The sequence below is a fragment of the Magnolia sinica genome, chromosome 13, assembly GCF_029962835.1.
Source record: "Magnolia sinica isolate HGM2019 chromosome 13, MsV1, whole genome shotgun sequence".
In the NCBI taxonomy this organism is placed as follows: domain Eukaryota; kingdom Viridiplantae; phylum Streptophyta; class Magnoliopsida; order Magnoliales; family Magnoliaceae; genus Magnolia; species Magnolia sinica.
In genome coordinates this window covers 32,559,536-32,631,624 of record NC_080585.1, presented here as the reverse complement: position 1 = coordinate 32,631,624, position 72,089 = coordinate 32,559,536, and the positions used below count along the sequence as shown (strand labels likewise).

Sequence of the window (72,089 nt, the reverse complement as noted above, 5' to 3'; positions counted from 1 at the left end):
ACTGCAGTGTTCAAACTCCTAGCAAATTTTCAACCTCATAGCTCAGAGCTTCAGATTGGGCCAGGACCTGCTGCAGAAAATCAAGAATTTGCATTTTGATCTCTAAAGCCTTCATTTTGTTGAGCTTGTCTGGTCTAGAAAATGGTGAGGGAATCATCAGAGTATCCTTTACAAATTATAAGTGAGGGAATCATCACAGTACCCTTTACGAATCATACTCTTGCCCTTCAATGGAAAGCAATATTTACCTTAACTTTCATGGCAGCACAGAAGCTCTGGAGTCTGCTGAGGCCAAGTTGATACCATTTGGTAATGTGGACAAATATGTGGAGAAACTGGAAATACGTCTTATACTAATTTTCTCTCTTCTAAGTTTCTAGCTATATTCTTTTATTTACCACAAACCAACATATGGGCGTGTCCAATATGTGGGAATTGATTTCTACATCCCAATCTTATTATTGCAGCATCCTTGAGTTTGGATTGCTAAATGACAGACATATATTGGACCTATATTGTGCAAACTGAAAATCTGAGAACCTATGCATATTTGTGGGCTAAGGATCATATAATTCATCTTTAATACTGACTGTTTGTTTGATCTGTGTAGTTTAGATAACAACGTTCAGGATACTTGATCACATGCAGTAATTTAAAGATTGATAGTGTTGGTTGATACTATCTATTTCACTGGTTGGCAACACAAGATATGAGGGAATTCTCTGAAGTCAAGAGTCTTATTGTAGAATGGGCCCAAGTTCATGGGGCAATTCAGGGGATTTTCTAAGGGTTTTCTTTGATGTTTTGGGATGATTGATGGTCAACCGGTTGTATCCTTCTCGCTTTCGCCCTTTAAAATGCAATTAGTGTGGAGAAATCATATGTGATTGTACGGTTGTTCACACTCTTTCATTTTGGTTTTTGAATGTATTACTTGTATTATATGATATTTGAATGATATTATTTCATTTTGGATAAATAATTGTATCACTTCTGTTAGACAATGTATAATTTAGGCCTCTGTTCAATGGAGACTTATTGTGCATACTTGTTTTTTTGTAGTGTTTTCAGTAATCATATCTCTTTTAACATCACTCGAAGTTCCATTGAAAAGTTCCATCACTTACCCAATTTTCCCTTGGACAATGATACATTCTATATTTCCTATGCAATGCCTTTATGTTTTTGTGTTCAAAGGGTGTGATACAGGCATTGATACCAGTAGTTGAAAACACTGGTCATGTATTTTCAATTAATGTTTATGTCCAGTTAGTGCTTTCATTTATCTATTTATCATCTGGTTTTCCATTGTGCATGCATGTCACAAATAGGATTGTGTCTTTCATATCAAACAAGAAATAAATATCTTGAGAAAGGATTTAGAGCTATCAAGATTATCTGAGTTAGCCATGAAGCATTTAATATCCTTAAATGTGGTAGACTTGTACAAGGTACGAACCTTTCATCTATTTGGCCTTGTTGTGGATGGAGCCAAAAATCACATTAACTGGTGATCTTGGCTCATGATAGATTCTTGAGGACTACAATTGGTCTGTTGGTTGTTCATTTGGAGTGGGTCATTGGCGGCACTGCTTGCTCAGGGAAATGTGGGTGGTGCTGCCCCCTAAGGGCCCTACCCTTCTATTTTCTGGGGCTCTGCCCTTCTTTGGTTTTGCGCATCTCTGTTTACATTTCATTTCCCAGTGGAATCCCAGGATGTTATGTTTTTTTGGAATCAGAGTCGCTAGAGAATGTGGTTTTTATGCAGATTTTGCTGGAGTTCTCCTCTTAGGGCCTCTGTTGGAGGCGAGATGGTTTCCGTTTTTGACTGGTGGCGCTGTCTATTTGATGTGGTGTGATTGCAGGTTGTGGCTGATTGGCAGATGGATTGGTGCAAGTCTAGGCTGCTGCTGAGAATTGTTGTGGGTGTTGCTTGAGCCCTTTTGCCGCTGCCCGGCTTCCATAGTTTTGGGTGGTTTTGGGTAGTGGTTGGTGTGGTTTAGTTTGTTGTGTTGTCTTTTCTGGTCCTTGGTCAGATTTCGCTTGTTAGTTTGTGTTTTTTTGTGGATATATATAATAAGTGGGGGCGTTTGTTTTTGTGGTACCTAACCCAAAATCAGCCGTTTTTCCATTTAACAAAGTCACGGGTGGTGAGCTCCCACCTTTCTGTTAAAAAAAAAAAAAAAAAATCTTCAGAATTACAAATGGGCGGTTGGCAAAAAGTCCAAGAAATGGTTGACTTTCATTGATAAAATGCCTTATTGATGGCTATGATCATATGCTGATTTAGTTTTTATTGTAAGGTCTGTATAGTCTGTCCAAGATATGATATATGATAGATGAATAGTTCAGATCTTGTGTGTGTGTGTGCCCCCATGCCTTGAATTTAAGTGCTTGATAACTAACACTTAGATACTAGCATTCAGCACTGAATAATTTCTCAAACATCTATTCAGGAAGAAAAGCCGAGATTTGAGCAAGTTGGATCAACCAATCAATTGATTGACATCCAGTGGTTTGAGTGGGGAATTTTTAGTCGAAAGATTGGTAAGACTTTTGAAAGTAATTACTATGAATGGCCTTAGTGGGTTCGGTTGTACTTCATACTTTTTTATCTTCTTGTGAATTGGTAGGACGGGCCTACAACATTTTCTATGAAAGCTTTCCTCAACAGCTAAATGGTGCTGATGTTTGAACTTACTGCCAATAGGCAGTTCCAGTTTGTTCCATTCTCCTGATCTCCTAGTGTATATGCATGGTTTGTGGTGCAAGCTTCCATCATGGGAGAATGGTTCTCAAAGAACTGCAATGTGTAAAGGCTAGCTGGGTAGGCCATGTATGTGTTCATTTCTTTTTGTGATTTGGTCAGGTGTGCCTTGTCTTTCTTAACTGGCCGAATGAATGTGTTTCTTAATGTTGTTCAAATTAGCTCCTCCTCTTCGTTGATGATGATGATGATGATGATGATGATGATGTTACAGCTGTCATTGCCAAGTTTTGGTCTGTCACAACTAAAGCACACGGTGTATCAAGAGAGTAGTAGCAACTTCACCACCGTTTTAGATGAAACATACCATAATTGGATTAATTATCCTTTAATTTTTTTATTTTATTTTTTAAGAGGAGGAACATTTCATGTTTTAGTTACTCTGTTTTCTTTATTTTCTTCCTCTAGATACAAATTGAAGATTGCAAATCTATTATTTAATTCAATCGAGTGAATGTTGTCCAAAGTAGAGAAAGAAGGGCTAGACCGGTATGTTTGTTTCACACTATTTAAAACTGGTGGTGACTCTTCCAACATAGTGTATGGCATTGTTGTACTGCAATCCGCACCGTGCAAAATCAATGACATAACTGTTGCTGCTTGTATTGTCAGGTTTCGGTCTGCCACAACCGAAACATATGGTATATCAAGAGAGAAGTAGCAACTTCACCACTGTTTTAGATGAAACACACCGTAATTTGATTAATTATCCTTTAATTAAACAAAAAAAAAAAAAAAGAGGAACATTTCATATTTTATTTACTCTATTTTCTTTCTTTTCTTCCTAGAGATACAAATTGGGGATTGCAAATCAACCATTTAATTCAAGCGTGGCAAATGTGGCCAAGGAGTTCTGTAGTGCCATAAGGTGGAGAAAGATGAGCTAGACTTGTATGTTAGTTCACACCATTTTAAAGTATGCCCTCTGTTAATTATTTCCTCAGATATCCAGTGTCCTTTAAACAGCCTTTACCTCTTTCGTGTTTTTGTTTTGTTTTTTTTTTTTTTTTTTTAAATTTTTTTTACACGCACTCACTCTCCACACACAGTCACACCTCAGTGGAATTTCACCACATTGGGTGCTCGGAGCCAGCCTTTACCTCCTTCCAACATCTGATCATCGAATCCACGTCAATATCATAGTCTTTGGGAAAGAGGGAGCAGAGCAAGAAGCCCGCTTTCAACTCAATAGGAAAATGATCGTAGCGAACTTTGATAGGCTAACATGCTGTCCTCCATGGCATGCCTTTGATTTCACTTGGGGTAGACGTTTTCAGCTGTCAAAGTGCATTATTTCACACCTTGTGATTGTGTACACATCTAAATACCCTTCCAAGTGTTGTAATCACGAGTGGAAGGCGCCAATATTCTTTGACAACCTCCCTTACCAATGGAGTGCAAGGTAGGGTCGTCACCCGCTTTATCTTTGAATAGCTTCCACAATTCATCATTTTAGAGCACATCCACCTTGATGTTAACTTGGGATGGTGTCTTCGCTTTATCGCAGTGCTCAGCAATAATATCCACCTTCTCTTTTGCTGAACAAATGATTGTGACCATCACTATCTGTGGATAGATTAAGAACATTGGAAAGAAAATTTCAATTGGCTCACGTTCAACTCTAAGAATCCATGGTCAAGATTATTATTGAAACACGAATATGGGACACTAGCTTGTTTCTGGCAGAAGTGAGAATATTAACGGTTCGAACCATCAAATAATGTCATCATGTGATCAGCAAAACAAACTCCAACATACTTTAGGAAAAGATTTGGTGCTCCTGTTGCCACATCTTTGTCCATTGAGTGTGGACGGGAATTCTTGAGCATGTTTCTTTCCTAACAAATTTTATGGAGGGAATCAAAGATTCAAATGTGCATATGATCCCCATCCACCAGCAATGGGCTGTGGGAGATATTAGTATACATGAGATTTTGTAGCAAAGAAGAAACGTGAGCAGTGCTTTGTGATAAAAAGATCTTGTCCTTCTTGGATTGGTCAAAATACCAGATGTTTCTTCACATGAAAAGCCAAGCCGTTTCACTTGGTGGGAGTAAATCATGAGGTATTATTATACATCTATCAAAAAAAAAAAAAAAAGGATCATGAGGTATCATATAATGTTCGAGTGATTGTATGGTATGTTTAGGCTTTTAATTTTTACAAGCAGGCCAATGGTTACATCATTCAAAATGTTGATACGATGGGACTCAATGGAGATGGCCCATGCAGAAAAAATCCCTCCATTGGAAATCCTAATAATGGGAATATTTAGCCCGTTATTTGTTGAATGAGAACTTTTGGTCACCTATTATTGATGGGTTTATGATTCTCCATCTGTGTGATTTTTGGAGTATAAATGTAACATATATTTTAATTGTTTCAAACTTTCGAGTAAAATTCACCTTTTCACTTTTCAAGTGTAAAATCTTGTTCCACAATGAACACGGAGGAGTGTGTCATAAATCATACTTTGTTAACAAATATGATTTTAACAAATATGCAGAGAGAAATGAAGAGATGGAGCTGTCACAGAAATTATGATACAAATTTTTATTTTTATTTTTTCTCGAGGAAAATGTATCATATGTTAGAATATTTGATCCAAAAGTTGGGCCATATCTTTATATCACTCAAAATAAAAGTTGGGGCAATCTACTCTGTGGGTGGGTTACACCAGTTCGTTGAATCATGCCATTGGCCGTACATTGATTTTGATGTTGTGTCCAACTCAATGACTGGACCGGTCTAATTTACATATCAGTTGATGATCAAGATATAGCCTGATGTATGTCTTTATCAGAGCACCTAAGGTCATGTTTAGGCAGTGACAACTCATTTTGATTAGAAAGTTATTTGATACTGACTGATAGGTATCAAGTGTGCAGACGCTTGGAAACTATACAAATGGAATACTTTAAATTTAACCATTTAAATTGTGGGACTTATGGTATACGACTTATGGTATACCTACCTGGACCAATGAGATATCACCACGTGTTGGCATTATGCGCTAAATAATGGAGTGGCTCGAATAGAAATTGTGTATCGATGCTGTACATTTCCCTCATCTAATATATATTCACACATTTTGAAAAAAAAAAAAAAGATAAAAAAAACTGAGAGCCGCAACAAGGAATTTTCATGATAGTAAGAAAGGATGAGGAAGTTTTGGGACAGTTTACTAGGTATTCATGATTATGTTAATAGCTCTTTTCCATTTTAATTCTCTTACTTAACTATAATCAGGCATTCAGAAGAGTTAAGAGGTAGGAAGTCTTACAATGGCGCTCTACGCATCCTATATATGCTCTATTAATCAATATTACATTGATCACTGTACCCAAAATTCATGAGTTTTTGTAAAAACAAAATGCACTAAATAATGGACGAAATCTTACTCGCATATTAAGAATTTGTTTACACCTGACCTGGCATGGCCAAATCAAATGATCCAGAAGATGGCACATGATAACAGTGCCATGTGTGGTGTAGATAACCTTTAAGAGGAGTTAGAGACGTACACATGAGAGAACATTAAATGTTTTAGTTCTTCATCTGCAAAAGCAAAAGTTTTTCTCCTTCTTAGTATTAAATGTCAAAATCTTATCAATACATATCTCTATCTAGCATTAAATGCTAAGGTCATGTTAAAACCATTCTCTACTGATGTCAAAGCCAAGTAACATAAGGACTCCAACAACCTTCTTATGTAGGAGTCCATTGACGAAGGATTCTAGTCAGCACACGATTTGAAGAAGCGAGAGTCTCTCTCTTGTATACATAGCCATATGCAATAGCCTATGCTGACGTGAAAGAATCAATGAGATTTCTATAACTGATTATCCAAATCCTTTACGATGTTAAAGACTACATAATGCCACCATCTCCTAAAAGCCAATAAGAGCAACGATTGACAAAGAGCTCCGGGCCCACGTTAAACATAATTTATCTTTTTATTATTATTATTATTATTTATTATTTTTACATTTATCTTTACTTTCGTCCTATCATAGCATTGCCTAGTCTTAGCATAACTTGCTACTTTCCAGTGCCATTGCTATAGTATTATAAATTACATTAAATGTCTATAACCTAAAGTTGTTGAATCCTGATAAACTAAGTTTTTACTTAGAACATCATCTTTCTGGTTACATCCTGCTAACCATCCTCATCAATCATTTGTTTTTACAGACAAATCATATATTTATCATTGTTTGTGTTTATTTCTCTAGTTTATTTAATATTTTATCGATTGTAATGACTCATATTCATATATTAATAAAATTGATATTATTTTAGCTTTTTTAGTTTAATCATTCATCTTGATTCCTTTAAGAAATACATTGAATGCCAGTAGTAGTGAAAGAAAAGTCCGGAAGTTGTAAGGTAAAAAAAATCCACAAGTTCGGAAGTTGTAAGGTAAAAAAAAATCCACAAGTAAGGACTCACCCTTATCCTTTTGCAAATTGCCTTATTGCTGATTACAGCTGGTGGCTAGCTCGATAAATGCATTTTTGAATCCGGTCCAACATATTCATTTCAGTACGGGGGTTACCAACGTTCAATCAAACATTGAGTTGAGTGAACTCTGGCACACCTGCACATCATACACACACCCAAATCCGAATACAGGTCATCGAACACATGTGTGGCCTTGTGTTTGATTGAATTGCTCAAACATGACGTAAATTATGATTAATGGACATTTCTAAATTATGATTGGTTAAATGATTCTAAATTATGATTAATGGACATTTTTTTTTTTTTGAATTGATACTAAGATTGAAACGAGGTTATCTTCACGTTGTTTACCATGGACATTTCCTTGTTGAATTCATACCATTGACTATTTGTTCGTCTGAAACATTCATTAAATGTTTACCATTCCCTCTGTTTAGAAAAGAAAATCAGTGTAACTTCTAATCTACGACCCATAGTCATGTTTTGAAAAGTTTAATTGAACTCGTTAATATTCCAAATGTCGAATATTTTTGTGCCTGCATATCAACCACCACACTTTGCTGGAATATCAAAGCTTTTCTCTTTAAGCCTATGGATATTGAGGAGATGTGAAAAGGGCTCCACATGCTCACTCGTTAGAAATGGTTGATAATTGAAATCTAAATAAGAATCATTTCAAAGCATTATAAATCCCTTTATTAGATTAAGATAGAGAAATTGCAGCAGCATTGGGCTAGAACAATCACTCTTCGTTTTTTTTTTTTTTTTTTTTTGTTATTTATGTATTCTCCTTAAAAATGATTTATGATAAGCAGCAGGATGCAAGACACAACCACATAACTTAGAGGTTTTAAGTGATGTGATGGAATACTCAGATCACTCTTTGGTAAATGTGCTTGCGTGAATATACATGTATGGGCCATTTTGTGCACTCTAGATATATAGTGAACAATTATAGCTGTGTGTGGCATTGGCGAACATGTAAGCAATTAAGAATATTTAGTATAGCATATGAAAGACGAAGAGCCATTTGTTAGTTTGAGCGATAATGCTAAAAGTCAATGTCATGGTTGTGGGGAATAGTTTTGTTTCTTTCCTGAGTATGGGATCTACTTTGGAATGGAATTATTTTTGTTTTTGTTTTTGTTGGAAGGCAAGAAAGAAATTATATTATCATCTAGACTGGCCAAAATAAAAAAAGATTACAAGAAAGGAGAACGAAAGACAAAAGATAGCAGCAACCCACATCTCATGCCAGGAGAAAAGAAAAACATACACACTAAAATGCCCACATCCTGGACCAAGAAAAGAAAAAAAAGCCCATTAGCTAGCCTAGTGAGAGAAAGCCCCTACCCGAACTAGGAAAAAGCAAAACATTAGAAGCTTATAAAAACAATCCTCAAACTAAAAGGACTCTCATCCATGGAGAATGATTAGCATCTCAAGCGATTGGAGAAGACAGATAAGGGGTGTAGATAAAGGAACATAACTAAGATTTTCAATTGTTTTCTTCCTTCTTGAGTCAATAATTCTTGATATGATACCTAGACAATTGATATTTGAGTTTAAATGGTGAGTGAAGAGTTGCATTTGCCAAGAGGAGCAATCTGAGTATTAAATAGTAGCAAGCGTCTTCATGTTATAAACTTTCGATATCGCCAAAACCTGCGGAAACAACAAAACAGAGGTTAGAGAAACTAAAAAGTAGAATTCTAATACTCTAGTCCACAATGCTAGCACAACTCTTTACAGACGCAAGCATCTTAAAGGGCTTCTCCAGTTGAGAAAAGGCGCACACAACCAATCCTAGAATCTCAAAGAGTAGCATTATATATACAATCCCCATCATGGGATTGAAGGGGCTTCACAACCCTATCTCTGCCAAGTAGAAGGCACTTGAACATGGATATAAGAGGTGAGGAGGTACCAAGTGACACATAGAGTGTATAAAGACTAATTTGGAATGATTGGACTGATAATGAAAATAGCCATACTCCTAACATGATGAAGAATCCTTCTTAGAATATTTTCCTTTGAGAGAGATTTCTTGGAAACAATGCAATTACTTCATTCTCTCCACAAGAGTGATATAAATCAGTCATATGGAATCCACCTGAGGCTATTACAAATGGAATGAAATTTTAGTTGCACAATAGGCCTTGGGCCTTCAACCACTGTTGAAGAATGCAAAGATTCAAAACTGGCCCCTTGGGTTCCGTTTGTTGGAGCCAATATGACTGTTAGATAATCAATCAAATGTAATATTTGATTGGTGATACGTGTAAACTGGGATCCAGTTTTAACTTCCTATGTGTATGCCACGATTGTATAATTTCTCGGTACCTTGGTACATCCAGCCGGTCATAATCATCTTCGTATTCATAGTACTGTACCTGTGCATCATCCATGGGTACATAAACATTAGCTTAAGTCTGATATGCATTGTATTCCAACCCAAATGATGATAATAATAATAACATAAATGGAAATCAAGAGGCTAACTAAAGCCGCAGGTATATTGGAGACAAACATGCAGCCATATGGGCTATGGTAGTGTGTTAATTTGACATAATGATCTGGCCATTTCACTCTTCAAGTGGGCCGCAATGTAGAAACAATAATACTAAAATAGTCTTTGAGGCATCAGAGGAGATTAGAACATGTAATGAATGTGGCATTAGCATACCAGAGGAAGAAAGAAAGCATGAAGATTAAAAGAGATCGGGTAATTCCACATACACGTGGGAACCATACACAACTGTATGTGTCACAATGTGAGATATGTGTGACATCCGAACTTTCCATCAAGCGTGCTACACTGGTTAGATATTGTGGCATAAAATCCAGGTCGTTTCACACCTCAGGTAGGCCACGACATTACATAACAAATGGATGGCCAGTAAAAAAAACTGTCAATTTACTGTGTACGTTGCGGGACACCTAAAGAGTGAGATTCTCTGGCGTTTTAGTAAGATGGATGTTAAGAATTATTTCTAATCTTATGGAAAGCTCCTATCTCAGACGTGTGCTTTCTACTTGCACGTGTTCCCGCACGTAGATAGGTACCCCACGCTTGTGCAATAAGCAATCCTCAAAAGAAAGAGAATACCTTGAGTCCAACCGGTTGAACTGCAGGTTATGGTCCATCCATCAGAAAAATTCTAACTAAAACCGTTCATGGGACATCCAACCTGTTCAATGGATTGGCCCCACCCGGTTAACATTTTTCAAAAAAATTATCCCTGTCTACCTATTAAGTTGACCACACTTTTATTTTGCATTTTTATCAATGGATACATGCTATTATATGTTGTGTGGCTCTCTTGAATAGTGGATAGGGATGATTTTTGCATTATTTAATTATCATAATGGGGCCAACCTGTTAGGAGGTTTGGATTTAACAAGAACTCAATAATTTAAAGTTATCAATTAGATGGATTGTTAAACTGTGGTCCAACCAGTTGGACACATTATATATACCAATATAATACGATACCTCTTTAAACAGGGAACGGAATTGGGAGCTGACTCTGTCGTCTCCTTCCCAATCTAACCCCTCCCACCAATTCCTTTCTCCCTTTATCTCTTTAAGCGACGGCACACTGTCGGCCCCACCTTGCAGAGCCTGCACCATTTTAAGCTTGGGACATCCATACACATCAATTCTTTTCAATGAATGCCAATCCAATTGCGGCGGTGGAACTGCCTCTCCTCCATAGATTCGCACCAATTCCGGTAGAGAGCATAATCTCACAAATTTTAGTTTAGGTAGGAGACCCTCATTATCCACCACATCTGAAATGATCTCTTCTACTCCTCCGCAATCATTCACAGTGAGGTTGACGAGATTAGGGAGCCCACCCTTCATCTGAACCGACGAAATAACGGTCTTCTTAAAGAAATGGCACCTCGAAAGCACGAGAGTAGTCAGGTTATGATGGAGATCTTTAAGATTCGAGGTTTTGAGTTTGAAGAACACATCATTGGGCGGTCCATCAAATACATGCTCCATTCCTCCACATCTCCACACTTGTATTTCTTCCAGTGAATTCCAATCCAGTTGCAACAGGGGATCAGTCTCTCCTCCACATATGCGCACCAATTTCGGTAGATATCTTAAGTCTAGAGTTCTTAGTTTAGGTAGGAGACCCTCATTATCCACCACATCTGAAATGATCTCCTCCACTCCTTCGCAATATGACACGTTGAGTTGGTAAAGGTTAGGGAGCCCACCCTTCATCTGCATCGCCGACACAACGCTCTTCTTCAAGCCATAGCAACCCCAAACATCCAGAGTAGCGAGATTTTGGAGATTCAGCACTAACCCCATCGGCCAAATACTTGTCATGCTCGTGAGTTTTGAAAGATGTAAGGTTCTGAGTTCGGAGAGCACATCATTGCGTTGCTCCACCGTGGGTGGTCCATCAAATAAATGCTCCATTCCTCCACAATCAGATACATGGACATGGGTTAAATTATCCATTCCTTGCAATAAAACGAATGGAAGTAGATGCTTTAGTTCAGGACATTCATACACTTCCACCTCCTTAAGGTTATGAAATAAAAGGGTGGGAAGCAATCCCTCTTCATACTTAGTCACGACTTTCTTTAGATTTGGCAGCTTTCTTAACTCTAAACTCTGTAGATTACCGAATGCATTTTTAGGAGACTACTTTGCACTGACAACAAATTCCACGTCATCACATCCATAAACTGTAAGAGATTTCAAACTTGAGAATCCTCCACCTCGATTAAGTGCCTCTTGACCCTTGCATTCTCTTAACTTTAAATGAGTGGTCTGTGGTAAAAGCATTAGAGCCCATTCGGGGATGAGACTACAACCAACAATCTCCATGTATCTCAACCCATCGGGGTTTTTGGGATAATCACGGCGTACACGACCATAACAAGGCCTTGGGCATATGCAGAAGCAAAAGTTCTTCAACTTTGTCGGATGTTTAATCAGAGGATAGTCTCTAGGCAAACGTTCCACTTCCACAATAAAGAGATGTAAATTAGATAACTCTTTCAAAGATGCCACTTCACTCAAAGAGGCATTGCAACTGCTGCTGCTGCTTGCATCTTTTTCTTCTGCCTTCCACTCGTGGAAACTGTTCCACATCTTCAATTCTTCCAGGAGAGTCAACCTTGATATAACACCACTTGGAACAATTTTAAGATTATAAGTATTTGTTAAGTCCAAGCTCCGCAGATTGACCAATTCTCCAATTTCTTTTGGCAACTCCCGTAACCAATAGTTAAATGACAGATCCAGAAATTCAAGCTGCTTCAGTCCCCCAAGTGCTGACAAACAATTCTCTTCTTCAAACATGCAGCTCCTCAGACAAAGGACCCGTAGATTCACCAGGTTTGACAGTACTGGAATCTTACTGATAGCTGTTGTGCTTAGATCCAGAACCCGAAGTTCTTTTGTTGCTTCACCTTGAATTTCAATCGGCTCATTTCCTGGCATCATCAATGTCACCAATTTAGGACAATGCATCCCTTCTGGCAGTTTATTAATCCCACATCGCCAGAGAGAAATCCTCTTGTATTCCTCCCAACTTTTCCCCCGTGGCAAACCTTTCAATCCGATTCTCACAAAAGATTTGCAGTCCTTACATTCTTCTGACGAAATCCAAATGGCAACATCCCTAACAATGTCGTGCATCTTTACATACCCTTCTTTTCACCTGCTAATAACAAACAAGAAGATTTGAGTCCTTCAACCAAAGCGTGCCCTTTATTTAATGCTTCCTCCCAACTTTCAACATCTTCCAAAAAGCCTTCACCCTTCCACAATCTAATCATCCAGTCCACATGAATATCATAATCTTCAGGAAACAGGCAGCAGAATAAGAAAGCTGGTTTTAGCTGAGGTCGCAAATGGTCGTAGCTAATTTTGATAGAATGGTATACCCCATTCTCCATGCCTTTGATATCGCTTGGCACAGATTTCTTCAGCTGTGACAGTGCATTATCCCATTCCTTAGGATTTCTCCTACCTCTTAGTGCCCGTCCAAGTGTGATAATTGCTAGGGGAAGACCGCCACATTCCTTTAAAACCTCCTTCGCCTTGCTTTGCAAGGAAGAGTTATCTACAACAGCACCTGCTTTTTCTTTGAATAGTTTCCACGATTCCTCTTCTGAGAGCACTTTTACTTGAATGTCAACTTGGCTTTCCATTCCTTGACACACATCTTCATTACGCGTTGTGAATATGATTTTACAACCTTCAAGGCTGTTAGTAGAGGGAATTCCTACATCAGCCAAATCAAGTCGCTCCCACAAATCATCCAATATGATGAGAAATTTCTCCTCTTGCATCAATCTAGTCCTCAGATCACTTGCTCGTGAGGACTCGGACGTCCCATCCAGGAGTGTGAAACCCAATCTCTTCGCAATGTCTCCCTGGATCCTTTTGATATCCACGTTCTCTGAAACAATCACCATTATGACTTTATTGAATTGTTGTGTCCCTTGCAACTCATTGTTCACATTTTTCACGAGGGTAGTTTTGCCCACACCACCCATGCCCCATACTCCAATTATTTTGGTATTTTCATCACTTAAAGCACTCATGACTTTTTGGAGAGATGATTCTACTGATGATAGACCCTGGATTGATGGAGCTTCCTCGTTTATGACGGTCGGAAGGGATGGGGGCATTGTCATCTTCATCTTGTCTTGATTCCCGTCATTATTGAGGCTAAAAATGTTCTCCGTCATCTGTTTCGCCTGCTTGCTTTTACTGTAACGCCATTTCAGATTCAGACAATGTAGACATCCCCTGTTTTCTGCCACTTTTTGCTGTATCGTCTCTGCTTCTTGTATCCTTCCGGCAGCTCGTGTTAGCCATCGCCTAACTTGTGGGGTTTCTTCTTCACCATTGGAGCAACCCGTGCTTACTAATCGATCAATGCGCTCCCTCGTGTCCCTCAGATCTTGTACGCGGACTTCCAGGTTCTTAACATTGTCATTAAAATGCATAAGATAGCCCACATGTTCCTTAAGAGGAGCACATGCGCACTTTCCGATCTCGACTACAGCTGAACCCACCACCTCTTCCATTGCCTATTCAACACAAATAGCATCATAAACAACAAAAATAACAAGAACAAAGAAAAACTGAATTATTTTACAAAATGAGTAGTAATAAAACTTGCTATAGTCAACTAGATTTAACTCAATGACAAGTTAATCATTAAAAAAAACTTAGGATTCAGAAACTACACTGGGCTGACTCCATTTGGGATTGTTTGCCAAACATATTTTATCTAGTGTCCATTGATTGTGGGCGGGAATCCATGGTCAAATTTCATTTCTTAAAAAATGATCTCGTGTGGAAAAATGTAAACATGCATGTAATCTCCATTGCCTCAATGAAAAGTGAGTCGTGTTGTCATTAAAGAGTCAACTCCATTTATGGGAACACATCGCAACTAGTTCTCGAGGCCCTTCCCCCTTAAGCGTTTTACAGAAGAAGCTTATGATATAACGTAGTGTATATGGCCCATTATGATGTACGGCCAACATCCAATCCATCAATAATGAAAAATCAGGTTGATCCAAAACACAAGAGGGTCACAACATAGGGAACAGTTGGGATATATAGGATGCCCACCATTAAAACCACTCAGATTGTGTTTTTGGGAAGCGGATTGGCTGTTGTACCACACACCAGCTACATACCTGCTGTAGGTACGTGTCGTGCGAAGACGAGCATTGACACTCCTGGAGCTCCGAGTTGTACGAACGGTTCAAAGGAGATCAAAGTTACATGGCCCCTCAGTGATATATTTATTATATTTACTATCAGTTTAGAGCATTATAAAAAAACAAATCATATCAAAAGATCATCAGGACGGCACTACAAATAGCAGAGCAGATAATGATTTTCACCATTAAAAAATTCATAGGGCCCACCATAAAGTTTATTTTCCATCTAATCTATTCATAAGGTCACAAAAACTTGAATTAAGAGGAAAAACAAATTTCATATTCATCTAAAATTTTTGTGACCCCATAAAGGATTTCAATGGTAGATGTTCAATCCCCCACTGCCTTTTGTAGTGTGGTCCACTTGATAGTTAGATATGTCTTATTTTTTTTAAGATGAGCTCACTAAATGAATGAACGGTTTGGATATAACACATACCTCGTGATAAGATCCACAAAACTTGCTGACGTCGATAAAGCAGCTATATAAGGGGCGTGAGGTACAACAGCCAATCCGGTTTCGTGTCTCTGGGGCTCAACTTATTGTATAACTTATCGTATATTGGAAGCCGATGTACCACACATCAGCTATATAGCTGTTTTAGGTACGTGTCGCATTAGGTTAGGGTTTAGGTATAGGAACCTTGGATTGGTCCAGGGTTCAGCATCAACGACCCAATTTTCGTGACTTTCAGTCTTACTTTCTATCAGTGGAAAGTTTATATTAAGTGAGCAAAATGACAAATTTGCCCTCTTCGTAAGTGAATAACCATGTTCTCGCTGTATATCCAGAGCCGGTTTGAACTTGTTTACACGGGTTTGGAACGTGTTTGCTTTGCAGTGCGAGTGTGTCGTATTTGGTTGTGATCATGGGGCCCACAGTGTTATTTGTGAAATATCCGAGCCATCCACTATTTCTCTAGTATGATTTTAAGATTTGGGCCCAAAATAATTTAGATCAAAAGCTCAAATGTGCCACAAGGAAAGCAAAAGTGTATATTGAATGCATGCCCTTCAAACCATCATGGGTCATGAATATTTGATGGTTACCTTCAGCCTACCAGGAATGACCTTCTGAAGAGTTAGGAATGCCGTTTCAACAATTTACATGGCCTACAAACATTTAACTTTTAAAAAATAATAATAAATAAATAAAAACCATTAATAGTTTCAATGGTGGTAACAAACCAACTTTTTCTTATCTTGTGATCCACCGGTGCATTGGATTCACTTAGATTTTGAACCAACACCGGCTAAAATTAAAATGGTAGATAGTTTGGATTTACAACAAGAATTACAAAAGTGAGCCTCACTGAGATCAAGGGGTGTTCATAAACACTGGATGGACGACCATCGGAGCTTGGGCGATGTCGTGACATCACAATCGATGGACGACCATCAGAGCTTGGGTCATGTCGTGCTTGAGGCATATTCGCCGGGACATGCGCTGCAGGCAATGTGCGTCCGCACACCAGCGATATTGCTAGTGTGGGTACGTGTCGTGCGAAGACGAGCGTTGCAGCTCCTCGAACTCCCAATTGTACAAACAGTTAAAAGGAGATCAAAGTTACATAGCCCTAACATGATGTATTTATTGTATCCATAGGGTTCATTCATTTTCTGAAATCATTTTAGAGCATGATACCAAAAATGATTCATATCAAAATCTAAGGTAGACCACACCAGAAATAGCAGTGGGATAACGATTCTCATCATTAAAACATTCTTCGGGCTCCCATAACATTTAATTTCCATCCGTTCGCAAGGTCATAAAGACATTAATGTCGCAAGGTCACAAAGACATTGACGAAGAGAAAAAACAAATATCAAATCAATCCAAAACTCCCGTGACGACTGAAAGGCTTTAAATGGTGGTCGTTCAACCCCCACATCTTTTTCCAGTGTGGTTGACTTTATCTTTAGATATGTCTTAATATGAAATGACGGTTGCTATATAACATGATAGGACCCACAGAACTTAGTGACGTCAACACTCGGCCATATGGCTGGAGTGCAGTACACTAACTAATCTGCTTCTGCGGACGTACATTGTCTGGCTGTAAAGCAACTCAATATAATGCAGCCAGACACCCTTTACTAGGGGTGAACATCGAGTTCGGTCACTAGCTGATCTTAGCTCGAACTCGGCTCGATCCGGTCCCTTGAGCAGGACTGGCCAGCTTAGCTCGGTTTGGTTAGTAGCTCGACCAGTTCAACCCAAGTTCACCGTTGCAGCATTTTCACAAGCAACTGGACTGCACCTTCAAAGTCCCACGGTATTTGAGACAACAACAATAGTTTTATAAGTATTTTATCAAACACCTTCTAAGCAACATAAAAATCAAGAAAAAAAGGATGTTAGTTTCATATACATACCTTCCTTGCCACTAGCCACACTTCTTTGGGTCATTTCATCAAACACTTGGTGAGCAACATCAATAACAAAGTCACTGAGTCACTGAACTGGTTCGATCCGAGTTCGATTTAAGTTGGGTTCGATCTGAGTCGAGTCGAGCTGGGGCCGGCTCGAACTCAGCTTAAGCTCACTTTTAAGAAAAAAAAAAAATCAGCTCGACTCGGCTCGAACTCAGCTTCGAACCGAGTCAAATCAAGCTTTTTCGAGTCGAGTCGAGCAAGCTAACCGAGCTAGTTCAGTTCATGTACACCTCTACCCTTTACTGAGATAGCTATACATTGCTTGGTTGTAAAGCAATTCAATGATGCAGCGGCCCTCTTATGTAGCTAAAGAGACTCGATACGGGATACAGTGGTGCTTAGATATGACCATGATTTTAAAACCTGTTTTTGTCTTTAGTATTGATGTTATCGCCCCAATATCAGGATTTTTCAAGCCCATATGAACCTATACAACCATATCATTCATGTGTGATACGCATACATATCAGGTGATGTACCAATTTCAGATGACAAGTCAAACCATGGCCAGGAAATTAGATGCTAATTTACTTATCAGCTTAATTTCAGTTGGTGCAGGTTAGACCACCATTCAGTGATCCAAAACGTCCATAGTGTAGACTAGCCTAATTGTTTTTTGGCCCAATGGTCGAGAATATCAGCGTCTGACACTTTAGCATGTTAGTTAAACAACCATCTAAATGAATATTGTTGATGCAGTTTTTCAATATATCCTTCTTAGACTCTTGTATACTTGCACAAGAAACAAATAAGGAAGACCCTAGCTAATGCAGGGGACCCTCCAATGCCAATGTCAGGGATTTAGGTCTTTGTAGAAACGGTCTTGATAGATAGGGTTATCAATGCATACCTTTCACGATTCGTGGAGCCTCTATTTATAATAGAGGGGATATCTCAACGTAGAGGGATCCTTATCCCTATTTGGTAGGTGTGTGTTGTAGTTGAGTTGGAATTCCTAACAGACCGGGATCTTCGGGATGCTACACTTATCTCTCTGGGATCCTTGGAGAATACTTCAGACCGTTCCCTTGGATAAGGTCGCACTACAAGAAATTGGCCTTTTACAGATGAACTTATTTCCACATATGACTTTTCCCGACGAAATCATATTTCGTCGGCAAAAGATTCCCGCCATGACCAAATATGTTCCCGCCACCATTTACAATGATGACGTAGAAACTTTTCCCGATGACATTATGTATCGTCGGTGAAAACTATTTTCCCGACGATTATTTCGTCGGTAAATGTAATTTTTCCTGACAAACCAAATAATTTGTCAGCAAAAGATCCCTTGGTGTCCTTTCCGATGACGGAGAGGCTATTTTTACCGACGTTATAAAATATCGTCGGTAAAGGAACTTTTTACTGACGAAAAAAATCGTCGGTAAAGGAACTTTTTACCGATGAAATAGACACATCGTCGGACAAAATGAACGGTGGACATATTATTTCACTTTGTGTGGTTGATCATAAATGTTGATTTGTAATTTTTATTTTTGGTGTAGCTAATAAGTATATTTAAAAATACATGTACAGGGTGGATGGGGTTGATAGAGCACGGGTGGGCCCAAATATTTTTTAAGCATTTTACCAACGAATTGTGAAAAGTATTACCAACGAAAAGTTTCGTCGGTAATAATGATATGTTTTAACTCGAACCGACTCTAGCACCCATCTCTCTCTCTCTCTCTCTCTCTCTCTCTCTCTCTCTCTCTCTCTCTTCTTACCCTACCCCCCTCTCCCGCCCGAACGAGTGTTGCTACCTGCCCAACGTCCCTATTTCTGTCAGCCTAAACCCGAACGAGCGCTGCTGCCTACCCGACGTCCCTATTCCGGTCACCTTAAACCCTAACTCGCTATTGCGTGCCCGATGCCTAATCATCTCCCTCTCCATCTCTCTCGTCTCAAATCTCTCTTACGTTGGTCGAAAAGGTATTTTATTTCGTTCTTATGATTTCAGTCTTTTTGAAATGGGGGTAAATTAATTTTCGTTTGGATGCCCTTAAATAGTTTAGGGCCTGTTTGGATGCTTGTAAGTTGGGTTAGTGGGAAGTGACTTACAGGGAAGTCACTTGCAGGTACTGTTTGGGGGAAGAAATTCACATGTAAGTGAGCCATGCATGTACGTATACATGGATTGCCTACTGACGCTGCCAGTAGCTAGTGCTCTATGGACCCCGCCATGATTTATGTGTTTTATCCATTGTGTCCATCTAGTTTTAAAGACCATTTCAGGGCGTGATCCCGAAAAATAAGACATCCAAATATCTAAGTCAATTACACAACAAACAGTGCTGATTGAACCCCAGGTTTAAAAGCTTCCTAGGTTCCAGTGAATGTTTATTTTTCATCCAATCTGTTAATTAGGTTACAAAGACTTAGATGACAGAAAAAAAAATAAATAAATAAATACAAATATCAACTTTATCCAAAAATTTTATGGCCCCAAGAAGTTTTTAACTGTGGTTGCTCAATCACCAATGTTTGCTATGGTGTGGTTCAATTGAGATTTAGATCTATCTAATTTTTGGCCTCCAGCCATAAATTGATCGGTAAAAGATGCTGCCAATAGCAATGTGGCTACTTAGACGTTGCTCCATGGGGCCCCACCATGATATATGTGCTTTATCCATGCTGTCCATGTACTTTAAAAGATAATTTTTGGACATGATTTCGAAAATGAGACATATCCATATTCAAGTGGACCACACCACAAGAAAACAATGAAGATTGAACACTCACCATTAAAATCTTCCTAGGGTCCACCGGAATATTTATTTTCCATCCAACTTGTTGATTAGGTCACAAAGACCTGGATGAAAGGAAAATACAAATATCATCTTCATCGAAAACTTCGGCGGCCCACAGAAAGTTTTTACTAGTAGGTGTTTAATCACCACTGTTTCTTGTGGTGTGGTCTAAACAAGATTTGGATCTGGCTAATTTTTGGGCTCATGTCATTAAATGATCTATAAAAAATAGATGTACGGCATGGATAAATCACGTACATCATGTTAAGGCCCACATAGCCTCAATTTCCATCTTATAAAGAAATTGGAGAGCTTTAGATTGAGTGCACTCTATTGGCACCGGTACCACTCGAGCGTACTGCCTAAGAGATGAGGCCTCCAAAGTTATTTTGAAGCCTCAAGAAGTCACCATGAATTGAGTCCTTGGTCCATCCTAACCTAGCTGTGAAGTAATATTAATAGTATACTAACGACTGTAACATAATATTAATAATTTAATATAGGGTAATAGAGGCCAAGGCATTGCATTCGTTCCTAGCATTAGGCCCAAACATGGCCACGATTAACTCTCAGGATTGAAAATCTAGGCTAGTTTCAGTCGGTGGAGATAAAGACTTTCCCTAAAACCAGTTCAATGCTAGTTGGACCAGCTACCCTAGCTTTCCATGAAACACGATGCCGTTGTTGCTTATCAATGGACTGAACGGGTTAAGTACTCGTCCTTGCATCCGATAGGGTTGTCAACGGCCGGGTTGGCCCATGACTGACAAAAAACTCTAGCCTGAACCAGAAAGAAATTTTGAAAAGTAAAGCCTCACACCATGATCTTTTTAGGAGCCCAATATGATGTGTATGTAGGATCTACTCTGACCATTAGATGTGTAATCCAATGTTAGGCTAATTAAGGGTGAAAAAGTCAGGCTTAGCCATGATTCAGGTGGTCCACAGCAAAAGAAACGGTAGTAAGAGAGATCCATTCTTAATTATTATAGATATCACTATGATGATTATATAAAATATACTCCAACCATTAGATTCCAAATTAATATTTAGTAATGGGGCCGAAAAATCAGACCTATATATCCCTGATTTAGGTGGGTCAGACCAAGGGAAATAATCCAGAGGGTGAGCCTTGCCCTGTGCATTCTTTCCAATCATGTGATCCACTTGAATTATGAATGAGGTTGATTTTGAGGCCATGGATTTAACAGGGTGTGACATACCCAATAGATAGAGTAGATTTTACATCAAACACCAAGGTGGAGCTCACCAAGCCACCAACCCCTTTCTCAAAAAGTGTGAAATAATCCCTGCCTGAAATGTTCACTATAAAATAACTCTTAGAATGATGCCCTTTATTCTTTAGAAGGCCCACCTTAATGTGTAGGTGAAATCCTCTCCGACTATTAGATGTATAATCCTACATTAGGTAGATGAACAAAAAACCAGGCTGACTTATGATTTGGGTTGGCCATACCAAGGGAAAAAGTTGGGAAAGAAATGTTCGCCATTGATATTTACATGGCCCACTCTAATGATAATATAAGATCCTTTAAAATCCTTAGATACCACACCAGACTTAGGCCTAGGGCGCAAACATCAGCTCCATCTATTATTTAGATGGGACATACCAAGGAAAGTAGTTTGAAGGGTGAGCATTCCCCTGTACACTATATATAATCGTGTGGTCCACTTGAAATATGGATAGGATTGAATTTTTATTCTTCGACCTAACATGGGTTGAAAATTTTGATGGTCGGCATGGATTTTAAATAAACACCATGGTGGGACCCATATAAGTTGGCAATCCCTTCTCTTCTTCCCATTTATTAACATTTTTTTTTTACACACTACAACTACTCAAACCCATGACCTCAGTGTTAAAACCCACAGGCTTTACCACTGATCCATGAGTAGGGTCCCCCATTTATTATCATTAAGCCTTGGAAGTCGAATGAAGGAGACCCGGACTAGGTGAGATATCAGTAACAACTAAGTAGGTGAGGCCTTGACTGTGGCGCCCATCTTGATGTATATGTTGTATATCCAGTCATCCATCCATTTTGTCGGTTCATTTTAAGGTATTTTAAGGTATAGTCCAAAACATAAGCTAGATCCAAATCTCAAGTTGACCACACAATAAGGATTAACTACCACCATTAAAAACTTATCAGGGCTACAAAAGTTTTGGATCAAGCTGCTATTTGTGTTTTCCATTCATCCATGTCTACATGACCTTATAAACAGGTTAGATGTCAAATAAACATCATAGTGGACCTTAGAAATTTTTAATCGTGGATGTTTAATCAGCACTATTTTCGTCTGGTGTGGTCCACCTGAGATTTGGATCTGTCACATTTTTTGGACCATGCCTTAAAATGAGCTAGAAAAATGGATGGACGATGTCGATATACAACACATAAATTGAGGTGAGCTCCACGGTTAGGGCCTCACCCACTATGATCTTCCCCCTGCCCCACCTGATCTGCACTCTCCAAGGGACGTTTGTAAACCCTAACAGGCCGGGCTGGACCGACGAGCTTTTGGACTTCTTAATCCAAACCTGGCCGGTTTATAAACAGGCTTCAAATTTAAGCTTGAGCCCGACCCTCAGGCCTCATACTCCACAACCCATACCTAGCCCAATGTTGGACAAGCCTAACCCAGCCATTTGATACAACTATGTTGAGGTATGGAGCCAGCATACCAGAGCTCTGCTCGACCAGTCGAGTGGGCTGCTTAACTGGTTGAGTGGCCTGCTCGACCAGTTGAGGGCATGCTTGACTCAAAGTCCATCGAGCGGGTTTTTTGGGGCTCAACCAGTCGAGGGTCCGCTCGACCAGTCGAGGGTTACACAGATTTTACACGGACTGCGTAAATTTGAGGCGGTTTCGCAAGAGCAGGGAATGGAAGTTGCGTAAGCTATAAATATGGGTTCTTAGGGCTATTCTAGGGTATTTTAAGGTATATGCAAAAGGGTTTTTTTATATACATCCAAAGAGAAAGGGGCTATCTCTGTGCATGGGAGCATTGAGAAGGTTAATATATTGCTTGTAACTTCGTTTTCTTCATAGTGGAAGTTTGCACCCGTGGTTTTTTTTACCGTTGTTGGGGTTTTTCCACATATATTCTGTTTTGCGGTTTGTTGGTATGTTTACATTCCACTTATAAATTATATTTCTTCTTGTTTATCATTTATGGGTGGGATCGGATCACAGGCAAAACTACCAGGAAACTTCCAGGGGCTGGAGGTGAGAAGTCACTTCCCTATAAGTGACTTACAGGCCAACGGTCTGATTTTTTAAACAAGGGGAAGAGCGGGAAAACACACCTCCATTACTGAAAAGCTCTGGCCATTGAAGAAGCTCCACTACTCTCTCTCTCTCTCTCTCTCTCTCTCTCTCTCTCTCTGCAATGGCGTTGTGCGCCTCCTTTTCTCCCTCTCTGCAATTAGTATTTCTGTGCGCCCATCTCTCTTCCCCTCTCTTGTTCTTTGCATGCAGTTAGGGTTGTCATTTTCCTTTTCATTTATTCGAATCGAAGGATTTAGTTAGGCTGTGACAGTGGGGCCCACCGTAATTTGTGTTTTATTTTGGTATATCTATGCCATCTATCAGTTTTGCCAGCTCATTTTTGGGCCTAAGCCCAAACATGAAGTATATCCAAATTTTAGTTGGGTCACACCACAAGAAATGATGGTGATTGAATGTCCACCATTAAAGATCCCCACCGTCCGGTCTATTGAGGTGGACCATTTTTATTTATTTTAAATTTTTTTATTTAATTATTTTAATGGATCCTATAAATATGGAGGTGGGCATATAAATATCACAGCGGGCCCTAGTAAGGTTTCAATGGTGGGAGTTCCAATCCCATCCATTTGCATGCACACTTTTTTTTTTTAATTTGCGTTTGCGTCGGATGTAACAATCTGTAAATTTAAAATGGGTGTATGTAAATCAATGATAGTGTGCATAAACATCAATTCCCTAGATAGAACGATCCATCTAAACCGCACTGTTTGATTTGAACTACTTGTATGTTGTATATGCCATTTCATAGTAATTTCTCAGTATTAAACACTAATTCCCTAGATAGAATGATCCATCTAAATTGGACCGTTTGATTTGAACTACTTGTATGTTGTATATGCAATTAATAAGTAATTTCTCAGTATTAAACATCAATCCCCTAGATAGAATGATCCATCTAAACTGAACTATTTGATTTGAACTAGTTATAAGTAGCCAATGCAAATTCTAAGTAATTTCTAAGTACCTGAAATGTGTGTTGGACCTACTCGAAAATCTAAACAGATAGACTGTTGAAGTATACAACTGCAACTTAGAAAACTGAAACTTATAGTGATCTAAAAGCACTGTAGCTTCTTTCAATAATCCGTTTGACAAATGCTTTAGGGATAAAATTACTGTCAATGGGCTGTGTTTGAGCCCGCCAAAATCAAAATTTTGAATAGGATTGGCCCATCAGGCCCAACTCAAACAACTCAAAATCCATGAAGAAGCCAACCTCAAGCTCGTAAATTAGACATCCAAATCCCAACAATTGTATAATTAACTAATTGTATTACATTGCTTGTTTGCTTTTCTCATTATTATGCATTGTTTATAGTTAGCTTAATATGTATCACTTTTTTTTCTTAAATTATTATTGTGACTTGTTAATTTATAGTTGTGACTTGTGAGGTAGTTTTTTCTCAAAAGTCAGGCAGTTTTACTCCTCGGTGGGCCATAATATGCAAAGTGAACTGACAATCAAATGGATGCTTTCTATCCATTCATTTGTTCTATATGCTTTAGCCCACTTTAGTTTTGAAAGAGCATGACCCACCTGATGGAGCATACCCGGATGTGCATCGGAGCAATCCAGATGTTGAGCAGAGGTCCCTGGAAGGTGGGAACCGCTGTTATGACCATGATGAAGCTATCCATTTCCTATGGACAACAATATAGGTGGCTTGGCCATTTGGACAGGCCCATGTTTATGTATTAGCTCAGAATTGATGGAGTAGACCCGGATGTACGTCGGAGTTATCCGGATGTTGAGCGGGGGTCCCTAAAAGGTGAGAACCGCTGTTATGACCATGATGAAGCTGTCCATTTCCTATGGATAATAATATGGGTAGCCTGGCCATTTGGATAAGCCCGTGTTTATGTATTAGCTCGAAATTGATAGAGCAGACCCTAATATAACCCTAAACCTAAACCTACACCTAAACCTATTCTTAAATCTCTAAACCTAAACCTACACCTAAACCTAAATCTATAACCCTAACCTAACCCTAAACCTAAATTCGAAAACCTAAGCCGAAACCCAATCCTGAACCCGAACCCGAATCCGAATCCCTAAACCCTAAACCTAAACCTATTCTCAAATCCCTAAACCTAAACCTACACCTAAACCTAAACCTAAACCTAAACTTAATTCACTTAACTTAAACTTACATGTAAACCCAAACCGATAACCCTAACCTAAACCTATATGTATTTGTGCATGGATGAATAGAAAAAGGAAACAATTTCCTCCCTTAATTTGCCTCTCTTTCTGCAATGGCCTACTAAAGTTTTGAATCAAGTTGAAAGTTGGGTCTTAGGCGTGGGTGCCACATTACATGGACCAGATTTTGGGCCTATGACATATATATATATATATATATATATATATATATATATATCAAAGTAATGCTCACACACAACTAGTTGGACATTACATTTTCATCCAACTAGCTGTGCATTTAATGAAAACTTTCTTCCTAATTAATGTAGATGCTTCCATTGCATGCTAATTACTTTAAACCTAAACCTATTCTCAAATCTCTCTCTCTCTCTCTCTCTCTCTATATATATATATATATATATATATATGTAAAAGTAATGCTCACACACAACTAATTGGACATTACATTTTCATCCAACTAGCTGTGCATTTAATGAAAACTTTCTTCCTAATTAATGTAAATGCTTTCATTACATGCTAATTACTTTAAACCTAAACCTATTCTCAAATCCCTAAACCTAAACCTACACCTGATCCCGACCATGATGAAGCTGTCCATTTCCTATGGATAGAAATATGGGTGGCCTGGCCATTTGGATAGGCCCGTGTTTGTGTGGAGTAGACCCAGATGTGCGTCGGAGCTATCCGTGAGTTAGTTGAGTCTCCAAGACCTAAACCCTAAACCCTAAACCCTAATCCTAAACCCTAAACCTAAAACTAAAACCTAAAACTAAATATCATGGTGGGGACAGTGCCCCCGACCGTTGATTCCTTCCTAGGACCCACCATGATGGTTATTTGAGATCCAACCTATTGGTAAGTTCACACAGACCTAGACCGGAAGAAGGGATAACACAAATATCAGCTTGATCGAAAACTTTTATGGCCCCAATTAGTTTTGAGGTCCACTTGAGCTTTGGATCTACCTCATTCTTCAACTCATGCCCTAAAATGATCTCTTTAAATGGATGGACGGTTGGATACAACATATACATCATGGTGGGATCCAAATCTCCGGTGGACCATAATACAATAAACAATGGTCCATCGTGATTTATGTATTTCATCCACTCCGTTCATCCATTTTAACAGATAATTTTATGTCTTGAGACAATAAATGAAGTATATATATAAAAATCTTAAATGGACCACACGTACAGGAAAGAATGTGAATTGAACTTGTTCCGTTCAAAAATTCTTGGGAGGCCGCGAATGTTTTAGATCAAGCCGATATTTATTTTTTCCCTTCATTAATGTCTGTGTGATCTTGTGAACAAGTTGGGTGATAAATAAACATCACTACAGGCCCTAGAAAGGTTTCAATGATGGAAATCATTATACCCATTGTTTCTTGTGGTATGGTCCATCTAAGTTTTGGTTATGATTGAATTTTAGTTTCAACCCCTTAAATGATCTACAAAAGCAGATGGACGGTGTAGACAAACTACATATATTTACAGTGGGCCCAACTGAGCATACTGAGTAACTTAGGATGCAATCCGATTTCAGGCGTAACTAACTTAGTGGGTTAGGCCTTGACTATGGAACCCAACTCGATCTATGTGTTGTACATCTACGTCATCCATCTGCATTTGTAGTAGCTCATTTTAGAGGATGTCCTAAATTGAGGCACATCTAAAGATCAAGTGTGGATCACACCACAGGAAAACAATGGTGATTGAATGCCCAGTGTTAAAAACTTCGTAGGGCCCACTATAATGTTTATTTAGCATCAAACATGTTGATAAGGTCAAATAGATCCTAAACCTAAGAAGGGAAAACACAAATATCTGATTGATCGAAAAATTTTGTGGCCTTAAGAAGTTTTTAATGGTAGGAGATCAATCCTCACTGTTTTCTTTGGTGAATTCCACTTGAGCTTTAGATCTGTCTCATTCTTTAGTTCATGCCAAACTCGAATTCCTAAACCTAAACCTAAACCTAAACTCGAAAACCTAAACCAAAACCCGATCCCGAACCCAAACCCGAATATGAATCCCTAAACCCTAAGCCTAAACCTAAACCTAAACCTATTCTCAAATCTCTAAACCTAAACCTACACTTAAACCTAAACCTATAACCCTAACCTAAACCTAAAGCTAAACTCAAAAACCTAAACCTAAACCCGATCCTGAACCCGAACCCGAATCCGAATCCAAATCCCTAAACCCTAAACCTAAACCTAAACCTAAACCTATTCTCAAATCCCTAAACCTAAAGCTACACCTAAACCTAAACTTAAACCGAAACTTAATTTACTTAACTTAAACCTACACCTAAACCCAAACCTATAACCCTAACTTAAACTTGAAAACCTAAACCTAAACCCAATTCCGAACTCGAAACCGAACCCGAATTCCTAAACCTAAACTCAAATCTCTAAGCCTAAACCTACACCTAATCCTAAACCTATAACCCTAACCTAAACCTAAACCTAAACTTGAAAACCTAATCCTAAACCTACTCCTGAACCCGAAACCGAACCTGAATTCCTAAACCTAAACTTAAACCTACATGTAATCCTAAACCTATAACCCTAACCTAATCTTAAACTTATTTTCCTAAACTGACTCTAATCTTTTCATTGTAGAGATGTTATGGCAGAGAGAGAGAAGTTCAGTATCTATGGGTCGTCGTCGATGAAATCAAAGAGCAGCTGGAGAGGTAGAGGGAGGAGGAGCAGAGGTGTAAGGAGGAGGAGGAGAGGCGATGGGAGGATCAAGAGAGGAGGATCGAGGAGATGTGGGTGGAGCATGAGCGACGGATGCAGGAGATGTTTAAGGGTCTCATTGCACACTTTACCACTGATGCCCCACCACCTCCGCCTTCATCTTTGTGATTTTTTATTATTTTTTTATGATTTATTTTATATATGAATGTTAAACTCATATGTATTTGTGCGTGGATGAATATTGTGGGTTGTATGTCGATGTGGATAGGATTATTTTATTTTATTTATGATTTATTTTATATACGAATGTTAAATTATATGTATTTATGTGTGGATGAATGTGGGTTGTATATAGATGTGAATAGGATTATTTGTGTATGGATGAATGTGGGTTGTATGTAGATGTGAATAGGATTATTTGTGTATGGATGAATGTGGTTTGTGTTTGGATGGATGTAGTTTGTGTTTGGATGGATGTGGATGTGAATATGATGAAAATGTATTGTAATAGGTGTATATTAGAAATTTTTTCTTGAATTTTGAAAATAAATGAAACCGGGAAGAAACAGACTATTACTGACGAAATATTTTCATTGGTAATAGTAAGTCTAAAACCTATACCGACGAAATCCTTCGTAGGTAAAAATTATTACAAAAATTTATACCAACGATCTATATGAGATATACTGATGAATGATTTCATCGGTAATAGAGGGCTTATGCCGACGAACATACTTGTCAGTATTACTATTTTATCGATGAATGTACTCGTCGGTAATGTCGTTAATCCACAGTTTTACCGACGAAGATATTTGTCGATATAAGTTGTGTTTACTGACGAAATATATTATTTTTTCCTACCAAAAGTAACATGTTTTGCTGAAGATTTTAGTCGTCGGTATTTATTTTATCATTGCCGACGAAGTCATATTTCGTCAGGAAAAGCCTTTAGGCACAGTCTTATTGCAACGATCTTTTCGACGATGGATTTCGTCGATAATAATCATTACCGATGAAAAAAAATAAAATAACGACGAATTATGTCATTGGTAAAAGAACAATTTCCTGTAGTGTCGGACATAGTCTGGTGCTAATAGACTCGTCCGACCTATAGGTAAGGTCGGACGATACAGGTAATGGCGCCTAAAAGATACATTGGCCGAGCTATCGGAAGATCGACATTGTTCTGATGATTAAACCGACCAAGCGAGCTTGTGATGTCCTTGTGATCACTAACTTCAGTACTCTTTAGCTTCTTCACGAGGCCTAATAGCTTTACTAAGCTATTCATTGGGGAAGTTCATTGAGAGTCGTGCTGACCTAAAATGTGCCAACCTATAATGTACCGACCTTAGTTGGCATCGGATGGTTGGCTTTGGTTGGCTTTTTCCTCACCATTAGCCTATTGGGTATTGCTAATTATTGGTACGACCTCATCTTGTGGATCAGCCCATTTTTCCCATAACAGTAAGCCCCACTACTTTTGAGTTGGTAGCACAGACTCGGAAAGTAGGTTAGATTTTCTTAGGTCGGACTATTCAACCGTAAATGTTGAGTATGGTGGCCAGCCCGGGAGTCGAGGCATGTCAGTAATCATGTACGGCGCGATCGAGGTGGCGTGTCGTGGCTCAAGGCCATGTGACCTGTTAGGCTGCCTTTTCGTTACTAGACCAATGAAGAAGCGACACGTCACCATTTCTCGAAAATGGAGTAGGTGACGAGCGGGGTCACGCCATGTGTCGAGACGGGATAGTTGGGGGGCATTTGTACAACCACGTATTGATGAGGGTATTAATGCCCGTCCACGTGTCTTCCCTATATAAGGGAAACCCTAACAAGGGGGGCCGACTCATTTGCCTATCTTCCCTTTTGCCATTTCTTGCTTCCGGCGCACAGCAGCTTTGGAGAAGCGATTTTCGGCTATCTGCTAGCGATTTTAGGTGGTCTACTAATACCTAGTACACCGATGTTGCTACAATCCAATAAGCTTCACTCCCCCTCCCTTTCCCCTTCTTTCCTTTTGGTTTATTTCCAACATTTTCAGGCATGTTGCCATGCTAGAAACGTCAAGTTCTCGGGAGGGAGCCTCTGGTGCTGATAGTGAGATGAGTGAGCTCCGTCCGATGTCTAACCCACCGTCCCCGCTGATGGTGATGAGCGACGTCAAATTCTAAATGTCGCAAACATCGTGGGCGTTGCAGAGGTCTCCAGCAAAGTGTCCGACGAAGGTCGCGAAAGACCAATTCAACGAGGAAGGATTGGTCGGATCTTCTGATGATGGGGACGAGGAAGTAGAAAAGGGCCCCTTAGAATCAGTCCTCGGGGAAGCGGACTTGATGAGGATCAGGGTGGGGTACCACATACCTGATTATGTGGTTCTCTGAGCTCCCTCACTGGGTAAGCTTCCAAACAATCCTCTCGAGGGAGAGGTGGCTATCTTCCAGGTCACTCTCTAGTGCGACCTAAGGCTTCCCCTCTAGAGAATTGTGAGAAAGGTGCTTGCACACCTGAAGATGGCTCTGGGGAAGCTGATTCTAAACGTATGGAGGGCATTAGTCGGCTGTTATGTCCTTTGGTCCGATCTTGAGCAGCCCAAACTCACCGTAGAGGAGTTCATTAATATGTACCAAGCGAAGGTCAACCCTCTTCACGATGGCTGGTATTATTTTTCTTCTCGGAGGGGGACCGGGAAGGGCATGGTAGGGGATGCCCCGACCTCGAAGAAGAATTGATGGTTTTGGGCTTCGGGGAGTTGGAAAATACCGGGACCAATCTCGAGCCGTGCTTGGGTCCCCAATGCCTTCACTATATTAGGTCGGTGTTGTCTGAATTTAGTTTTTTTTTATTTTATTTCTTAGCTCAGCTTTAATGTTCTAACCTGTTCGAGCGTGATTTGTCTTCCTTTTATAGATCTTTCCCAGCCTCGTCCTGAGCTCAGCTCTGAATCTTATGCTCGGATTGTAGGGGCAAGGTCGGTGAGGGTCGAGGAGAGATTGTTGAGAAAGCTCATTCAGCCTGAGCTTTTATTTAAGTTGGGCCTCGATTCTGAGCTAATAGGTATGAATTTTAGAGGACCTTAGTACTTAAAAGATTTGTTAATTGCTAACCTCTTCCTTGCTCTGACTATCATAGAAATGCCTGAAGCTCGACCCACCATCAAGCTTGCTTCGAAACACAAGGCTCCCCTTCCTGGGGAATTAGCTCCGGTACCAAAGAAGGCCAAGTCGAAGACCAAGACGAATGCGACCTCCATGAGCCAAGGGAAGGTCGGTCCCTCAGCCCCTACGATCGTGGAGGTCGAGGATGAGGAAACAGCCTCAAAATCTATCCTCGTTGTTGCTGAGGCGGCGATCGAAATGACCTCTAAGATAAGGGAGGAAGAACCCTTCTTTGTATAAGACGTTGTTGACCATGGTGTAGTGAACTTCCCTGGTCCACAGCTTACGCACTTTCGAGAGATCTTCAGGAAGCTTATCCTCCTTAAGGAAATCGATAATCGGATCCATTCAAGTCGGTTACAAGCTTATCGGAAGAGATATGGTGAGGTCAGATTTGCTAATGCTTCGTTTGGTGAGGAATTCAATTAAAATTAACCGTGGGATATCATCTTTGGCCGAAGTGGCCAATTTTGCTAACATATTGGCCTTGAAGATCTCTGCTTGGGGGATCTGGTCGACATTACACCTCCAGAACCCGCCGACTAGTTCTTTATCTTTCAGTAGATATGTTTTCATTCGTTCCTTCTTAGCTTGATATTCCTCGGCTATTTGATTAACGACCAATTGTGAATCGCTGAAAACTTTCAGGTGTTGGGCTCCCATGGTGGCCGCCAACCTAAGTCTGGCAAACAGAGATTCATATTCTGCTACATTGTTAGCAGCTTATAATCCAAATCTCAAAGCATATTGAACACATACACGATCTAGAGTCTCCAAGACTATCCCGGCCCCACTGGCTTTAAAGTTGGATGAGTCATCAACATATAACGTCCACCTCGGTAGGTCGAGATCAACTTGATGATCAGGTGTTGGCTCGAGCAGAATGCTTAGAACCAGTTCTAGCCTGGATTGAATGTGCGGGTCGGCCTGAATGGTCAGATCGAATCTCGACTTGTATCCTTGTCCATGTGTCGGGATGAGCTCGAGAATAAAGTTGGCCACCACTTGACCCTTAATTGTTGTTCAGGGTCGGTACTTGATGTCAAACTCACTTAGTTCAATCGCCCACTTGGTTAGCATTCCTGAAGCTTTAGGCTTCTACAGCACTTAGCGGAGAGGTTGATCAGTCTGTATGTGATGGTGTGGGCTTAAAAGTACGGTCACAAACGTCGAGATGAAACAACCAATGCCAATGCCAGTTTTTCTAAGTCTAGATACCTTGTTTCGGCTGAGACCAAGGCCTTGCTTATGTAGTACACTGGGAGTTGTTTTCCCTCCATGTTCCCTAATCGAGGCCGAGCTTATTGCTGTATCTGAAACTGCCAAATATAATAATAGCGGTTCTCCTTGCTCAGGTTTAGAGAGCAATGCTGGTGACCCCAGGTATCGCTTAAGTTCCTAAAAAGCCATCTTGCGATCCTCTGTCTAGTTTATGATCTGCTTCCCTTTCAATTATTTGAAGAAGGGGAGACACTTGTTTGTAGCTCGAGATATAAAGCGATTGAGAGCGGCGATCCTTCCTATAAGGCGATGGACATCTTTAATTGTTTCTGACAAATTTATGTTATGCAGACCTTTGATTTTTTCAGGGTTTGCTTCAATTTTTCCGTTGGCTAACCGAAAAGCTGAGGAATTTTCCTAAGCTAACCCTGAAAGCACATTTATTTGGGTTCAACTTCATCTGATATTTTTGAAGAATTAAGAATACTTCCTCGAGATCGAATAAATTATCCATGGCTCTAATGCTTTTGATGAGCATGTCATGCACATATATTTCCATTGTTCGCCCGATCTGTCGGGCAAACATCTTGTTAACAAGCCGCTGATAGGTAGCTCCGGCATTTTTCAGTCCAAAGGGCATAACCCTGTAACAATAAAGACCTTTGTCAGTGACAAAGGTTGTTTTTGACTTATCATATGAATGCATTACAATCTGATTCTAGTTGGAATAGGTGTCCATAAAACTCAACAGCTCATGCCCTGCCGTACTATCGACGAGCTGATTAATTTGGGGAAGAGGAAAACTATCTTTAGGGCAGGCTTTGTTTAGGTCAGTGTAATCAACACAGACCAGCCACTTTCCATTGGACTTGCTAACCAAAACGACATTGGTTATCCGGTCCATATAGTAAATTTCTTTTATAAACCTAACTTTCAGGAGCTTGTCTACTTCTTCTCCAATCACTATGTATCACTCGCGAACAATTGGTCTGCGCTTCTGTCGAATCGGTCGATGATCGAGGTCAACATTTAGTAGATGAAAAATGACCTTTGGGTCAATGCCGAGCATATCTTCATGGAGCCACGCGAAGACATCTGCATATTGTTGAAGGAGGTTCACGATTTTATCCCATAACGGAGATGTTAGAGACAACCCAACTTAGACCATTTTAGATAAGTCAGAGTTGTCAAGTGGAATGGGAATGAGGTCCTCTACAGGACAACCCCTCTCTCCATAATGTTTTTGAGGGTCCAGAGAGGTGATGGTCATCGTCTGATGCTGAGCTCTTAGTGTCATCATATAGTAATGTCGAGCTTCGTGTTGGCCTCTTCTGACCAACCCGACGCCTTGATCGGTCGAAAACTTCATTGCTAAGTGATAGGTCGAGACTACAGTCCGCAGGGCGTTGAGGGAGGGTCGGCCAAGGATTGCATTGTAGATGGACTGGAAATCCACCACCAAAAAGTCAATCATCATGGTAACTTAGTTTTGTCTGTCTTCGGCAGTGAGAGAGAATCTAAGCAAGGGAGTCTTGATGGCTGAGAGTCGAGACCGACCACCCCCCATCTTGTCGAACGCATGCGCGAAGAAGATGTCGGTCGAGGATCCGATATCCACGAGGATTCGGAATACCTTGCGGTTGGATATGGTCATTGTGATTACAAATGCATCGTCGTGTGGATGATGGACTCCTCGGGTGTCCTATTCGGTGAAGATTATGTTGGAAGTCGCTATATTTTGTTCTTTTGAAGTTTAGGCTGTAGGTTGCTATCTTTTATTCTTCTGAAGGTCTACTGGTGGTGAGGATTTCTCGTTCCAAGTTGGAGTGACTGATGCTCCTTACGTGGGCTCTCCGAGCTCAGTTCGAATCCCCTACACCGGCAGGATCTTCGAAGATGGTGTGAATCTCCCTGGTTAGTTCATTATTGATGGGCTATTCATCTTTTGAGACAATCCGATCTCCTCTCCAATTGACGTATTCTCCAAGGTGCCTACTGCGAATGAGCACTTCAATCTCCTCCTTGAAGTTGAAACAATCGCTCGTTGAATGGTCATGGTCCCAATGAAAATGGCAGTGTTTATTTCTGATTCGCTTGCCATGATCAGATTTCATTTTATTCGACCATCTAAGGATGCATTTGAATTAAATCTTTATAAAGCCTTGCTCAGGTGTCTTGTTAAGGGGAGCGTATGACTTGAACTCACTATCAGGTCACTTGCTCAGACACTGATTATCTCGTGATTGGTCATCCTTCCTTTTCTTGCTTATAGTGGTCAAGCCGGGTTCTACTTTCGGTTGTTGTTCTTCGGTCGATGTTCCTTTATTCTAGACGGCCTGTCATAGAGTAGAGGCTTCCTCGGCATTAGAATATTTTTGCGACCTGTTCAGAAGGTCGGCATCATCATTGGGGGGTTTTATCCAGCGAGAAGAGGAATTTGGGATCTCTTAAACCTCTCATTATCGCAGTTAGAGCGATTTCCTCAAAGTGCTTTCGTACTTGCGATGTTTTAAGATTGAAGCGCTTGATATAGTCCCTCAGTAGCTCTCCTTCTTTTTTAATGATGTTGAGAAGATGGGAGGCTGGTTTGATTCTCTCCTTTCCCCTGATAAAGTTTGTGATGAAAACTTGACCGAGCTAGGAGAATGAGCTAATGGATTGCGGCTTCAACTGCTTAAACCATTTCCAAGTAGCTCCAGTCAGGGTCAATGGGAATGCCTGACACATTATTGTCGTAAACACATTGTGGAGCTCAATCCAGACCCTAAATGACTCTAGATGCTCTGATGGGTAGGCAGTTCCTGAGAAGAGAGTGATTTGTGGCATACGGAACATGTCTGGCAATTGCACCTACATAATTTCAGCAGTAAACGGACGCTCGGTTTCCTCCATTATTGCCTCCATTGGAGTTAGAGCATTTGCACAGTAGGCTTGTCGTATGTCCCCAATCTGACCACGCAAGTCATTTAATTTGACTTCGCCACAGTTCTCTGCTCTTGGCCACAACTTCGACGGGAGCTTTACCGCTCTTTTTTTTTGTCTAGCTCATGGCGTAGGTCGGAAGCAGGAAGAGTCGTGGAATAACATCGGGCATAATCAGAACAGTGTCCTGAGGTGTCCACGTGTGGATTGCCGAAGGACTGTATGATTTAATCGCACGTGTGGCGCTTACCACAAATAAATTAACCCGGGTTAAGCCACTAATGCGATTGAGTCTGATAATGTTCAGGCCGAACGCGAGTCGTAGAGCCGGTCTGCCCATTTGTACTTGACGACTGTTTGTATGGGTCGTGTATCACCCAAGGAGGGGCAGAAAAATCTGAAACTTTAGGAGGCCAAGGGCCTCATTAGGCTTATGGCCCATCGCGAGCAACAGACTCAGATGACGCCTAGAAATAGACAATTCGTGCCATCCAGTCGGCACTTGTAAAGTGCAACTCACCCTAACTTTGGCCTAAAATCTGAAATTTTAAAGCAAATGGCCCCGCCACTTAGGATAGTGAATTGAGACATTTTAGCAATCGGATTTCATCCAAATTTGCACCAAAGGTTGAAGATATTTCCCTGCACTCGTCCGCCAAATCTAACCCTTGATCGAGGAATGGTGACTATTGATCGCAAATTGGACCTTTGCGGTAAATCCTTGCATTCGTTTGCCGTCAAACCTTGGACAACCCCTTATCAGACCATGGGGCACCCATTTCATAATTCAGACGGGCCAGGGGACCATCAGGGCAACACCGAAAGTCATAAGTTGGCCCCAAAGGGCCATTTGAGGAATAAGTGACACATAGGGCCAACTGAACTAAAATGCAAGGTATAAAACACTTTAAACCCTCTCTCCCTCACTCCCACAGTAAAAATTCTAGCATCTGAGAGATAGAAGAGAGAGAAAGAGAGAGAGCGAGAGGGAGGGTATGAGTGCTTGGGGAGCTAGGAAATTGGAATTCCCGCACTCCTACCTCCGACCTTCACTAAAAACCTCGACCCTACGGCTGTAGAGACGAGGTGTAGCCAATTTAAGCTAACAATTCGAGTTCTCCTCCATTTTCCTTGGCTAAGTTTGCATGCATACGTCCTGACATGCAATTCATGTGGCACAGGGCCTCGGCACGTTAAACTTGCGGACCCGATGCAGCTAGAGCGACCGCAAGAACTTCCGATCGACGATAAGCGCGGACCATTACCTCTAGGTGGCCTGTTATCATGCCTAGAGTGAACTTCAGTGATTTTTTGTGGAAATTTTCTTGTATGTTTTAGTATGAATTTGTTGATTTAGAACTTATGCCTAGAATTTTCCTAAATTGGGAAAAAAATTTCAATTCTAAGTTCCCTGCTGTATGCATTGTTGAATTGTCTGTCAAACTATGAAGTTGCATATGCATTATCCCTAATCTTGCTGATTTCATAAGTTAGATCATGTTGCATGCAACTTACATGTGTAGATTGGTGTATTGTTATTTGTACTGTTGAATTGCTGAAATTATGAAACTCCCAGCTAGGAATGTCCCTGAATTTGCTGAATGTATACTATGGACTAGTACACATGCCTCTCGTAGATTTGAAATAGGGGAATTCACTACCCACACCACACCGCGTAGGATGAAATTCTCCTTACACCTAGCTGTGGTGTTCATTCCCACACTGCGATCCTTTGAAACTTAGACCCACATACGTGTATAACTAGGAATTCCCCAAGTTATGTACAACGATGTCTTGTACCATGATTTTAGATGTGGACTATAATTATACTCGCATGATTCCCTCACAACTATGGGTAGATTAACTTCTACTTGTTGGCCTTGTATTTACAAATTGCGTCTTTTTCGGATCGGCCAACCAACTGGGATTTGCTTGGGCAACCCTTTTATTGGGTTAGCTCACGGGCAAGTTTGGCGCACTAGCCAAACTACAAGTTGTCGGTTGTAGTTGGACTATGCAAGACTTTTCTCTTAGGACTTATAACCATGGTTCATCTCGTGGATACGAATTGACCCACTGGTTAGTCATCCTTGTACATGAACCATGTTTGTATATGCCTGCTGGAACCTGAGGCACCCTGTACCCGTTTGCATCCACTAGCAACCATTAATTGTGGCCCACAAGACTCATGAGTCGGGGATGATGGTATGAAATACTATGCCCGAGCTGTCGGCCTACGCTGAGGTGACGAGCCTCCCCTTACGGATCAGTGAGTAACTAAACTTGTGAGCCAGGGATAGTGGTATGGGACACTATGCCCAAGCTGTCAGCCTACGTTGGGGTGACGAGCCTCCACGTAGTGACCTCAAGAAAGACTTTAATTGTCTTAAACACCTTCGTATGATTTCAATTATGGGAATGACGAACCTAAATGGGCCAAGGATCGCGAGAGCCACACGGCCACGGCCGCTAGAGTCGTATGATCGGATTAGGGCATTGATCTATCGGGGTATCTCGGTTTCCACAAACTGCTAGATGAAAAGACACAATTAATCAACTTGGCTAACATTAAAATTGCATTGCATTGATTACTTTGGCGATTTAGCAGTCGTGGTCGCACTGAGAGAGTTTTAGTCATTCACGATCGTTAGATGTTGTCATTCGAGGGAGTGTTGTGGTGAAAGCATGCATTATATCATTGAATCATGCATTTGAATTAACCAGAGTATTGAGGATTCTGTGAATTTATGTTTTTCACTAAATTTGTTCATGCATATGATAATCTATGTAACTTATTGTTAATGGTACCACTGAGTTGATCACTCACTCCCACTCTGGGACGGTGTTTCAAAACACCATCCAGAACCTGTCATATATGCAGGGACGACGAAGCTAGATGATCTGGAGGATGTCAGCGTGGATGATGAGGAGGAGCGGGCGTATTACCAGACCTTCAGCGGCTCCTTCTAGCTTATGTATGGACGATCGTAGGGTAGGAGTCAGGGCCTTAGTCATTTTGGGACACTTATATGGGTGGGACTAGTTCCCTGCCCTAGATTTTCTTGAGATTGTATTTTGGATATTTTACATATTTAGCGGCACTTGTTACTATTTCATGACTTACTTATGCTTCATGGTTCGCTAAACACCCCATAGCTTATGAGATAATCCAAATGTAATTGAAATCTGAAGCCCATTAGGGCACATGTAGCACCCGGGAATTTGGGAGCCGAGTTCCTACTCGGCCCCTGAAATTCGAGGCATTATAACTTAGTATCAAAGCATGGTTCGGGGTTAAGATGGGCCTTGGGCGGTGAGTCTATCATAACGCCTTATTGACTTAGGAGGGAGCGATGAAACTTAGTGACACTTATAAGACCCTACGACCAAGCCATTTGGCCAATCTGAACACTGAAATGATAGCCTGGGGTTCATCTATAGAAGAGGATTAGGCTACTTGAAGTGATCTAAATCACTGTGATAGGGAAACCGATGATCGAAGATGATCCAACCTAAATATGGTAGAATCAAGTTGCGGGAGTACCTTGCGTCATCCCAAACATGTACTTTATACGTTTGATAGTCCTACCCGAGGTAGGATCCGCTTCAGTTTCAATTTTTGGCGGGACAAGACATCCCTGCCTTGAGTTTGAGAGACTCTGGGCCCACCAAGGCCACCAAATAGAGGGTTTTTCAAACCTGAAAGATTACCACCAACATAGGAAATCGATCCTTGGGGCGTAATATGCGGATCTGACGATCGGTGGATCTAACCAATGGGCCAAAGGGGTCGCTGCGACCCCACAAATCACGAAAACACCCAAGGGGTGGTGGGCCACCACCGTTCAGGGCGGGCCACCGCCAAACCAGCCAAATGGAGGCGGGGCCATTGCCGACCATGGCAGTGTACAGCGGGACCACCGCCAAGGCGCCGGGCCACCCCAACCCGAAGCTCAAGTGGGGCCCTCCCACATGTGGGACCCCCTCCTAAGTCCTACCCCTTTAAAACCCTTGGAAAGCCTTAGAGGCTTCTCCCTAAAGCATTCTCTACCTCCCTCACTCTTAAACCCTCACCCCATTCCCATCCCAAGCTTCCAAAACCCATTTTCTAGATTGCTAACCCTCTTTTCAATCCATTTTAACCCACAAATCCTTTAACCCATCCCAGCAATAACCCACTCCTACCCCATTTGAGTCAAAACTCCTCTTCTAAGGGGCCCACACCCCTCATTCCCCCCCAAAAATCATCAACTACGGCCCTTCTTTCCAAGAAACTTCCATTCCTTGTTTCATTCTTGCATAAGGGCATGGACATCCAACTCCATGAATCTCTTTGAGGTAATATCATTGATCTTCTCCATTTTCATGCTTTTGTCTCTTATGGGGAAGAAGCGGGCGGCCCTCAATGACGATGGGTCGAGCCGCGAAAGGAAATCTAAGAAGAAGCAAGACAACGGTGCAGGGCCAAGCATTGAGAGGAGATCGAAATGAGGTTTCAACCCCCTAGCCCCGCCTACAAGAGCGGTACTGCTGGGCATTGAGTTCGGCAAGTTTAGAAACCGCGAGATTATTTTTGAGGTGCATGTGGATGAAAAGCTATTTGGCGAGCATCAATTACTCGACCACCTCCTTGAGAATAGTTGGGGCCAAATGTTCAAACGGAAGTACGGAGACAACGAGGGTCTAGTGCGGACCTTCTACGCACGCATTCAAAAACCCACTCTCAAGCTGCTCGGATTCAGCATTGGCCTCAATAGGTAAGAGGCCCACGTTGGTGTGGATGTTATCGCTCGAATCCTCGGAGTGGAGCGTGGGAATGTGCATGCTCACGATGATATTTTGATGAAAAAATGGTAGAGAGATTGCCATACGCACCACTTGTGTGGCAAGCTTGTCGAGTGGAGGAGAGGAAGCAACATTAAGCCATTAGATTTGACCCCCGACTATCGCCCACTCCATCACATTTGCACTTACAACGTATATTCGAGGGCCAACAACCGCGCAAAGTGCTCCCAGTTCATGATAGACTTTCTCTACCAAGTGGGACAAGGCAAGAAGGTTTGCCTACCCACGCTTGTGCTGACTCAAATTGTGAAGGCCACGCTATCCACTCGAGAGAAACTGATGCTTCCATTTGGCCGGTTGATATGTAAGATTGCTCACAACTATGGGTACAGGCAGCTCGAAGAACTCCCCATCCCAATCAAGATGATCAATGAGGGAACTCTCAACCACATGAAGATGGGCCCTAAGCAGTGTAGGGCCGCATCGAAGAGTTTGGGGACAAAGCGGAAGAGGAAAGTGGAGATGGAGAAGAGGATGAGGAAGAAAGAGAAGAAGAGGTCTAGGACACTAACAAGGAGCCACCTGTCACACGTAGCAAGTGCAAGAGCTTGGATGCGCTCGACGCCCGCATGGTCAGGATAGAAGAGAACCAGGGGAACCTAGAGAGGAGGCTTAGGAAGATGTCTCACATAGTGAAAGCAATTTTGTGCTGTGTATAGAAAGAGGGAGCACCCCCTCCTTCGCCAAACTCGGAGGATTAGTAGCATGATATAGGAGTTGCTTTCTTAGGTTGTTAATTCTAGATAGGGTTGCTTTGCTTATTTAGGTCATAGTTTCCTTAAGTTTTTTTTATCTACTAGCGACTCTTGCATTTTCTGTCTTTGTGCATGTAATGTGTCAGCCTATGTATTATTGACAAATTTTGCTCTAATGGAATGCTTGAAGTTGCCTAAATTTGAGTAATGTTTGAAATGTTAATAGTGGTCATTAGCACTTATATGATATTGCTATCGGAATGTGCATGTGTCGTATGTTATATCCATGGATTTAATACTAGTAAACCTTATAAGAATGCCTTTCAGAAAATGAGGCCTCAAGGTGACGGCCGCCTGGTCCACCTATCTCTTGGCAGAATGGATGAACGAGATCGCACTACCCTTAATGAGGAACAAGGCTGCCAAGGGGCAACTGACTAGCCTAATGTGGGGAATGTTGTTCCGGACCACCTTCTCGAAGCACCACCAATGCAAGATGTAACCTCCCCATACTGGGCAGCCCCAACCATGGGCACTATGGAGCAAATGCTGCTTGTTATGCAACAGCAACAATAGACCCTAAATATTGTGGTGAGAACCATGACCCACCACATGAACATGCCACCACCAGAGCAACTTGGGTCGTCTACTGCTCTGTACAGCCTCTTTAAGTGCTTTCAAAGGCTCAGGCCGCCCACTTTCGTCGAAACACATCAACCCGAGGAGGTCGAGTTTAGCTAAATTAGGTCACCAAGGTGATTTAGGCCCTCCACTACACCTTGGCAGAACAAGTGGATTTGATCTCCCACCTGTTTAAGAAGGAGGTTGACATATGGTGGGAAGGCATGTTAAGGAATGTCCCTGCCAAATTCTTATGGACATGGAAAGATTTTGAAGCCCGCTTCTTCCAAAAGTACTTCCCACAAACCTACAAAAACGAGAAGGAGAATAAGTTCGTGCACCTCCAACAAGAGGAATGTCGGTAGCCGAGTACGAGAACCGGTTTATCGAGTTGTCCCACTACGTCCCCGAATAGTTGTCGATGAAGAGACCCAGATGAGGCGCTTCAATGAAGGCCTGAGGGTCGTCATTCGCACCAAGATGTGTTGTACGAACATCCATACCTATGCCAAGTTGGTGGAAATGTCCTTGCGGTCTGAGCAGGACAGAGAGCGGGTCTCGCGGGTTCCCCTCCAACTTGACTCTCGAGGTAGAGCGGGAGGACAGTCTTCTTCTTCCGTAGGGAGGAAACCATGCCCGAGCTCACCTCCCCGATGTGCAGCTCCTCTACCCGCCTATGCCCGACTTAATCACACCTGCGGGTATTGTAAGAAAATAGGCCATTCAAAGGATTTCTGCTTTTCTCAGATGAGGGACTATGGCTACGCGCCCCCTCAGCGCATCAACCGACCGCCCCAACCATCATTGCCAGCTCCCCCTCAGCGAGCCGCGGGTCCGACTCAACAGTTCCACCTATCGTCGGCACCTCAGTATAGGCCGCCACCACGGCCTATGTAGTAGCCCAATGGGCCACAACAAGCTTGAGTTCACGCACTGGCAGCAGAAGGTGTGGATGCAGCCACGCCCACACCCTCAACATTTGAAGTAATGACCCACATACGAGGTACCCTTATTTTCCTTATAGTGGAGACTGGGTCCACTATGTTGCTAATATCTATGCACAACTGTCAAGCATCTAAGGCTACCCACCACTCCCATGTCGGGAGCGAGGATCATAGTGGCAGCCAGAACTTTCTCAGAAGCTACATCAGTGTGCCGAGGTTGCCCCATTTATTTGGAGGCTAAGAGGGCTTGTGTGGATCTCCTAGTCATAAAAGTCTTTCACTATGATGTCATCTTGGGCATGAATTGGCTCTTCGCAATGAGAGTCGAGATTGATTGCGAAGAACGGATGGTGATAATCTATGAAAACGATGGCTCGTCCTTTACATTCCCAATCCAAGTCAGCTATTCATAATGAGTCTTATGTTATGCTTCATTAGAAAAAGGCGATGACGATCTCTCGCTAATACGCACGCCCGTTGTTCAGGATTACGTTGACGTATTCAAGTACATACCAGGACTCCCTCCCCGAAGGGAGATTAACTTCATCATAGATTTGGTGTTGGGCACCACACTCATCTCCCTTCTGACCTATCATATGCCTCCATGCGAAATGGAGGAACTTAGAATCTAGATTGATGACCTGCTAGACTTGGGCTTCATCCGACCCAGTGTGTCGCCTTAAGGAGCCCCAGTCGTGTTTGTGAGGAAGAAAGACGACACCTTACGGTTGTGCATTGAGTACCGAAGATTGAACCAAGTCACTGTGAGTAATAAACACCCGTTGCTTAGAATTGATGATCTGTTCGATCAACTGAAAGGTACCCAGTACTTCTTGAAGATTGACTTACAATCTAGATACCATTAGCTACGGATTAGAAAGGAGAATGTACCGAAAATGGCATTTAGAACCAGCGTTAGACACTATGAGTTCCTAGTCATGCCCTTCAGACTCACAAACACGCTAGTTGTGTTCATGGACCTTATGAATAGAGTCTTCAGACCCTTCCTGTACCAATTCGCCATTGTATTCATAGATGACATCCTGATATACTCAAAGAGTCGTAGGGAGCATGAAGAACACCTACAAGCGGTCCTGGAAACGCTAAAGCAAAATAAATTTTTTGCTCAATTCTAGAAGTGTGACTTATGAAAAGAAGAAGTCAAATTCTTGTGACACGTGGTGTCTAAGGAAGGCATCTCCGTGAATCTACCTAAAGTGGTAGCAGTACAAGACTGGAAACGACCGGGCTCGGTTACTGAAGTCAGAAGTTTCCTAGGATTGACAGGATAGAAGCGGCCTTCCGGGAATTGAAGGATAAGTTGACCTTGGCTCCAGTGCTCATTTTTCCTGAGCAAGGAGTCAAGTACACCATCTAAAGTAACACATCCCAAATGGAATTGGGTTGCGTGCTTATGCAAAGGGACAAGCTCATCGCCTAAGCCTCTTGGCAATTGAGGAAGCATGAAGAGAATTACCCCACTCACAACCTCGAGTTGGTGGTAGTTATTTTCCCCTTGAAGCTCTGGAGGCATTATCGCTCGGGGAGGAATTTGAACTCTTCTGCGATCACAAGAGTCTCAAATATATCTTCACCCAGAGGGATTTGAATATGAGGCAACGTCATTGGATGGAGACGTTAAAAGATTTCAAATTCAAGATTTCCTATCATCCAGGTAAGGCCAACTTGGTGGCGGATGCCTTAAGCCGAAAGAGGTCACTAGAATTTGCAGCCCCACTGATGGTAGAACAGTGGGGCATGGTAGAGTTTGCATGGGATTTTGAAATGAAGCTGACAATAGAAGAACAGTACGAGGTCATCGCTATGTCCACGCTCAGCCGTTGGTTGATAACCAGATCGTCGAAGCCCAAAGGGGCGATGAATTGTTAAGAAGAATGAGAGAATTAGCAGGAGACCGGAGTGAATTCGAATGGAGAGTCATCTCCAATGGAGGCAAACGATTCTAGGGTTGCCTTTATGTCAAACCATCCTGGACTAAAAGAAAAGTTGTTAAGTGCTGCCCACGACTCCAAATTAATGATGCATCAAGGAAGCACCATAATGTATCGGGACCTCAAGCAAAATTATTGGTGGGACAACATGAAGAGGGAGATAGCCAACTATGTGTCTTGATGCCTCACTTGCTAGCAAGTCAAAGTCGAGCATCGCCGACCACTAGGCCTTTTGCAACCCATGCCACTTGCCGAATGGAAATGGAACTTTATATTTATGGACTTCATTTCTAGTTTGCCTAGGATGAGGAAATGACACGATTCAATCTAGGTAATCATAGGCCGATTGACGAAATTAGCTCATTTCCTTTCGATCCGAGCTTCTAACTTGGCCGATGATTTGGCCAGGTCATACATTAAGGAAATAATATGGCTCCATGGCATTCCTTTGGAGATCGTGTCGAATCAGGATAGTCAATTCACTTTGATGTTCTGGACCCGAATACAGGAGGCTATGGGGGTAAAGTTGAAGTTTAGCACCGCTTTCCACCCACAAATGGACTGGTACACAGAACAGGTGAATCAGATACTGGAGGATATGCTGAGAGCATGTACACTGGATTTCCTAAACAGCTGGAATGAGTGCCTTCCCTATGCCGAGTTTGCCTACAACAATAGATACCAAGTTAGCAGCGGCATGGAGCCTTATGAGGCTTTATATGGGTGCCCATGTCAGGCTCTTCATTGTTGGGCAGAGATTGGCGAGAAGAGCCTAATAGGGCCTGATTTGGTGCGGACAACCATCGAGAAAATTAAAATCATTAGGCTCCATCTCTTAACAGCCCAAAGTAGGCAGAAGAGCTACGTGGATACAAGACGAAGGGACCAAGAATTTGAAGCAGGGATTCACATGTTCCTAAGGATCTTACCAATGAAAGGGGTCCTACGCTTTGGCAAGAAAGGGAAACTCGCTCCTCAATATATTGGGCCTTTCCAAATCCTTTATCGCATAGGCCCTGTCGCATATCTTTTGGCCTTACCCACTCCACTTGCCGAGGTGCATAATGTATTCCACGTTTTCATGCTAAAAAAGTACGTCCCCAGCCCCACTCATGTCATCCAGTGGGAGCACATGGAACTTAAGGACAATGCCACTTATATTCTCTGACCCACTTGAATTTTAGACAAAAGGGAGCAGGTGCTGCGAAACAAGGTGATCCTGATAGTAAAGGTGTTGTGGACGTATCACGGGGAAGAAGAGGCCACCTGGGAGACGGAGACCGAGATCCGCAAGCACTACCCAAGCCTGCTCAAGTAGTACGAATAGGTATAAATTTCGATGATGAAATTTATTTATAAGGGGGTAGATTGTAACACTAGGCACAATCAGAACAGTGTCTTGAGGCGTCCACGTGTGAGTTGTTGTAGGACCGCATGATTTGATCGCTGTGTGGGGCTTAACTATAACACCCTGTACCTTTGGTACACGGGTGTTACCCCTGAGGATCCCGGTTATAGGGATTAAAGACGATTAAACAAAACAACTTAAACTTTACACATGTAGGTCAGGACTCCCATTCGATGATAAAGCCTACCACCAAGCTTCCAAACGAGCCAAGTTGAACCCAACACCAGTTAGGGAGGTAAAACTTAACAAAACACATCAAGTTAAGGTGATTTATCGAGAAGTTAACCAAGCCATAATAGGGAAATACACCCACTAACGACCCTGGAAGAATAAATTGTGGCCAACCGAATGATCCACGTCCTCTAGGCTCCTGCTTAACCGTTGAGACCAACTATCGGGCCAATCCAGCCATTGGTCTAGTGTACACTAGCCAAATAAGACCAAAAATGGGCAGTACGGCCCACCTGGGCCTCACATATGCCCCAAACTGGGCCTAGGGCTCTACATGGGGACTCCTAAATGAATGGTTGGTGTAGATTTATTACAAACATCACATTTGATCCCACATAAGGTGCGTATGCTACCTTGGGTTATTGTACACAATGTGCACTGGACCAAGGGAAGCGGTCAAATGGCTGTTGACCGACCCATTTGCAAAGAAAGAAATCCTCTCCCGCCATTTTCAGGATTCGAAACTGATGGGTTTCAAACCTAAGTAAGCCACCCCGACCGCTTTCCGTGGGGCCCACCCCAGCAAAACTGTATAAGGAAGTGGCCCCCCGAAAACAAACGAAGGGAATCGATAATTGACCGTCCGTTTTATCATGGATAAACGGGATCCGTAGTAGGCGATCGGACCGCTGGCGTAATGGGGTGAGTAGCGTCGGTTTACCTAGAGGGTTGCCGACGTGCAGACCCCATCCTGGGAGAGCTCTCTCTCAAACCCAAAATAACTAAACCGCAAGGAATTACAAGCCGCATTTTCCGTTTCGGGAAAAACAGAGGCAGGCACCGACGGCGCTGCATAGGGATTTGCAGAACAAATCTCAACCACCGAACCTCTCCTCTCCCTGCCTATAAATGGGGAGGTTCAGCTCTCTCAGATTCCACACAGGAAGGGAGAGAAAAGAGAGAGAAAACAGAGAGAGGGAGAAAACAGAGAGAAAAAGTGAGCGTTTTGGTGAGCTTGGCACGCACTGTCCCAACTCAGTCCGTGAAAAACGGACCGAGCTAAGTTAGTGTGAGCCCGCGGCCACACCACTTGAGTGGGAGAGAGAAAGAAAAGAGAGAGAAAAGAGAGGATGAAGGAGAAGGAGGTGAGTGTGTGCGTGTCAGCCTAAGCTGGGGTCGGACCTGACTGCTTCATCACACCTCACCCACACACATTTTTTTTTTTTTTGAAAAACTCTAAAATAAACCCAAACTAGGGCTTCATCACACCTCACCCACACACATTCATGGCTGAAAAACACCCATTAGCAGGGACTGTACATATAGCCAAAGACAGGCTCTGTTTTGAAACTGAAAGTAGCCTGTGTTCAGGCGTTGTTTTAAGGCCGAACCAGCCTAAGTACAGGCTCTGCTTGGGGCCAAATAATGGCATGTATATGACCCTGGCAAGGGAGCTGAAACCCAGTCCAGGAACAGCTCACAATACGAGCTCCGTCGAGCTGCAACACGGACTGATATCAGTCCGAAACTAAAGGGTGAAAACGACCCTGTTTCGGGCCGTTCTTTGACGGTGAAAGTAGCAGCCACCGTGCCTCTGGTTGAGGGTTGAAGAACGGCCAAAGATGGGCCGTGATCGAGCAAAAATCGAGGCCAGAAATGGCCTCCAAAAACGGCTTGGCTGTGCACGTTGGCAGTAGAAGTATTAAACAGGCTTTGGGCCTCACCAAAGTTCGGCTGGGCCTCACCAACTTTCAGGTGGGCCTCACCAAATGGAGGAGAAAAATTAGATGGGCCACCCCCTGCTGCACTGACGGTGGGCCTCATCCAGTGTACATGGGCTGTATGTTCAGGCCGTCCAACAGGGGACGTCAGGCCCTGGACGTTTTATATATATATATATATATATATATATATATATATATATAAGAATAATTAATATATACATAATATGTACCTGTAAGTATTTATTATAATAAATAATATTGTATGTCACATAAAATGCATCTATGTATACTTGTAACCGGTGGGTCCCACACGTGTGGACCCACCTTTGATATATGCATTCCATCCACGTAATGTGAGGTATGTGGATTGCATCCAGGCTGACCGTCAGCAGCCTCTATGGGTCTGATCTTGAGGGTTGCATCCGAACCATCCATTCTCAGCCTCACCTTGACGTGTCTATTACACGATCCACTCCATATCTCAAGGGCCATTGATCCCTGGCCGTCCATCAATGGACGTCTCCAGATCGTCCATCAGTGGACGTCCAGCGCTGGACGTGAACACCCTGATCGATAGCTCAACTGGCAGACTGAGTGGAGATATCTCATTTCAGCACTGGAGGCCTTGGTATCAGTCCCTAGCAAGGTGACTAACATGGAATGTGTGTACTGACATGGGTGGCGTCAGTGCCATCTGAACCGTTCGTTAGATGCGCCCCCATGTTAGTCATGGATGGCCCAAAATACCAAAATGTTCTCTGATCATTATAACTTCTGTGGGCCACACATATGGACTCCACCCTGATATACGTGATTCATCCAAACTGTCCATCTTTGCAGTGAATCCCACCATAGTATAAGAATTTTATCTGCACCGTTGGTGCAACGGAACCCAACCTAATGTAGGTGCTTATTTACACTGACCATATGACAGAGGACCCTACCTTTGATGTGTGTGTTCTTCATCCACACCGTCCAGCCCTCTGGACGGGTGGGGCCCACCTCATGATGTGTTGTATATCCGCACCATCCATAGGACTTCATTGCAATATAACTGTTAATCCAAGCCATAGAAATACCTAACAAATATAAACTATAATTTTAGGAGATTCCTTGAGTGACCTTGGGCCACAAGAAGACTTAGACCGAGTTAAAAAACACAACCCCACAGGTAAGGTTTCTACCCCTTGAGCTTTCCTCTTCCATGTTATCTCATGTGTTAGTCCAACTCTAATTTTACTTAATAATTAATGACTTTGCTTTTATGGCTATTTGCGGTAGTATTAAAATTTATTACATTCTTACTATCTATTATGTGGAAACGTATATATGTAGTATGCTAAATTTTGCTTGAAGGATAATTATGCTTATAAACCTTGGACTATGATACCTATTAGAAAGTCTTTCTAAATAGGCTGCTTGCAAATTCAGATAATAATAATGAGAATTAATCATGCATACATGACACTCCTATTTTTTAATGGACTAACTATTGGAAAGGTCCATTTCTCTTATTCAGATGAACTGACTGTTTGAAAGGCACATCCTTCTAGCATGAATGAGCCGACTGTTTGAAAGGCCTATTCATTGTTTAAGTGAGCCGACTGTTTGAAAGGCCCACTATCTTACTTGAGCGGGGTCGACTGTTTGAAAGACCCGTTCCTTCGCAAGTTGAATGAGTCGATTGTTTGAAAGACTCATTCTCTTACCTGAATTGACTGACTGTTTGAAAGGTTCATTCCCTTGTTGGGATGAGCTGACTGTTTGAAAGGCTCATCCCCATGCACGAATGCGCCGACTGTTTAAAAGGCCATTCTCTTGATTATCGGACCGACTATTTGAAAGGTCCACTCATTGACCAACTGGATATGCACCCCCAGTTGATGTACACTCACGCATCCATGCACTTAAACAAGATCATCATGAAATGTTTTGTATGTTTTACCATCTGAAACAATGCTTGGTTAATGCGGTGGTGTGTAATCTTGAAGGGAGTTCTCACTGAGCTGGCCACTCATCCTTTGAATATATAACCATACATATAATGCAGGTATAAATGAGGATGCGAATAGGACGGATGTGGAGAATGATGGTGCTGGCCTTGATGGCCCGACCGTGGAGTCCGAGGAAGATTACCATGATGACGAGCCGCAACAAGAAGCAGCGGCGTATTTCGGGCTTAATCAGCAGTTCAATATTTTAATTTCAGTAGTTTAGTATTTTAGAACTTATGGAATTTTGTAACCAAGACCCCATTTGGGTGGGCCAAATATTTGGGCTCACATGATTATCAATGCTTCATTTTGCTATCGCACTCTGAGTTGTACTTCCGCTGGTTCTCTGACTTATAAACTCCTGAATTTCTGAAGCGAGTCTCGTACTCGGGTTTTAGAAATCAGGGCGTTACATTAACACCAATAAATTAACCCGGGTTAAGCCACTAATGTGATTGAGTCTGATTATGTTCGGGCCGAACGCGGGCTGTAGAGCCGATCTGCCCATTTGTACTTGGCGACTGTCTATACGGGTCGCCCAAGGAGGGGCAGAAATTTCCTAAACTTTGGGAGGCCATGGGCCTCATTGGGCTTGTGGCCCATCGCAAGGAATAGACTCGGATGACACCTGGAAATAGATGATTCACGTCGTCCAGTCAGCACTTGTAAAGTGCAACTCGCCCTAGCTTTGGCCTAAAATATGAAATTTTAAAACAAATGGCCTCGCCACTTAGGACAGTGAATTGGGGCATTTTAGTCGTCGGATTTCATCCATATTTGCACCAAAGGTTAAAGATATTTCCCTACACTTGTCCACCAAATTTGACCCTTGATCGAGCAACGGTAACTGTTGATCGCAAATCGAACCTTTGCGCTAAATCCCCGTATCCGTTTGCCGTTAAACCTTAGACAGCCCCTTATCAGACCATGAGGCACCAATTTCATAATTCAGATGAACCAGGGGGCCATCAGGGCAGCCCTAAAAGTCATAAGTGGGCCCCGATTGGCCATTTGAGGAAATAAGTAACACCTAGGGCCAACAGAAGTAAAATGAAGGGTATAAAACCCTGTAAACCCTCTCTCCCTCTCTCCCACAACAAAAATTCTAGCAACTGAGAGAGAGAAAGAGAGAGAAAGAGAGAGAGGGAGGGTGTGAGAGCTTGGGGAACTAGGAAATTGGAATTCTCGCACTCCTACCTCCGCATTTGTCGAAAATCTCGGCCCTACCGCCGTAGAGAAAAGGTATGGCTGATCTAAGGTAATAATTTGAGCTCTCCTCCATTTTTCTTGGTTAGGCTCGCATGCATGCATCCTGACATGCAATTCACGTGGCACAGGGCCCCGACACGTCAAACTTGCAGATTCGGTGCCGCTAGAACGATCGCAAGAACTTTCGGTTGACGATAAGTGTGGACCATTACCTCCAGGTGGCCTGTTATCATGCCTAGAGTCAGTTTAGTGATTTTGTGTGGAAATTTACTTGCATGTTGTTGTTTTAGTATGAATTTTCTGATTTAGAACTTATGCCTAGAAATTTTCTAAATTAGGAAAGGAATTTCAATTCTAAGTTCCCTGATGTATGCATTGTTGAATTGTCTGTCAAATTATGAAGTTGCATGTGCATTATCCCCAATCTTATTGATTTCATAAGTTAGATCATGTTGCATGCAACTTATATGTGTAGATTGGTGTATTGCTGTTTGTACTATTGAATTGTCGAAATTGTGGAACTCCTAGCTAGGAATGTCCCTGAATTTGCTGAATGTACACTATGTACTGGTACACATGCCTCCCGTAGATTTGAAATGAGGGAATTCATTACCCACAGCACACCACGTAGGATGAAATTCTCCCTACAGCTAACTGTGGTGTTCATTCCCACACCGCAATCCTTTGAAACTTAGACCCACATATGTGTATAACTAGGAGTTATGCACAGCAATGTTTTGTACCCTGATTTCAGATGTGGACTATAATTACACTCGCTTGATTCCCTCACAACTACAGGTAGATCAGCTTCTACTTATTGGCCTTGTATTTACACATTACGTTCCTTTCGGATCGGCCAGCCAACCAGGATTTTCTTGGACAACCCTTTTGTTGGGTCAGCTCACGGGTAAGTTTGGCCCGAGTAGCCAAACTGTGAGTTGTCGGCTGTAGTTAGACTACGCGAGACGTTGCTCTCAGGCTGTACAGTCGTGGTTTGTCTCATAGGGACGAATTGGCCCACTGGTTGGTCATCCTTGTACATTAACCATGTTTGTACACGCCTGCTGAAACCTAAGGCACCATGTACCCATTTGCGCCCACTGGCAACCCTTAATTACGACCCACAAGACTCATGAGCCGAAAATGGTGGTATGAGACACTATACCGGAGCTGTCGGCATACGCTGGGATGACGAGCCTCCCCGTAGTGACCAGTGAGCAACTAAACTCATGAGCCGGGGATGGTGGTATGGGACACTATGCCCGAGCTGTCGGCCTACGTCGGGGTGACAAGCCTCCCCGTAGTGACCGTGAGCAAGACTTTAATTGTCTTAGACGCCTTCGTATGATTCTAATTATGATAATGATGAACCCAAATAGGCCAAGGATCGTAAAAGACATATGGCCACGACTGACAGAGCCTCGCGATATGATTAGGGTATTGATCTGTCAGGGTATCTCAGTTTTCCCAAACTGCTAAATGAATGGACATAATTAATTAGCTTGGCTAACATTCACGTTACATTACATTGGTTACTTTGGCGATTTGACAGTCGTGGTCGCACTGAGGGAGTGTTGGTCATTCGTGATCGTTAGATGTTGTCGCTTGAGAGAGTGTTGTGGTGAAAGCATGCATTATATCATTGAATCATGCATTTGCATTAACCAGGGTATTTAGGATTTTATGAATGTATGCCTTTCACTAAATTTGTTATTGCATATGATAATCTATGTAACTTATTGTTAATGGTACCACTGAGTTGATCACTCACTCCCACTCTGGGACGGTATTTCAAAACACCAACCAGAACCTGTCATAGATGCAGGGACAACAGAACTGGATGCGCTGAAGGATGCTAGCACGGATGATGAAGAGGAGTGGGTGCATTACCAGACCTTCAGTGGCTCCTTCTATCTTATGTATGGACGATCACAGGGTATGAGCCAGGGCTCTTGTCATTTTGGGACACTTGTATGGGCGGGACTAGTTCCCTATCCTGGATTTTCTTGGGATTGCATTTTGGATATTTTACATATTTAACTGCACTTGTTATTGTTTTATGACTTACTTATGCTTCATGGTTCGCTAAACACCCCATGACTTATAAGATAATCCAAATGTAATTGAAATCTAAAGCCCATTAGGGTACACATGGCACTCGGAAATTCGGGAGTCGAGTTCCTACTCAGCCCTTGAAATTTGGGGCGTTATACGCGATCCCAGAAACATGAGAAGGGGCTAGCCTTGCCGATCCGAGCTGTCGGCTTCTTTGAGAAGCAACTAGCGGGTTGGAGGGCTGAGGAGGATCGTGGACCAATTACTCAACTTCCTGGGCAGTCTTCTGTACTTGTTGGGGTTGTAGCTGTTTTAGAACTGCCTCATAGAATTCATTTTATTATTTAGCATTTCAAATATGGTTCGAGTCTTTGTACATCGAGTGTGTTGGTGTGATGAGACAACATTCAAGAGTATCTTAAAGGCTGATTGTTCAGTATTCCTGTTGCACTACAGATATCGTCTAAAGGAGGGCAAATCAATTTTAAGCGGAATGATTTTCGTTGTAACTTGAATAAAATAAGTTTTGTAAATTCTCCTTTATTCAAATTTCTAAATTTATTTTAATTTCTTTATACAATTATTTTTAAATTTCAAATTTCTATAATTACGGATTTACATATCCAAAATTCTTACAATCTTGAAATTGATCTACTAATCTGTAATATGTAATAGTGGCAAATATAATAGTAAACCCGACCACCGAATAATCTAAAATCAAAACATTTTCTAGGAATGATTTTAAAAGGTAGAAACAGAAACTCACATTTGCTTTAGATACATTGAAAATATCTGATGTGTTATTTGATACTTTCCAATATTAAGCCGATAAAGAAACTTTTGTAAGGGATGACCACAACTATCAAAAATTATATTGTTAATTCCCTTTTTGATGAATTGTACGATGTGTATGCTCCATATGAAAGAGTCAATGATATCTAGTCAGCATTAGTTAAGAAATATGTGTTAGAAGTAATTGGTGCTAAAAAACATATTATTTCCTCCTTTCTGAACTTTTCTATATTAGATAATAAACTCGTATCTAATCAGATACTTGAGTATCAAAGTTTTAGTGCACATGTTTACATCTGAATGATTAAAAATAGATGGTGTTTTCCTTAGAGGTGATTTAATTGAAAAACTTCATTCCTTTTGAAAAGTATACAAAAATAAAGTGAAACACAAGAAAATTGGGATGTCCATGAAAAACATTATCGTACATTTCTGAATAGAGGAAGTCAATCGTGTAAGACATCAAAGGAAAATGCTAATAGAACTGCTTCAAATGCCAACCTAGTTGGAAAAAATTAGGAGAATAAAATGATCAAATTGGATCATGTAAGCACTTTGGAAAGACAAGACATTTTATTGATCAACACCGATACTTAAAAGGTACATATTTCCACTATGAAAAACCAGGCCATTTTGTTGGACAATATAAACTCAAAAATAAGAAAAGGAAACTGGTAAAAAAAAAAAAGGAAAATGTTTTCATTGTGACAAACTCATGTATCATATTGGAGAGTGTAGGCACAAGAAGAAGGCTTCTTAAGCTTAGGCAAATGTAACTGAACAAGATGGACAAGATGAAATAGTTGTGGTGGTATCTGAAGTAAACCTTCTCAACACAATACATTGGGTACTAGACATTGGGGTTACATTTCGTATCCGTAAGGATCAAAGTATGTTTGCCTCCTACCAAACTATAAGGGATGAGCAAGTGTTTATGAAAAATGCTCAAACCTGCTCAGTAGTCAAAAAAGGAAAAGTAACCTTAAGGCTCACTTCTGTAAAGACCCTTGAACTAAATAATATTCTACATGTACATGACATAAAAAAAAAGTTTCTGGATACCTCCTAAAAAAAGTTGGTGTCAAATTAGTTTTCGATTCAAAGAAGGTTATACTTTCCAAGAATGGACATTTGTTGAGAAGGGCTACCGTTGTGATGGACTGTTTGTACTGAATGTACCATCTATTGATATTAATAAGATGAATTTCAATTTTTCTTACTTCATTGAGTTACTTGATTTATGATATAATAAATTAGGACATGTAAAATATTCTGCAAAGAATGAAGAAACAAGGTCTTATACCTAGTTTTTCACATCAAGAACCAAATAAATGTGAAGTGTGTATAGAGTCTAAGTTCCATAAAAAACCATTCAAATTAGTTTTTAGAAAACCTGTTATTCTAGAACTGATTCATAGTGAGTTGGATGATTTTAAGAATCACATGTTTAGAAATAAATAAATAAAAAGATACTATATAACCTTCATAAATGACTTCTCGAAGTATACTAAGGTATACTTATTAAAAAGTAAAGATAAAGCCTTGGAGTTCTTTATCAAACATGAGACAGAAGTTGAAAACTAGTTAAATAAAAAAAATCAAGAGAATTATAACAAATATGGGGATGAATATAAATCCCTGCAATTTAAAGAATTCTATAAAAAGAATACCATTATACATAAAATCACTACCCCTTATACACCTAAACAAAATAGTATAGTAGAACAAAAAAATAAAACTTTGAAAGAAAAGATAAAAGCAATGTTGAACAGCTTTAGCTTACCCCCAAACATGTAGGGAGAAGCCATTTTTTCTTTTTATCATATCCTTAATTAAATACCTTATAAAGTTACAAGTTAGATACTATATGAACTATGAAAAAAAAAACATCTTACTAGTTATAAATATTTTAAAGTGTAGGAGTGCTTAGTAATAGTAAGATTAATGAAAACTAAGAAAATAAAATTAGGTTTGAAAGCAATATACTGAGTGTTTATAAGATACGCAGAAAATGGTGCAGCTTTAGATTCTTAGTTTTAAGATATAAAGATAACATTCTATACCCTAACACTATCATCGAGATAAGAGATGCAAATTCTTTGAGATTGTTTTTTCAATAAAGTTGAATCTAAATAAATTAAAAATAATGATGCTTCAAGTATTGCCTCAAGTAATAAGAAATTAGAAAGAGAAAACATATAAATAAAACCAAAGAGAAGCATAAGAGTTGAAAAAAGAAACTAACCTAGAAGATGAATTTTATACTTTTCTCCTTAAGGTGATCCTTTAACTTATATAGAAGCTATCAATTCACCCGATGAATCGAAAGAAGCTATAAATGATAATTAGAATTTATTCTGTGTCATAAGATTTGATAAATGATAGACATGCCACCTGTGAATAAGACAAAAAGATGTAAATAAGTTTTTAAGAAAAAGTTAAAACCTGATGGTATCATTGATAAGTTTAAAGCTAGATTAGTGGTTAAGGATTTCAGATAGAAGAAATGGATAGACTACTTTGATACATATTCTCTTATAGCTAGGATCTCTTCTATTAAAGTCCTTATATATATACAAACTTCTTGTACATTAAATATATGTGAAGACAACTTTTTTTTTGAATAGGGATTTATAAGAAGAAATATGCATGGATCAATATAAGGGTTACCAAATTGAACGTCAAGAAAACAAAGTATGTAATTAATCAAATTCCTATATGGTTTGACAAGCTCCTAAATAATGGCATGAGAAAGTTGATTATGCTTTGAAATCTAATGGATATAGAATAAATGACATATACAGATGCGTATATAATAAATTATAGGTAATGAAGGAATTATTATTTATTTGTATGTAGATGACATGCTCATTTTTGGAAATAGTCTTAAGTTGATTAACTCTATTAAGAAATTCTTGTTATTATATTTTGATATGAAATATCTAGACATGATCAATGTAATTCTTGGAATAAAAGTAATTAGAAAATATGATAATTTTATTCTATTTCAATCTCATTACATTGAGAAAGTGTTAAAAAACTTTTAATTACTTTGATAGCATTCATGTTAGCACTCCTTATGACTATTTCATATATCTAAAGAAAAACACAGGTGGAAGTGTATCACAGCTTGAATATTCCAGAACCATTAGTAGCTTAATGTACTTAATGAATTGCACAAGGTTTGATATAGGTTATGTAGTAAATAAATTGAGAACATATTCTTATAACCCTAATCATGATCAATTGAATGCTTTATCTAGAATACTAAAATATGTAAAAGGTATAATAATATATGCTATACATTACATTGGTTTATCTACTATATTGGAAAGATATAGCGATGTTAATTAGATTATAGATTCAAATGAAGGAAACTCCACAACTGTATATATTTTCGTTTTGAATGGAGCTGTCTCTTGGAAATCCACTTAATAGATTTTTATTGCTCGATTCACTATGGAATTCGAGTTCATTGTTTTGAAAAAAAAAAAAAACTTGAATAGAAGGATAATTGATTAAAAATCTATTGATTGATATACATTTATGGCCAAAACCTGTTTTAGCATTACGATTATTAAGATGCTATAATAATAGTCAATAATAAAATATACAATGAAAAATGTAGACATATTTGACTCTAGCATAACATAGTAAGACATTTACTACATGATGAAGTAATAGTCATTGATTTTATGAGATCAGAAAAGAATTTGGTAGATCCTCTAATTAAAGGACTTAGTAAACAATTGTCGTAAATATGTCGAAGGGAAAAACCCAACCTATACAAATAGAGATCCCATGTAATAGGTTTCAAATGGATAAACAACAAAACACTAGGAGTCGTTTAACACTGTGATAAGGAATCCCCTTCTATGGTGTAGGCAGTACAAGCAACAATTAGTAAAGTTGAATTTCAAACTCTTAATAAATCCATATGTTATATACTTGTTGGTGGTGTATTCGGTTATTGCATATACTTGATGGAATTCACGTATATTAGTGTGGAGGTGAGGCCACTTTCTATGAAAACGTGGATGAATTCTCTAAGGGGGTGTTTGGACGAGCGGATTGGAAGGAATTGGAAGGGATGTGATGGTAAAATCCCAGGATATGCCAAACGTGCCAAATAGACTCGGTGAACTTGTCCTGGGATATAGCAAACCCATGGATCTTAAACCAATCCACTGACATCACCATCATTACCTTAAAATTGATCCCATCCCTCCTATTCCCATTCAATCGTGCTTGGGGCGTGCTTGGTTGGACGGATTGGAAGGGATTAGAAGGTAAAATCCCGGAATATGCTGGGCGTGCTAAACAGACTCAGTAAACTTATCTCAGGATATAGCAATCCCATAGATCTTAAACCAATCCATTGACACCACCATCATTACCTTAAAATCCATCCCATCCCTCCTAATCCTAAGGGATCCGTAAGACCAAACAGGCCCTAAAGTACTAGTGAAATCCACGTAAATGTGTATAGCCAAAAAGTATCAAACCATGAAACCTTCTTTATCAGAACAATTGTGTGAGTAACATATGTAGTTGTTTTGCATTAATAGAAATCTTGTTCGAGATTATTTCTCACCGGACTCCTATGAATCTACCTTATCTAGTATAAGTATCGATGCCAGTCTATTAAACATCTATATAATGCACAATTATTCATGTCTAACTCGAAGATCATTATTTTGAAACATGCAGGGGATTGTTAATTTTGGTGTTTCAAAATTAAAGAAAAAATCCATCCAAATTTTTTAAAAAGAAACAAATGCATTTTTTGTTATAATGGTGTGGGTTTAGTCCTACATTGGATAGGCAGGTAGAAAAACTTGAGTTTATAAGAAGCGGATTTTGTATAAAGCTTTGGCCTCTTTCAAGGAACATGTGAATTAGGTTGCTTCGAGGGTTATGCTAAAGCTCCGATTTATGCCATAAACCATAAGCACGTTGGACAGGACCATGGCTGTGGACGTGACGTGGTGCAGCGTGGTGTTGTGTGTTGTAGTGTGGTGCGCTGAAGTGTGAGCATGTGAGCACGAATATACTTGTGAGCCTAAAAGTTTTTTGTTACCTTTTAAAGTTTTATTTTACAACAGTTGACCTGAATGGCCATTTATTTTAAACTTTCGAATAGAGCTCGAAAACGAAAAAAAAAAAAAAAAACCAACAGCCATGACTATTAGCGGAGTGCATACACATCCATTTGAGGTAACCTTTGAAGTCTATATAAGAGACTTCTCTGGTTTCGAGTTAAAAATAAAATAAAAATCTAATCAATCTTATAGCTCTAATTCTTAATTCAAATCTTTGCAATGGTTTCTTATGGTTCATTTGGTTCAGCCTTTGAGTTAGACATACAAATATTGTTTAAGTCTTCATATATCAAGTACGTCGGTATGATGGACAATATTCGAGAGTATTCTAGAGGTTGATTGTCCAATATTTCTTTTGCACTATAGACATTGTCTAAATGAGAGCAAATCAATTTCAAGACGAGTGACTTTCTTCTCACCTCGAATCAAATAAGTTTTCTAAATTTCTCTTTATTCAAATTTATAAATTTAGTTTAATTTTTTTTAATTATTTTAAAATTCTGAACTTTCATAATTACGGATTTTCATATCCAAAATTCTTAAGTATTATATCTAATATCATTTTAAACAACCAATTATTCTAAAAGCTTGAGCGGGATGATGTATCAATGTATATCGAGGGACTTTAACACAAGAAGAAGATAAGAAGAAGAGAAAATGGGAGCAAAAGAGAAGAGGGTTGAGAAAAGGGCATACCTAAGTTTTCAAGAAACGTGATTTTACTCTGCAAAGAAGCCAGGTGGACAAGTGTTAGTATGGCATATGAAAAATCTTAGACAGAGAGAGAGAGCTATGCGTGAGCTTTTTAATTGAGTGTAGAATGGTAGAGCTTACTTATTCCTTCGGTTGAGGCCCCGCCCAAAATATCACCCACTTTAGGAGAAGACTCGCATATACCTCCTATTTTAAGCTTGAAAGAAAAGTCGAAAGTGGTTGTTAACAAATCAATCACTCGGCTTTGCATGAAAAGAAAAACCAAAAAGAAGAGATAGAAACGCAAAAAAGAGAAGGGTGGAGAAAGGAGCCTACTTTGGTTTTCAAGAAACGTGAATTCACTCTGCACAGAAGAGACATGGACAAGTGTTAGGTATAGCCTGTGAAAAGTTCTACAGCGAGTGCTATGCATGAGCTTTCTATTTGAGATTTTTAGCGTCATAGAGCTTCTCCCTTTCTTCAGCTCAGGCCTTAGCAGGTGTAGTGTTGCAGCAGTACAGTGATGCCGCGGCTTCCGTGGATCCCTAACTATCCACGGTAATTTATGTGCCTTATATCCACACTGTCCATTAGTTTTGGCAACTCATTTAGGTTATGGAAAAAAAATAAATGAAGCAGATCCAAATCTCAGGTGGGCCACACCATATGAAACATGTGATCAACTATCGACCATTCAAAAATTGTTGGGGCCACCAGAATGTTTATTTGTCGTCTAACCTGTTAATAAGGTCACAAATATCTGGATTAAGGGACCATGCAACTATCAGCTTCGTCCAAAACTTTTGTAGCCTAAAAGAATTTTAGTAGTCAATTACCATTATTTCCTTAGTACACATGATTTGGATCTATTTTATTTTTGAGTAATGCACATACATCAAGGTGGGCCCCACAGTCACGGAAACACCCACCATGAATCCCCGCTGCACCACTAATTTCAGTCATTTGTGTGGGAAAGACTATTCCTACGTGTACAGGTGTTCGAAGGAGCGGATTGGATACTGAACGCTTCAGTGGCCAAAATGCTACTGAAGTGATGTGGCAAAATGCCACTGGTGGATGCCAGCTGCTGTTTCCTTTCAATAAATACTCTTCCAACCGAGATCCGTTAGCGGATGTTTGAGATGTTTTCCGTTTAGGCCGTGGATGCACTCGGCCACGTGCAAGTAATTGTTTATCTTAAGAAAAAACCGGACGTGGATTTTCTGCCCAAAGACATTCCAGGAAGTTCCTGCGCTGTGAATCAGGTGGGGCTCATTGTGATGTTTGTGAGAAATCCTACCTGTTCATCTGTTTTTTGAGTTCAATTCAGATTTGGAACCAAAAATGAACCGTTTCTAGAGCTCAAGTGGGCCAAAAATGTGATAATTGAACGTCCACAGTAGAAATATTCGTGGGCCACAGAAGTTTTGAGTCATGTTAATATTTTTTTATTTCAGTTCATCCTAGTAGGAATGAAGTTATTAACGGTATGGATGGCTTGTAAACATCACTGTCGAACCCAGATAGATTTTAACAGTAGGAATTTCTCTAACCACATTTTCCTTTAGTACGGTCCACTTGAGCTTTGGATACGGTTTATTTTTGGCATCGTCTGAAATGAACTCAAAAAATAGAGGGAAGGGGAGGGTTTCTCACAAACATCACAGTGTGCCTGAGTTCCCAACGGTACGTGGCCAAGGGAAGCGGATTGCGTAAGTAAACTCCGTCGAGTTCACCATGATTTATATATTTTATCCTGTCTGTCCATCCATTTTATAAGATAATTTTATGGCCTTAGCTCAAAACCTAAGCATATAAATAGCTAAAATCAACCACACCAAAGGAAACAGTGTGAGTTGAATTTATACCGTTGAAAAATTCTTGGGGCTCATAGAAGTTTTGGATCAAGATTATATTTGTTTTTTACCTTCATTTATGTTTTTTGATCCTTTGAACAGTTTGGATGAAAAATAAACATCACTGTAGGCCTGGAAAGGTTTCAACGGTGGAAATCATTATTTTCACTGTTTCCTGTGGTATTATTTTCACTGTTTCCTGTGGTACGGTTCACTTGAGATTTTTATAAGCTTCAATTTTGAGCTCAACGCCTAAAATTAGATGGAAAAACAGATGGAAGGTGTGGATAAATCACATAAATTCATAGTGGGCCTAACTGAATTTTCTCGGTATAACAATCCGATTTCATGGCCGAGTGGTGCACGGCGTAAAGGCAGAAAGATCCGTTAACTGATCTAACGGAGTAGCATTTATACCAAGGGAACACGCTCTTGTTAACTAACCAATGGCGTTTTGCCACATCACTTCAGTAGCGTTTTGGCTACTGAAGCGTTCAGTATCCAATCCGCTCCCGGTGTTCGACATTAAATACAGCTAAGGCCATTTACGAACCAGTGCATTGCAACCACGCGTATGGTAGTGGATTAGGTGCACCCCGGCAGCACCGAAGAGAGTGCCCCCCTTACCGTGGGGCCACCTTGTATTCTATGAATATGTTTTTCAGATCATTTTAGTTCTTGGTGCCAAAAATAAAGCAAATCCAATTGTCAGTGGATAAACATAGGTGATTAAAGACCCTACCATTAAAAACTTCCTGGGCCCACCACAAGGTTTACTTAATGTTATTTGCCATCCAATTCATTGATAAGGTCACATAAACCTGGATTAAGGGATAAAAGAAATATTACCTTGATCCACAAATTTTATGGCTCATTAATGATCAATCACCATTGTTTCTTATGATATGGTCCACCTGAGAATACACACATCAAGGCAGGTCCATGGTGGGAGCCACACCATCTTGAGTGAGGCTGGGGCACACCTAATCTACTCGGCTTGTACAATTTGAGTATATGCCTATAAGTGGGCCTCATTGAGTAGATATTTTGGCCATGGTATCCGATAATATTGACATAAATGCTATAGCTGTTTTTTTAATACCTCAATTTAGGCCCAAAACTCAGGCTAAAACATTGGCAAGTGTGCACCACATCTGCCAGCAGGGCACCATCGGTCCAAAATCCAATCCATCCATTTTAACCTCTATGATAGACGGGAATGGACATAATCATTTTGGACCATGATCTAAAAATCATAGGTGACCGGTCCCAACCATTGTATCAGTGGATATCATCAATACTATCAATATTAGCCAGACGTCATGAATCTAACCAGCCCAGTCATGTATAAGAGATTCACGAATTCTCTCAACTCTCACGTATGTTTTAAAATTTTCATAAAACATATAATTTTCTTTATCTTTACCTAAAATATAATAAAGTTTTACCCTATTTTCATTTTATTTTTCATTTTTCTCTCATCAACGAAGTTTCCATTTTATGATCTGAGTGGATGTCACATGCATGTGTATACGCCACTTTATGAGAAAGATGTTAACATCAAACTGGTTGGACAACAACTGTCCACAGATCAGGACATCCACCCCCATTCACAATGTGGATCAAGTTGCGCAGAAAATCAGCTCCATACACTGATCAGATGGACCACAACATAGAAAATAATATAAATGTAGCCGGCAAAAATAACAAACTACAAGTGTGGTCCACCTATTTTTGCTTCAACTGATCCTTACAGTGGGTTGAAATTGTTGGACGGCTAGGATTCCACACAGAGCTACACGTTGCTCGGCTTCATACTATAAAAAAAAAAAAAAAACAAAACAAAACAAAACAAAACGTAGGACGTTCTGATCATTTCAACCTCCGAAATACACTTTTTAGGATTTTTAATTACTCAAGAAGGCATTGTTTGGTAAACTCATAATTCTTGACTAATATTTTGGTTAAATATCCCAAAAAGAAAAGAAAAAAAATAAAAATGTAACACATCTGAAAATAAATGTATATATATGAAACGAAAGTATGAGAAACTTATTAAGAAAGAAAGGAGAGAAAAATAATAATACACTTTGATCTGCGTACACCTACTATTTTAATTCTAGAGAGAGAGAGAGAGAGTTGATCTGCGTACACCTACCATTTTAATTCTAGAGAGAGAGAGAGAGAGGGGGAAGAAAAGAATAGAAAGCGGTTGTTAACAAATAAATCACTTGACTTTGATGAAAATAAATAAATTAGAAGAAGAAAAAGAAGGACAAAGAAGGGTGTAGAAAAAGAACATACCGAAACGTGATTTCAGTGTGCAGAGAAGAGAGATGGAGAAGCGTTAGATATGGGCGTGTGAAAATTATTTGCTCGATGTGTGTAGTGTTGAAGCAGAAGAGGGATGTTAATTTCACTAATCTGTCCGAGATGCTCTTCAATTCAGTCCTCAGTGCGTGCAATGTCGCAGCAAGAGGGAGGAATGCTAATTTCACTCATTTGTCTGAGATAGTCCAGTTGTACGTGTACAGCTTCGCACACGTGTTCAACATTAAATCCACCGAAGCCCATTCACAAGCCGCATTCGGATCAGATGGGCTTGACTGAATAGATATTTTGGCCAACGTAACCGCGGTCACCGGGAAGGCGCTATACGACCTACGGTTTTCTTTTATTATTAACGATTTTGTCATATGACCATTACTTTTTGGCTAGACACCGAAAACCTTGTGCTTTTAAAATATTTCTATAAACCTGTTTATAGTTCAAATAGTTAGTCATTAAATTATATGTACGAATTAATTTTTATATTTTTAAAATGTACAAAACTGCCCTTGCTTTACTGCAGCTGGCAATCGCAATTCGCAAGTTGGATAGTACCGTACTAGCCCACCCTGACTGTACGTGGTCCACTTTGATGTTTGTAAGAAATTCACCCCGTCTATCTATTTTTCTAACTTATTTGAGGCCATGGCCCGACCTACATCGAGGCCAAGTTCGCAGGAAATCAAAATTGTTGAACCTATACAGGCAGATTGTTAGGAACAGTGGCACACTGTAAAAAATGAGTCATATCCAAAGCTCAAGATGACCCTCCAACAAAAAAAAAACAGGGATGGTAGAGGTACAGTGTGGATAATATATATATATATATATATATATATATATATATATATATATATATATATATATATATATATATATATACCGGTAGCACTCGTTTAGTGGAAGCCGATTGGCTGATGTACCACACATCACCAACTAACCTGGCTGGTGTGGGTACGTGTCGCGCTCGAAGACGAGCACTGATGCTACTCCAATTCTGAGTTGTACAGAGAGTGAAAAGTAGATCAAATTTACACGAGCCCCAGAATAATGTATTTATCATATCTACACCGTTAATCTATTTGGAAAGATCATTTTAGACATGAATCTCAAAAATGAGTAATTTCATAGGCTCAAGTTGGCCACACCATAAATCGAAGTGGGGGCAGTGATTCTCACCTTTAAAACATTCAGTAGGGCTCACTATAAAGTTTACTTTCCATCCAACCTGTTCATAAGGTCACACAGACCTGGATGGACATAAAAAAATAAATATCATATTGATTCAAAATTTTTGTGACCTCCAAGACAGTTTCAATGGCAGGCGTTCAATCCTTACTGCTTTTTACAGTGTGGTCCACTTGATTTTTGATGTCTTATTTTTCGGTCTTACCACGAGCTCACCAAGTATACGGTTGGATATAACTCATACCAACACACTAGCCACATCGGTGGTGTGTAGTACACCAGCAATCCGCTTCCCACACAACACTGTCCAGCAACGACGTTGCTGCTGGCGGTGAGGCAATCGAACAATCCAGGCCACAGAACACATCCACTTTGATTGGGACATTTAAACGGGCCTGAGGGTTGCTCCACCGTAGGTGGGGTCCACCATAATGTTTGTGACAAATCTATCCCGTCCATTTGGATTTGTCATCTCATATTAGGGCATGGCCAAAAACTGATGCAGATCCAAAGCACAAAGTGGGCCTCACGATGATTCAGAGACATAATGATAAAGAGATTAATCTCTTGTAATCTTGATTAAAGAGGAACTCACTTTAAAAGGTTGATCACTCTACGAAATCTTTCTGCTATGAGCTAGTTAAAAAACATAAGCTCCCACCAGCTTGAAAGTCCATTTTTACATCCTAACGCCAAAATTCACACTCAAAGGATTCATCATTCATCAGGCTCCTTCCCTCACATACTAGAGCAGGTTGAAGGGGGCATTCAGCTGGCTGCTTCTTGGCCACGCCCCCTTCAACTAGATATGAGATACTTGATCTAAATTATCAAGTAGGAAATTGCATACCATTAGTGAGGCGGGGCCGGCATAGGCACTCACCTTCTATCAACCAACTAAACTCAGCAACTAACCTGTCGCCTCATTAATTATTCATTTGAAGAGTTCAGTGGCTGATGAAAAAGTCCCGCGTGTCTCACGCGCTATGGCTACATTCGACATTGCCCCTATCTTCCCGAGCGCGATAATAAGTGGCTTTTTGGCTGTAGATTGCGGGTGAAGCTCCCTTGTACGGAAGCTGGAACCCCAACCACCTTAGGAACCAGGTCATCCATGCAGTCTCAAAATCATAGCCGAGATCGCACCCACCAGTCGCCCAGTGAGATCGGTAGGTAACTGACTTGCTGCAGCAATTCAAAAAAGAAAAGAGCGAAACAAAAAGGGTGACTCAATGGGGGTGGGACCTAGTGGCATAATGCATGCTGAAACATGGGAATTCATGGTCTCATGAACTGCTACTTTGACTTTGTTTTTGGTTTGTTCCTGGACAAACGATTTCCGGTCAGGCCTATGGAAGGATCCTTTTGGCACAAGCGTCTAGGAAAGCTAGGAACGAAGTACCTAACCGGGCCTAATAGAAGCTTATATTGTTATTCTTTGACCCTTAACGGAAGGGAGAAGGAAGAGAGGTATTAACAACACTAAAGACGTTTCACCTTTACTGGACGAATGCCCTGCTTCAAAAGTCTTGTGCGCTAGTGCGCTATGGCAACAAGCTGATGCGCTGTGGCCCCCTTCCAAGGGGACCTTCACTTGTTCCTCCGCTTGCTGCTTCAAAAGAAGGGCTAGGGTGCTAGGGCTTCAAAGAAACGCTGAAAAACACGATGATTTTAAGATATTCAATAGTCGGTGTTCATTTCCCGTATTTCTTGTTGTGTGGCCCATTTGAGCTTCTGATCTACCTCATTTCTCAACCCATCACGTAAAATGAGATGAAAAAAATAGATGGACAATATGGTTTTCTTATAAATCCATGTGGCACCATGAATGTTTCAACGGTAGGCATTTGATCCTAATGTTTTCCATCGTGTGGTCTACTTTAGCTTCAGAATATTCTCATTTTTGGTATGTTGTCCTAAAATGAGCCGGAAAAATGGATGGACGGTGTGGATAAAACACAGACATCATAATGAACACATAGAGCCAAAATGGGAGGATAGTACCATCATTTGACAAAGTTAAAATCTAGAAAGGGTATAAACAGTGATATAAGTGGACAAGTAGGGGCAAAACCGACTTTTTGACTGTTAACAGCTAAATCCGTTTGCCATCCGTTGGCATACGCAGCTCTGGTACATTTAGGGTGTATCTGGATTTAGGGCTCGGATTGTTTTGCATTGTGTTAATGAATAATGTATTCAACACGTTTGAAACTGAATTTAAATCCGCCGTTTTTGCCACCCTCGTATACATTACTGAGTCAGTGTACTTACTAAAGACGTTGGTATTGTCAAGGAGTAGTTCGTCTAGCAGTGCAATCAATGCCTTCATTGCACTGCACTGGAAAATATATTTCCAATTTCGAATAGTTCAGTGGTTCGTATCCAGTTTTACACATTCATTGCTCTTTCTTCTCATATTCACGAACTGGTTCAAACACCTTGAGAATTTGCAAACTCCTCACATCAGTCCTTTTCGAAAGTGGTTGCATCTTCATCTGTGTTGAAGACGAAGATCATATATCGTCTATCTCTGGTTATACATGCAGTTGATCACCTTCGTTCCACCATGAATAAATTCTTCAGATGAAGTTGGTGATGACAGGTTGCGGTTTAGCATCATTTGAATTCCCTAGGGCAAATGTCCATCCATGATGTATCCATCCCTTCAGTGTGAAAATTATCGCAATGAACTCACCGTACTTCTCTATTCAACTTCTTCTTCATCTTTTTTCGACTGAGTTTGTATGCAGGACCTTGAGCTCGACCACCCATCAGGCAACATAAAATGGTTGTCATGATAGCTCAATGGTTTATCGAATCTAATCTCCCCACCTCATCTTCATTTGTATAAAATAACCAATTTATTTTCGCAAAATCTCACAATAGTTATGGTCAGCCTTCCGTATCTGATTGGTATAAATACATCAACTGGGGCACTCGTGACAGTTATGAACATGTAAAATATATTAATAAATCATTTTGGACTATATGCGTCGCGCCATTATACTTCTTTTCCAAATATCGACTAATCCATTACCTTTGTATACTCTTTTGAGTGTATTCTGATCCAACAGCCTGCTCTCCTTTTGGAAAATGGAAGAATACAAACTCTTCTATATCATATTCCTCTGCTGTATCAAAATACAATGCAGAATAATACTATACGCAAATCCAAACAGGCCCTTATGAGTTAAGTAAGCGGGATTTGAGAAATAGATTAAAAGCGGAGGTTTTTGGTCCATAGAAGAAAAGGCAGGTCGCCATATGGAAAAATCTCTTATTATTATTATTTTTCTCTCTTATTTCCTAACCACCCTTGCAATCCTACTATAACCATTTTTAATACCTACCATTTTGACCCAAAACTCAAGCCAGAACATTACAAAGTGTGCACCCACATGTGCCAATAGGGCACCATAGGTCCAAGATACAATCCATCCATTAGAACGACCATGGTCTAAAATTCACAAGTGAATAGCCTTAGCCATTGTATTTGTTTGTGCAATTCAATTAAACACAAACCCACACATGTGATTAAGGGCTTGTATTTAGATTTTGTGTAAAAATAGAGGTGCAAGCGTGTTAGAGACCCGACTTAATGTTTAATTGAACTCTAGTGCCCCCATGTTGAGTAGACTTATGAGAGACTAGAAGTAAGATCCAGCTATTCACTTATCCACCAGTTTTGATAGCAACCAAGCAATATGTGAAAGGTTATGGGTTTGCCCTTCTAATAGATTAATTTTTCTTTATGATTTTAAGACTTTTCTTTCACCAATAAAAAGTATTATTTCTCAAAAAAACAAAGATGAACAAATAAATAAGGAGGCTAAATAATGATTTTTATTAATTCCTCAATAGGTGGTTCATTACAATTGCCAGAGTGCTTAAAATTAATTAAAGAAAATAAATAAATGAGAGATAAATACCTGACCAGTTTGTAAGAACATATGATCGAGGCAAATGGACAGCATGATGTGACTAGAGATGTGTAATGATTTAAATAAGAACTCAGTTAAGTGGGATCTAATAACTTAAGGTTATGAACATTTAACAACTCCTGCGATACTGTAGCGGTGAACGCTGGGCAGTAGCAATATATGATAAAACTATGCTATGCAACATTATACTAAGATAAATGTAAAAAGATACATATGTTTGGTTTCGAGCCTGAAGCTCTTCATCGCATGATCCTTTTATAAGCTTTTAGGAGGTGGTGGCCTTACGAAGCTTCTAGCATCGTGAAGAATTTGAACGATTGAATGTGGAAATCTCATTAATTCTTCCATGTCAGCATATCCTATCAGATACGGCTACGTGTACAAGAGAGAGACTCGCTTCTTCAAATAGTGTGTTGATTGAAGTCATCTATCACTGGACTCCCGCATAAGAAGGTTATTAGTGTCCTTACGTTACTTAGCTTTGGCATTCATAGAGAATGCTTCTGGTATAACTCTAGCATTTAATGCTCTCTCATGCTCGCATCTCTTACTCCTCTTAAAGTTGATTTACACCAAACATGGCACTATTGTTACATGACGTCTTCTAGATTGTTTGATCTAGCCATACTAGACCAAGTGTAAACAATATTCTCAGTGCACGAGTAGGATATCATCCGTCATTTAGCATTTAGTGTTGTGATGACATCTCATTAATGGTCCGTGAGGGTTTGCAAAAGTAGGTGTAAATAGTATCACTAGATAATATCAATGTTAGCAGGACATTGTTAATATAACTAACGGATAAAGGATTTAAGAATTCTCACAGCTCTTATGTATGTTTTAAAATTTTCATAAAACATATAATTTCCTTCATCTTTACCTAAAATAATACAATAATAAGGTTTTACTTTATTTTCATATTTAAAAAAATTGATTCATTATCTTTTCATTTCTATTTCATTTTAATTTAACCCACTAAAAATTACAAGACGAGATTGGTTGAACTAGTTGACTCATCCAAGTTTCGATTTTATAGTCTGTTGAGCCAACTTCTTGTTTTTATTTTTCGAACACCAATAAAACAGAGATTAATATTCACGTTAATTAGTGAAAAACTCCCATTTGCTTAAAATATAGGAGAATACTGTAATGGTTTGAAATTTTCAGCGATATTTTGTTATACGTAAGCCCAATCAAAAGGTTTTGTATGAGTTAACGCTTGTCCAAATCTAGACAATGAGCCTTAGGTGGATGCATGCTCTCAGAAAATCTCATTGCAAGCATTGCCGACCCAATAATGCTAAGTTAGTCTAATGAGCTCCACCTATCAGCCTTTATACATAACAAACCCTGACAAGGCTTTATAAGTACTCCATGTTGGCAATGTGCTTCAAAATATGGTCTAAGTTATACATGTATTTGTCTTTTATTTTTATAATTAATTTATCATATGTACATTATTGGAATATATATGCATCTACATTAAAGTATTATACACTATGTAGACTTGATACAATAAAAAACATTCAATCATCATTAAAGATGCATGAATGCGTGCACTCCATTAACAATATCAATGCATGTCGTCCCTCACCTAAGGGCGTTATACAAGCTCAACCTTATCTCATTTTGTAATTTATTATTATTTTTTTTTTGTCATCTTCTTTTTTATAAGTTCTATTTATACCTCGAATAATATGTAGAGGCAATATTGTATCTTACTGCTAGGACCTATTTGGATTGGGACTTACCACAGTAATGTATTCTTTTACTTGTCACCCATTACATATGCATTTGACCACAATATAATTTAGATGTTTAAGTAAACATTGAAAAAATGTAATAATTACACTTTTGTGTTGAACTACAGTTGTAATTGACAAACTAAATTGGTTGTTAGGGGCTGTTAGATTTTTCATTTCCTTTGTAAACACTCATAAATAGCTTATTAATACTCGTTACGTGTGTTTGAAAGTGGTTGATCGGTCTAAAAGAGCTTACTTAAATTTATGGGCTCATCATGTTGTATGTGGCATATCCATGACGTCCATTCATTTTATCAGAATATTTTAGATCGTGAACCCAAATTTAAGGTAAATCCAAAGCTCAAGTGGCCCACATCGCATGAAATAGTGGTCTTAAAACATCCAACATTGAAATTTAGTTTTTTCTTAGGTCCCACATTAATGTTTATTTGGCATGTAAATTATTCATAAGGTCACACAAACATGTATAAAGGGAAACACAAATATCATCTTGATCGAAAACTTCTACAGCCTTTAAGAAAATTTTAACAGTAGGTATTCAATTCTCACTGTTTCGTGTGGTGTGGTCCACTTGAGCTCTAGATTCTACCTCATTTTTTGGGTTATGCCCTAAAATCATCTGGCATAATGGATGGATGGTGTGGATAAGCCACATGCATCACAATGGGCTTCACTTATTTTTTGTACCTCAACAGGAAGCAAGGATTTACAGCTAGAGAATATTGTGGATAAGCCACATGCTTGACAATGGGCTTCAATGTTTGCACTCAGGATGTTGTCTGAATTACATAGGCACGTAATCATTACCACCTATTTACAAGGATTTACAAAGCGAATTAAAAAAAAAAATAGTCCATTAGTATAAATCGATGATAAACACCCTTTTGATATTCAAATAAAAATTTTATAAGAGCATGAATTGGTTGAATCTCCAAACAATAAGCAGGTGCTTTGTTGCAAATTTAGAGGTGTAAATTTTTTTTTTACAACAAGTGGCATTACATCGCACCCCTAAGCTGAAATTCTTCAAGTGATCAATCCCTTCATTATAAGATCTAACACACGAGCTATTGGCCAACTCATCTAAGTTCATACATGACTCGTTCAAGTTCACACTTGACTCATTCAAATCCACTTAGACTTGGTTCATACAGTCAAGCCCAAAATATCAGACCCA

At 40.2% G+C, this 72,089-nt stretch overlaps 1 protein-coding gene across 1 annotated transcript; it reads right to left on the bottom strand.

Moving 5' to 3' along the window:
* Positions 1–12,695: 12,695 nt before the first annotated feature.
* On the bottom strand, positions 12,696–64,216 carry LOC131223481 (disease resistance protein At4g27190-like). The gene is made up of 5 exons (XM_058218917.1): positions 63,991–64,216; positions 60,167–60,194; positions 59,972–60,037; positions 59,834–59,861; positions 12,696–14,305 (listed from the first exon to the last, which is right to left on the bottom strand). Exon 5 carries the CDS (start codon positions 14,300–14,302, stop codon positions 12,905–12,907), a length of 1,398 nt encoding a protein of 465 aa, XP_058074900.1. The 5' UTR covers positions 14,303–14,305; positions 59,834–59,861; positions 59,972–60,037; positions 60,167–60,194; positions 63,991–64,216; the 3' UTR covers positions 12,696–12,904.
* Positions 64,217–72,089: the final 7,873 nt, after the last annotated feature.

Bases quoted from the DNA above. Each gene is read 5' to 3' on its own strand.
- LOC131223481 (XM_058218917.1), bottom strand. From the start codon at position 14,302: ATGGAAGAGGTGGTGGGTTCAGCTGTAGTCGAGATCGGAAAGTGCGCA.